The 72,089-nt window shown below is 37.4% G+C and overlaps 2 protein-coding genes across 2 annotated transcripts in view; both read left to right on the forward strand.

Annotated features, from left to right (window-relative positions):
* The window catches only part of LOC121368950 (voltage-dependent calcium channel subunit alpha-2/delta-2-like), a 95,645-nt gene extending 92,332 nt beyond the window's left edge, over nucleotides 1-3,313 (forward strand). The window contains exons 26-27 of the mRNA XM_041493715.1: nucleotides 152-234; nucleotides 1,377-3,313. Coding sequence (XP_041349649.1) covers nucleotides 152-234; nucleotides 1,377-1,487 — 194 coding nt within the window. The 3' untranslated portion in view covers nucleotides 1,488-3,313. The remainder of the gene's footprint in view (nucleotides 1-151; nucleotides 235-1,376) is intronic.
* Nucleotides 3,314-26,270: 22,957 nt separating this feature from the next.
* On the forward strand, nucleotides 26,271-57,105 carry LOC121369385. Its single transcript, XM_041494451.1, has 6 exons — nucleotides 26,271-26,727; nucleotides 51,743-51,974; nucleotides 52,502-52,719; nucleotides 53,569-53,736; nucleotides 54,208-54,310; nucleotides 54,622-57,105. The coding sequence occupies exons 1-6, from the start codon at nucleotides 26,679-26,681 to the stop codon at nucleotides 55,268-55,270; spliced, it is 1,419 nt and encodes a 472-aa protein (XP_041350385.1). The 5' UTR covers nucleotides 26,271-26,678; the 3' UTR covers nucleotides 55,271-57,105.
* Nucleotides 57,106-72,089: the final 14,984 nt, after the last annotated feature.

The following is a 72,089-nucleotide window of genomic DNA, read 5'->3' on the forward strand; positions in this document are numbered from 1 at the left end:
TAATGATGTTTTTATTATAAGTATATGTTTAAATAATGTTTGTTACAGAGACGGCTATACTAATAATGTTTTTATTATAAGTATATGTTTAAATAATGTTTGTTACAGAGACAGCTATACTAATGATGTTTTTGATTTTTGCTTTAATCAGAGGAGGAAGAGGTGATTTGTGAGATGGCGAAATACCCCGAGTTTCGCAGACAGAGTAAAGAATGTTATAACTACGACCCAAGAGTACGTACATGGTTTTCTCTTTATATGCAGGATCATCAGTAGATGATCCAATATAAATATTTAATCCATTCCATTGCACAATACATATAATCCACTCATACACAAAACATGTCACCAATTATATACAATTTGAACATGAAAATCCTCTGATGGATAGCTCACAGTAACATATAAAGGTTTAGACAATTAAATCTTTTCCGGATGTTTTGGTCCGGTCATTTTTGTCTTTTTAAAATTTTATTGTATTATTATTTTTCGTTAATGTCCCCAGACTATTGTCATGGTTCAGATGCCCCGATTCATCGCCTTACAGAATATGCAAAACTAGATTTTATTAAATGAATAAGATCTATCACACAAACCTATGTAAACCACAGACTGCTATACATATAATAATTAAATTAATAAGATCTATCACACAAACCTATGTAAACCACAGACTGCTATACATATAATAATTAAATTAATAAGATCTATCACACAAACCTATGTAAACCACAGACTGCTATACATATAATAATTAAATTAATAAGATCTATCACACAAACCTATGTAAACCACAGACTGCTATACATATAATAATTAAATATCCGCTACATTCATTACAATATAACATCATCCCATTGGTCCAGACGTAGCAACGTGAGTTTGTTAATTTTTCAATGAACATAAAAATAAAATTGTCTCGGAAAGTTATCTGATGACGTCTCTTTATATTGGTGCTTTGTCTGACTGAGCGTTATTGTTTAGGAACCAAAACACATTTCAAAATAAAATATGAACCTTTAGTGTTATCATTAGTAAGTATATTTGAAATTTAATTATAAGGATTGTCTGTTATTTAGTTTACAAAAAAACAAAAAATCTTTCACAAACTTATGTGTGAACGGCATCGCCAATTCACTCAGTTTGTGGATGATTTTCTTTTTTCATCCCCTGATGAATATAAAGGAAATAACATGCAATTCTCAGTTAACACATACATACATACATACATACATACGTGCATGTGTCATTTTCTTCTTTGGTAATTTAATATTGTTAACTAAATGAACAGACGAATACAGTGCAATAACAAGTTATCAGTATTTGTATTAGCCGTAGCCAAATGTTAATCTAGACATGTCGTGTTTTATTACCAGGAAGACGATACGAAGTGTGGCTGCTCGTCTCTACTGTCCGTGTCCAAGTCACAGCTGTTGGTGTTGTACGCAACGATGTGTACGTTGGTGCTGCTGATGTCGGACAGATGACCGGTGTTACCCGACTAACCTGTGTTTACCTTCCTAACAAAGCTGTGAGCTGCCTTCCACGTCCTGGTTATCACGTCTCCTCAGGGGCGGTTACACAATCTTTCTAGAGGGGTGGGGTGTAATACTTGTCCCCACAGACTCTTCTCCTCAGAAACATTTGATCAACTCCCATATTAAGAAGAATTATATTTGTCTGTTAAACATGGATCTTGGGGTCATTTTGAAGTTCAGGGAGGGCAATGACACCCTAGGGCGGTTACACAATCTTTCTAGGGGGACTTCAACAGTTGTTGGGGTCATTTTGAAGTTGGGGAAAGTCGAGGGAAACCCCATTATCTACCCCGTGGATCTGCACCTCCATGACTTGACAGATAATTAATACAGACTTTAGTATTTTCTTACAGATCTATGTATTATCAGTGTAAGAAAACCATACTTTATCAACAGTGAAGTTTGGTTCTGGAAAATTCTTAATGATCCAGTTTTACTTAGCAAAGATTCCCTATAAGAAATTGTGTGCACTTTCTTGTGTGTGTCTATTTTAAAATGTGCAGATTTATCCAAACTTATGAGTGTAATCTGTTTTTCTAGGTACATACTAACTATACATCTACAATTTAACCTTTTGTGACACAATTGTTTTTGTTTTTTTAAATTTTGGCCTCATATTAAGTTGACTGTAGAATGTTACATTCATAAGCATGAACAATTGTGAGTGGTTTTAATATTGTTATAAATACTTTTTATAGAAATCCTGAAATATAATCGTTTGTAACTAGACATCTACCTTATATTTTGTATGGTGATAGAAACATTAACTGGATATTAATGGCAATAATCAACATACATTTTATGGCGTTAACGTTTGTGTGAACAGATTTAACATTAAACTCTGTTTAATTAACAGTATTTCTAAGATAGCTTGCAGCTTTTTCTAGGAAGCATATTCCAACTGAAACATATCCAACTTATCTGCCCTAACAGTTTATTTATGAAAGAATATGTGAATTGTTTACCTTGCTGAATGTTTACTTGGTGTGCTCAAAGCTCTGTATTTATTGTGTACAGCTCAATCTGATATAATGGACACTCTGTATAACAGTCACCTGTTTACTGAGGACACTTTACTGTATGCTTCCCGTGCACAGGTGCAGTATCTTGGAGGGGGAGCCAGGAAGCGGAGCACAGAGTTTAAGATGCACCCTCCCAAGATTATTAGCAGTTCAGCTGATCTTTAGTTATTTTTAAATTTCAGTTAGCCAATTTGGCTGAGCCCACAAAAGGAACATGATTTTTTATTTAAGGCTAGGCTTTTGTAATGAAATAAGAACTTTGTACAGAGCACTGGTGGGGAAAACAAGGCATGTGCGCCCCCCCCCCCCCCCAATTTGTAGCAGCACCGATGGTTTATATATATTTATATTTGTGTGTGTGCTCCCCCCCCTCCCCCCAACACTTTTTGGCACCTTCCTACACCTGTTTTGAATTGGCACAAACATCAATAGCTAAGACAATGCACCCATGTTTTAACAATTGTCTGTATAGGTATTGGCTGTTAATAGCAGGTGTCCATTATAGACAGGTTGGGCTGTATAATTCTGTTGTGTTATGTATATAGCTGTTTTTTACACTCTACAGATAGAATTTGTAAATACCACAAGGAATCCAAGAGTATGTTAAACCTACTTCTTGTTTATTATGTTGTTGTTGCAGTTTGAACTATAGTAATTACACATTTCCACGTTCTTACATTAATGATGTTATCACACCTGTGTACAATACATGTATTTATTAATTCACATTGTGCAGTAAATATGTTATCACACTGTGCTGTATTTTTACTTACACACCTTTATGTTCTCATAGTGTAGTGCATGGTGGAGTTTGTACTATACTGAACACCACAAGAAACACATATAATCTTCAGCTGTAACATTAAATGTAGTGTTTTAAAGGAAGAGACCATTACGGCATTTGGCCTGGTATGCATAGTCAACGATATATAATGCACATTATTGCTTAATATCAACAAGTATAATCGTATAGTTAATTAATAAAACAGTTAAATGTGACGGCTATTATATATTACGGGCACAGCCATTTTGTACCATCCCAGTGAATACGCCCACTGGCGTGCTGGTGGTTACGTAATACATAACGTGTCACATCAGGAATTAGTCTTCGAACTGAAGAAACAAAACATACCTGATTTTTGTGGATGCATCACAATGTTTTGTAATAATATCTGTTCTGTAAAACCCTTGATTAAGTAGACTTTTCCATCTAAAATCACAAAACTGACCAATTACTTAGTCCCAAAGAAAAGAAAATTATCACTTCATCGTGAGTGGTCGTTTTTGCTCGAACATACCCTACCAATAGGCCCAAAATATGCTTTTTTTTCTTTGGATTTTTAAAAGAAAAATACTGTAACTCCATTTCATTATATTGATGCAAAATGAAATATATTTAGTTAAATAGTTTATTATACTATCAAAGCGCCTTGTCATAAATTAGAGCGTTTGTTTACACTGTGCATGAGGAGTTGGACAGAGCTGATGTCCCTTTGCCCCAGGCTATATCACTGGACGTCACAAAAATGGAACAAAACGGTTGCTCCCAGTTAGCAGGAATTATGTTTTTTTATTAACACTAAAATTATGCATTTTTCATTTGTTAAAGTGTCAGTATGTGTTGGTGGTCCGGGTATGCATCTTTCCAACACATAAGGTTCTTGTTTGAGTTGACCCTCCCTTTAAGAAGATATTAACTCATATTGAGAATCAGAAGAGTTACAGGTTGATATGCTGTTTATCGTTTCAAAGAATTAAACGTCAGTAATCAAGTAAACCTATTCTATTTACAAACTATAGTCTGTCCCACAGAGATCACATTTTTTTCATACTATGTAAGTTACTACAAGTTATTTATTTCTCAGCCGATTGATTTGTAAATTGCACACACAAATTGTATTTCTTTGTTATTTCCAAAACTCTTTTACAAAAAAACCCCAACATTTTAATAAAATGATGGGACGGACTGTAAATATTAACACTGATTTGCATTTTGTTTGGTATTTGGTATATATTTAATTACAAACCTTGATATTCTCAGAGTGATGTTACCAGCACACCCCTGTATACTATATTTAACTGGACATCTCCACATTCTCAAAGTAAATATAATATCACTCTGTGTGCTATATTTAATAACATACCTCCATTTTCTCAAAGTAAATATAATATCACTGTGTGCTATATTTAATAACATACCTCCATTTTCTCATAGTGAATGTATTATCACTTTGTGTGCTATATTTAATTGTATACCTCCTTGTTTTCATCATAAATATGTTATCACTCCTGTGTGGTACATTTAATATTTACACATCAATGGTCTCGTAGTAAATCGATTGTGACACTCCTAGACCTGTGCAATATCACATACAGTGAAAGCTCACCTAACAACCACCGTGGTTCTGAAACTTCACTGACCCACTCCATGTGCAGTTAGGAGACACAACTCGTATGTAAAATAATCAACATCGATGCAATAAATAAAAAAATTACATTAAAACATATTTGGTTGTTAGGTTAACATTATGGACTGTCAGTTGCCATGAGAACCAGTGGTGTAATAGGTTCGAATCATGTCAGTACAGTTGATTTTTTCATTATAGTTTTTGTGCTATATTCTGTGCAATACTCTATTTTCAATCTCTTTTTATAATTAAATTGTACTTACACATTGATTGTATATATTTCTAGATGAATACTTTTTGCATAATATATTGATGTTTATTTTTTATGGGTGACTATCTTGAGATTGATGTTATTAACTAGTGTTGAAGATTTCATTAAAAATATTGATAGGTGAGTACAGCTAGTAAACGTATTGTTAGTCTACATACTGATTGTGATTGAAGTTCAAACCATACAGGTCAGTATTTGTCTTTATTACCTATGAGGTACAGCATAATGAGGGTCATATTTATTGTACGGTTTCCCTCGTATGCCATAACTAAATCGTATGTCCTCCTGGCATTGTCGTTTAACAATTGGCTGTTGTAAGAGTACATTTCTTTCTGGTTGGCTGACACGACATTCCAGCTAATTTTGAATTTGTATGACATCAGTATTCCAATGACGTCACTTTAAATCTCCTTACAGTAACACGAAACTGGGTACATGACGTTCCCGTTTTCAGGGCGCTGGGAAAATGCCAATGCAAAATTGCTATTGAATTTTTGTTTGTTTGAACATTATTAATTATTTATACAAAAGTTAATCAGTACAAATGTGCCACCCACTGAAATTATGCAGATATAAAGACACAAGAACATTAAAAAAATAAACAATTGCTCCCGCGTCACAAAAGATAAACACGGGGCACTCAGTAACCTCATTTGCAACGAAAATTAAATTGTGTCGGTAATAAACAGAATATTACATTCGTGACCATGACAGACGACGTTTACAACACTCGTGCCTAAATTATCGCATTTCCCGAGCGAGAGCGAGTGAAATATGATAATTTAGGCACTCGTGTCATGGACACTCATATAATATCCTCTATTTATTGCACTCCAACACTGAAACTATTGATGTGCAATCATATATTATAACGTGTAATATCACTAGGAAACTAACCATGTGCAATATTAAACTCATAATGTGCAATGTTAAACTCATACACTGTGCAATATCACTGTATTTATATACATGTAATGAGATGTATAATATAACTAATGTACAATGATGTGCAATATCACTATGTACAAGGATGTACTGTACAATATCTCTGTATTAACATAATAAGATGTGTAATATAACTGTAATGTACAATGGTATACTGTACAATGTGTAATATAACTGTAATGTACAATGGTATACTGTACAATATCTCTGTATTAACACCATTAGATGTGTAATATAACTGTAATGTACAATGGTATACTGTACAATATCTCTGTATTAACACCATTAGATGTGTAATATAACTAATGTACAATATCTCTGTATTAACACCATTAGATGTGTAATATAACTAATGTACAATATCTCTGTATTAACATCATTAGATGTGTAATATAACTGTAATGTACAATGAAGGACAGTGAAAACATTCATAGAACTAGGTACTTTGGTGATAACAGACAAAATATTTCAACATTACTTTTCAATATTATCATCCTTGGGCTCAATGAATTTGGCCCATTTATCCTTCAAGCTCTTCTAGCTGGCCTGTCAACAAGCAGTTTGGCAGCCTTCAGACTTTAATCATCTTCAAATCAGGAACCATATAGGAAGGCGTTCATATTCCAGAACCGATAATAATCACCAACCATATGCTTGTGAATTCCTTTGTCAAATTCACAGTGTTAGTTGGGTAGTTTACCATTGAGTAATAAAATGTAACTATACAACCAAGCAGAGTCGTGTTACTGACATGACAGTTATACTACTATAGGAAAGACATATTGGTGTACCAAGCTGTGGTGCTGGTTCTGCAAACTTTCTGACTGCTCCTCGTGTTTATGAAACTAATAACAATATGTTGTGCAGCACCATTCTGTTATGTTACTGCACAGTGGTAGATACATGTTATCTTACATGTGGGTGTTAACACTACAAATTATTAGAACCCTTTGACTGTCTTGACTTAGGGTTTGAAATCCAATATTAGGTTCTCATTTCATGTGTTAAAACCCAAAACCCATTAAGAGAATCCAGTTGCTTCACAATACAGCCATTTTACTTACTTCATAATTCAAATACCAAAGACTTCATTATTGTGAAATATTGTTTTATGTACAAAAATCATGAATTTTTATGCATAGAATTCACCGCTAGCATGGTTTGCAATAGGAGATGATACTCTGACTGCATCTTGTAAAGAGACTATCCTGAATTTGCTGTGATTGTAACATAGTGTGGACTTTTTAATGACTAATCCCTTACTACTAATCGAAAAATGTAGCGGGTTTCCTTTCTAAGACTATATGTCAGAATTACCAAATGTTTGACATTCAGTAGCCGATGATTAATAAATCAATGTGCTCTAGTGGTGTCGTTAAACTAAACAAACTTTAACATTTTTAATGACTACTATTACATATGGATTAAATTTGTTTGTTTAGGATATCTGTGTCTGTTTATTTAGATGTTTTCTGCTCATTCTAATATTTGTAGTAATCCAAACTATATTTTATCTCCAAATAATTTCATATTTACCAAAAAAAATATATATTAGGAAACATTATGATGACTAGAAACTCACTGGACACTGATGTTGCAAACAAGAAAATGTATTAAAAGTGTAATTTTAGTCATTAAAACATCTTACAATGGCAGAAAACTGGGGACTGTGTCTTTAACAGATTTGAGCTGGTAATCTGTGTGTAACTTGAGCCGGTGCAGGGATCACTGATGTTTGCCACTGTCTTGCCTCACTTGTGCTGCTTATATACATGACTGGTTGAATCCTAATTACAGTGTGTGTTTATTTACAAATAATATACAGTGTACATACAAATTAACATTTAGAGCTTACCCATGGATACCTTTAAACATTTCTAATTATGTATTATTTGTTTTAACTTAAAAATTTCATTTGGAACAAACTTGGCTTTTCTTCTGATTTTTTTTTTGGGGGGGGGGGGGGGGAATAACTATTTTGGATTCAGCTGCACCATTGATTAAGAGAAACAAGAGTATGCAAGAAATACCAACATTCCTGTTAAACATTACCAGCCTCAGTCGACTACTGTTAAAATGTCGTGTGTTAACGGTTGGAAGCTTTTAGTTATTTTCAATATTGTAAATAAGACAATTTCTGTTTTAACTTAAAAAATAGATGAAGATTTCTGGTGTTTGACTTGATTTGATATTTATCACCATCGCTTATTTTAATTATCGAAGTTGTGAAAAAAGTGTATATATTATATGTTATGTCACTAAATGATTTTGATGTCACAACATGTCACTATATGTTTGTGATGTCATTACAGATATGTGATATACCTACATATGTGATAAATATTTGTGATGTCACTTAGTATGTGATGGCACTACATGCATGTGATGTCTCTAAATATTTGTGATGACATTGCATGTTTGTGATAAATATTTGTGATGATACTACAGACATGTGGTGTCACTAAATATTTGTGATGGCACTGCATGTCTGTGATGTCACTACATGTTTGTGATGTCATTAAAAATTGGTTATGACACTGTATGTCTGTGATGTCACTACATGCGTCTGATGTCACTAAATATTTGTGATGTCACTACGTGTGTGATATCAGTACAGGTTTGGTTTTCCCAAAGATCTGATGATGCCATTCCTCACTGTGTGTATATTTTAAATATTATATCTGCACTTGTGGCAATATTTTGGTGGAATATCTCTTGCCCTGAAGATACAATCCATGTGAGTTTTAATTGACCATCAAGTTGTGTGTGAGTTTGCTAATTATTAGTTTAATCAGTTATTATATACACGTACATGTATTAACAAATTGTCTTGTGTTTAATTTTTTTAATTATTATTTGTTTGCATGGATTGTTATTTTATTTATTTTTATTTTTGGAAGTCAAAATTCATATTACATTTTGGATTTAGACACAAACTGAAACATTTTTGGCCAAATTTACAAAGCCTGTTTAGACTTACACACGTGTAACAACATACAACACCTGTGTCTAAGAAAAACGGGCTTCGTAAATTCAACCCATAGTCTTTTGTAAGTTTTATTCCGTGTTCATAATCTTCTTGTTTTAAACTGATGATGCTTGAACTGAGAAATAAACTATGAATAATATTTACAACATTGTATATTTACTTATATTATCATTGAATGTGTGTTGATATTTTGTGTTAGATTTTATTGCTGTTTTCTTTGTGATGTCCTCGCCATGTTTTTTTTGGGGATGTTAAAAGTGTAAAACGGCTGCTAGATGATGGTTTATCTTATTAGTTGAAATGTTATAGCTTGTCAAGAAAAGCTAAATAGAGAAACAACAGTGTAAAGGTTCAAGTATTAGCTATTCACATATCCAAGATGGCTGTCATTGTACCAAGATAAGTTCATAACTAATTAATTCAGACATAACAGAATTGTCATGGTACGGCTGGTGTATTAAAGGCCATGATATGTTTTATCTTGTGGGAAAGTATATAAAAGAAACCTTGCTGCTAATCTACAATAGGAGAAGCCATTTGTCTGCATTTGCTGCTTGTAACAATAAGCAATTACAAATCTATTACTTCCTGTAAAACGTAATGCTTAATAAATCTTCCTTTGCTTCTTGTAGTACTAAGCTGTCAAACGTCATTTGGAACTTTTATTATTTATACCCAGTGATATTTATTTATTTATTTATTTTCATGTACTCTGTTTAGTAGAGGTGATTGGAAAACAATTGTTAATTGATTTATCTTTTATAAATATAATTTTTCTGTTGTTATTAGAAATATGAACTAAACTTATTGTAGATTATAATGTATTAATAAAATATTTTATAGAATTCATTTTAAAATTTACCTGCATTATGTAAAATGTTGCTTATTTATTTATTTTATTTATTTATTTAAATATTTATTTATTAATAATTAAGACATTTGAAATGTGAGCAGGTTCATTTATCCGACTGCTTACATGATTATTGAACTGCAATTGTGTTTGTATCTTGCATTAGTTGAGATTACAACTTTAATCACAACTCACCCTCCTAAAGACACTCCGGTGTTAGGTAGTTTGAGGTTGTGGTCCACAGCTTGGCCTGGATGACTTTTCTCGTGTAGTCTGACCGTAATATACACTGGATAATTTGTGTGGTTTTTTCTGGGCCCCCGTTTTACAAAGCGATCATAGTGCTAAGATCACGTTAAGTGCATAACTTGCGTTATGCACTTGAGGTGATCTTAGAGCAAAGATCACTTCGTCAAGCTGGGCCCTGCCATAAGGACTTGTATCGAATAACTTACTCCCACCCTACGCTTGGTTTTTCATCATCAGTTCTACTGCTGTCCCCACTGCGTTTTCATCTTTAGTCCGTTTTATACATATTACATGTGTATGTAGTCCATGACTGATGGTGGAAGCTGGGGTTGGGTTGAATTACTCGCCGCCAGTCCCCGTGTCCGTGACGGCTATAGGATTGTTTTGTTTTGTCCTCGTCCTGTGACAGTTCTTATTTCATCAGTGCAACCTCTCGTATGAAATAAAGATATTTTGTACCTCTTGTTTAGTTGTCCGTCTTGTGTCCGTTAGTCTCGGTGTGATACAAATAATATGCCACAATAATTAGTCAAATTTCTACTCTAGTTTTGAAATAACTATGCATAGGCTTTGTAACAAATATTTTGAAAATGAAAATTATATATAAATTGTTCATGCTTTCAACAAACCTATTTTGTCCTTGCCCTAATACAAGTGCTCTAGAATACTGTGGCGTAATATCTGGGGCCATAAATGGTGTAGACTTCGGTCACCAAATAATTACTTCGGGTGAGCGTTATGGCAAGTGCACAAAATCGCATGAAATCAAAAGTAGCAGATCTACAAGACACTTTTTTTTCTTTCTTTCGCATGCAACATTACATAGAGGATAATAAATGAGTTACCAGTTATCGTGACAAGCGGAAATTATTTCACGAGAGACATACATTTGATAATAACTGGTACCGAGTTTGTTATTCTGTTTATTACCCCCAGCTATTTGGGGGTTTTAAAAGCCTTTATTTTCGATACAGCATACATCGGCTACGCGTCCATGTATATAGAAACGAGGTAAACTAATTTACTGTTCTGGGTATTGCTTTAACTTTGTATTGTATTCACTGTTCACAGATAATTTTCAAAACCCAAAGTTCTATATATTCTCTAAAAAAAAAAAATCTGTAATGAATTACATTAAACTACCATTTTATTACAAGTTTAACACTGAAACCAGAAAGACGTAAACACAAAGGCTTTAAACTACGTGACGTCATTGTGTGTGCTTTGCCAAATCGTGATGACGTCATATTTAGTACCGACACGGTGATTGGTTTGTCGGCAGAAAATCGTCCAATAGTAGTGTACGTTAAACCAATGCATATGATTTTTATTTTCCCCGTTATCAGTGCCTGCTGGGGTAATAAAACAAATTATTGGCCTCTAATAGTACCTCTAGTAATTTGTGACCCATCCATAGCAGTAGGCCCCATCAAAACATTATTAGGCACTAATTTATCATACCGACCCACATGACAAATTAGTACCGCCTCAATGTTTTAACTCCGTTATGATATTGGTCAGCGGAGCTTTTCTATAACCGTTTGGTTGGCGTACGTCAACTTCTGCGGTTTTGATCGAATTGTTTTGAAACTTGGTACAATGATTCTCTGGTGTATTCTCCTCAAACTAAACGAGATCTTTTGAATTTTTATTTTTAAAAATTGAAAATATTAAAGGTTCTTCTAGAGATTTGATAGGATAGTTCTGAAACTTGGTACAACGATTCTCTGGGGGCAGATTTAAACCAGTAGAAATATATTTTGGGAAATGTTATTACATTTAAACATTTTAAACAGAAATTTAAGATTAAAGTCTATCTTCTAGAGTTTTGATAGAATAATTCAAAATCTGAACGACAAATCTGTAATGCATGATCAGGGCCGTATCTCTGCACAAGACAGAGTGGAATGGGTATTTGTCAAAATGGTGGATTATTCCATGAATCTCGATGTGGTGTCTCGTCTGTAGGAAGACGGCCATTTGGCAAAATGGTGGATTATTCCATGAATCTCGATGTGGTGTCTCGTCTGTAGGAAGACGGCCATTTGGCAAAATGGTGGATTATTCCATGAATCTCGATGTGGTGTCTCGTCTGTAGGAAGACGGCCATTTGGCAAAATGGTGGATTATTCCATGCATCTCGATCTGGTGTCTCGTCTGTAGGAAGACGGCCATTTGGCAAAATGGTGGATTATTCCATGAATCTCGATCTGGTGACTCGTCTGTAGGAAGACCGCCATTTGTCAAAATGGTGGATTATTCCATGAATCTCGATATGGTGTCTCGTCTATAGGAAGACAGCCATTTGACAAAATGGTGGATTATTCCATGAATCTCGATATGGTGTCTCGTCTATAGGAAGACCGCCATTTGTCAAAATGGTGGATGATTCCATGAATTTCGATATGGTGTCTCGTCTATAGGAAGACAGCCATTTCCGAAGATATCTTTTACTGGAGATTTCATCAGTGTTGCATCACCACACAGAGGACTGCCACTCCCAGACTAGTTTACTAAATCAAAACTCGCACCAGACAAGAGTTCACTGGAATAAATACAGTTGGGATGACACTGTCATAACAGTGATGATATCAGGTGTTCGCCAAATGTAAGCATATCCTGCCCCACCTGGTGCTCCCGTCATGAGTACTGTCACCACAGCTGTCGTCCGTTACTTCATCTATAACGATGAAAAAATTATGTGTGCATGAGTTTCACCAAAGATATGAAAAAGCATGCATAAGTTCAAAATATGGAATAGCATCGGCCATCATTTTGATCAATGATGTATCGTATTTAGAAGATATAGTCTCAAAATAAAACGTTTTGAATGCCCACAGGAGCCCTTGGTATCATAACTGATGGAACAACTGCTGTGCCATTATGATAGTGCACTTTAGTCTGGATTGAGACCAATAGCCGATGATTAAGTAATCAATGGGCTTTAGTGGTGTCGTTAAACAAAACAAAAAGTTTTAATTGGATTGATAATGAATGATTTCAAGTAAATCTTTGGAATTCTTGAGATTCCACATATGATTAATATCACTTGTCTCGAAGACTATTTGGCAATACCTAATAAAGCGATTCTTGATAGTGGTCAGTCTTCGAGACGAGGATTTGGTGGTGTATTTGCTGGACCCCGCGCTGTAGCTCTCATTTATGGATTCTTATGAAGTTTTTGAATCTAATACAGAAAACTAATCAAGATGAAACTTGGTACTGTGATTGTGTAGGGGAAGTCTTCATAAACTAATGGAGAGAGATTTTATGAAGTTTTTGAATCTAATACAGAAAACGGATCAAGATGAAACTTGGTACTGTGATTGTGTAGCGGAAGTCTTCATAAAATAATGGAGAGAGATTTTATGAAGTTTTTGAATCTAATCCAGAAAACGGATCAAGATGAACTTGGTACTGTGATTGTGTAGGGGAAGTCTTCATAAACTAATGGAGAAAGATTTTATGAAGTTTTTGAATCTAATACAGAAAATGGATCAAGATGAAACTTGGTACTGTGATTGTGTAGGGGAAGTCTTCATAAACTAATGGAGAAAGATTTTATGAAGTTTTGTAATCCAATACAGAAAACGGATCAAGATGAAACTTGGTACTGTGATTGTGTAGGGGAAGTCTTCATAAACTAATGGAGAGAGATTTTATGAAGTTTTTGAATCCAATACAGAAAATGGATCAAGATGAAACTTGGTACTGTGATTGTGTAGGGGAAGTCTTCATAAACTAATGGAGAGAGATTTTATGAAGTTTTGGAATCCAATACAGAAAACGGATCAAGATGAAACTTGGTACTGTGATTGTGTAGGGGAAGTCTTCATAAACTAATGGAGAGAGATTTTATGAAGTTTTTGAATCCAATACAGAAAATGGATCAAGATGAAACTTGGTACTGTGATTGTGTAGGGGAAGTCTTCATAAACTAATGGAGAGAGATTTTATGAAGTTTTGGAATCCAATACAGAAAACGGATCAAGATGAAACTTGGTACTGTGATTGTGTAGGGGAAGTCTTCATAAACTAATGGAGAGAGATTTTATTTCTTAGTAAATTTAGGGGCGGGACGTAGCTCAATGGTACAGCGCTCGCTCGGTGCGCGGTCGGTCTGGGATCGATCCCCGTCGGTGGGCCCATTGGGCTATTTATCGTTCCAGCCAGTCCAAAACGACTGCTATATCAAAGGTTGTGGTATGTGCTATCCTGTCTGTGGGATGGTGCATATAAAAGATCCCTTGCTGCTAATCGGAAAGAGTAGCCCATGAAGTGGCGACAGCGGGTTTCCTCTCAATATCTGTGTGGTCCTTAACCATATGTCTGACGCCATATAACCGTAATTAAAAAATGTGTTGAGTGCGTCCTTAAATAAAACATTTCTTTCTTTCTTATTAAATTTAAAACATTTAAATGTAAATTTAACATTGACATTTTCAAAGTGCATTTTCTCCTAGATTTTTAAATTTCAAATATTTAAATAGAAATTTATCCTCAGCTATGACAATCGTCGTCAACAACTGTCTATTGTCTGTCCGACGTTTTTTGTTTTTCGAACACACGCCGATTATGTCTAAACATTGTCACACACATTAGTCCGTGCTGGGGTTCGTTAAACATTCAGTTGAATTGTTTGACCATTCTTATTTTCCGTGGGGGTCGTTAAACTGTTGAATTGTTTCACACACATTAGCCGATGTATTTTCCGTGCTGGGGTGTCGTTAAACATTCATTCATTCATTCTGTTGAATTGTTTCACACACATTAGCCGATGTATTTTCCGTGCTGGGGTGTCGTTAAACATTCATTCATTCATTCTGTTGAATTGTTTCACACACATTAGCCGATGTATTTTCCGTGCTGGGGTGTCGTTAAACATTCATTCATTCATTCTGTTGAATTGTTTCACACACATTAGCCGATGTATTTTCCGTGCTTGGGTGTCGTTAAACATTCATTCATTCATTTTACTGAATTGTTCTGTGAAAAATATATAATGATTCTCTGAGGCACTATCCACAAACTATTGGAGACATATTTACAATATTTATAGTTTTCACTTTAAATTTAATTTGAAAATAAAATAGCGGAGCTCTTTAGGCTGATAGGCCTCTTATATATTTATATTTTTCAAATTAAATTTGGTAATTCTGACATATAGTCTTAAAGAGGCAACCCTCTACATTTTTCCATAAGGAGCAAGAGATTTTTTATGCGCAATCTCACAGACAGGATATCACATACCACGGCCTTTGATATACCAGTCTTAGTGCGCTGGCTTGCAAGTCAATTGAAAAAAGAAACGGAAGCTTCGTGCACTTTGTTTTAGTGTTATTGTAGAGAAATGCAAAGTGACGTCATTTCGACATTTGAATACTGAAATGAAAGATAGTATTTACCACGATTCTTCACGATTGCCACCTTATTTTAAAAACCGGTCTCCCCTGTCAAAATAGTTCTGAGTTTTTTTTTATATGTATACATGTCCATTTACATATGTATCAATGTATCTGTGAGTGTGTGTGTGTGTGTGTGTGTGTGTGTGTGTATACCTTAATGAATTAATTAACGCCCGCATTCCATTTTATATAGCCCCAGGATGATAAACACATGATTATTAGGCTAACACTAACACACGCACACGCCGCACACAGACACTCACACACAGACACACACACTCGCACACGCGCACACACACACCAGCGGACAATTCTCGAAAACTAATTCTCCGAATGAAGCCATTCAAAGATTAAAATTCCACTTGCCTCCCTCTCCCCCACCCCCTTCTCTCTCCTCAGATATTGTTCCTACGTACTTGGCCAAACAGTATACTAATGACTCGGTTAATACTAGATCTAGAAAGCCGCCCAGCATGAGGTGAGGTCTAACTCTCGCTGAACAATATGGTATTGTGGCCGCGTCTCGGTTGCTAATGTGGATTTATCTACACATCTACCTGTACACATTGTAATAAATACCGGTGTGTATTGTGCCCGACCGTTAATCGTAACTCGCGGACAAACGTACCACAACAACAAGTGCCGAGCACGAATCAACATGTTAAGAGAAAACTCAATACATGTAGGTGTCACATTCCTATAACAGCCCAAGTCCCATTCTAAATTAGGCTTGTTTTTCGTGTTGGTTGAGTGTCGGAACTGTTTTGTATGGTTTACTTAACGAGCGAAAATACAAATATTTGACATGAGTATATAGAATATGGTGGATACATATCTGTTCGATCCTTTTGTAATTAATGGAAATATTGTTATCATTAATTTATATTACTACTACTAAAATACTAAACAATGTTTTTGTAGAATAAAAATAAAAATCGCGTTTTACCTGTATACAGAACATACAAAATTACAATCAAATTAAAATGGATCCAGTCAGTTTTTTGGAGAAAACAAATTGGTAATTTAATTTAATAAACGTAGCACGATGTTTAACTATCTCCAATGGATCTGGATAATTTATTAAGACTAAAAATAAATCCAGACAAAAGTGTCCTGAGACAGACGTGTGTGAAATGATGGACTTCTTCATTGACAACATGTATGTCATATTTGGAGACAGAACCTACAGACAGAAAGTTGGTATCCCCATGGGTACTAACTGTGCTCCAGTACTCACCAATTTGTCCCATTATGTATATCAGTAAGACTAATGTGACTAAACCAAAACAAAGCAGTCTGTCGGAAACGTTTAATTTCACAATTTGATGTATTGATGATCACAGATTACAGTCCATTGATTTACCCACCAGAGTTAGAAATAAAGGAAACTACAAAAAGTATAAAAACCTGTTTCACATTTAATCTATACATAGAGACCCAGAACGACGTTGGCCTTCATACAAAGCTGTATGATAAAGAGGATGACTTCTGCTTTCTAATGTTAACAGTCAATTTTCCCTTCATGTCGAGCAATATTCCTTTTGCTCCAGGTTTTGGTGTCTATATTTCGCAACTTCTGAGATACCTTACATCATGCTTATCTTATGTCGATTTTAAAAACCGACATATTGTTCTGGTAGAAAAGTTGTTTGATCAGGCTTATGATATTCATGGACTTCAAAAAGCCTTCAAAAAGTTTTATGATAGACATTCGGAGACCATTTCACGATCTAATACACCACCGACTAAACTGATGTCTGATGTAATACCCTAGTTTGACCGTGCCTTTTTATCTTTGTTTGCGAAAATCGTGTACATTTTAATTATGGATAGGATGACTGTAGTTTACCTCATGACAGGTGCCACCAGTGGGGCAGGATATGCTCTCGTTTCGCGAACACCTAATATCATCACTGTTTTACAGTGATTCATGAATGCATACTGTCACAGCTGTAATATTCCACTGAGCATTTTCCTGTCTAAGTTTGAGTTTCCCAAGCTAGCATAGGAGTGACAGTCCTACAGACGGTACAGGAAGGATGAAACGCGCATCTACGGATCTCATAGGGAGTGGCGGTCCTCCTAAGGATGAGCACCTAATAGTGGCTGATGGTAGCAATCACGACTTTGCCTAAAATATTATTGACATACATTTAATCATTATATCTCTATGGTCCTTGGTTTGAAGGTTAAACAAAAATATTCATTAACATACACCTTGCGCCAAAATAAAATATTAAAAAAAAACGTGTCTACGAACTCAGTAAGCGCGATGTAACCCTGATAACTTAGATATAATATATTTAATAGACGCCGTGATGACATCATGATACCAGATCGTCCATATAATATATTTAGTAGACGCCGTGATGACGTCATGATACCAGATCGCCACTAACACCGCCAGACTTGAACAGCACTGAACATCTGATCAATGAATGAGCAAAGTGGTCGTCAAATCAGTGACACTCTTCAGGCATTAGAGAACTCTTTAACAACACCTCGGAACCGTTGGCTTTAACTACGACTGTTTCCTGTCGCACATATCGTAACTACGATTACGTTTAGACAGAGAAGATAACTGGTGCCGCTGATATTCTTCTGTTACCGATTGGTAGCATGGAGTCATTTATGCCACAACCGTACATAGCCGTAACTAAATGTGGTGCCAATACAATGCACAGTAATAGATTTAGAAAATATTTTCCAGGTAGAAAAAAAAGAAGCAATTTTTTATCTGCAAAGGGCACTTTTGTTGTTGTTATTGTTGGGTTTTTGGGGGGTTTTCGGGGGTTGGGGGGTGTATGTGCCTATCGGTGGTCGGCAATATTACCCATAGCGATTTAAAACTAATTATAATCATGTTAACAGCAGTAACAGTAGCCATAATATTAGCAGTATTGCAGGTCATAATCATCAGCGTCATCATCATCATTAGTTTATGTGTAAGTTAATATCAAACAGTGTTGTGCGCGTTGCTATGACAATCAATGTAAATATCTTGTTCTGGTTTACTTAAAGCTGTTAACCTCTTTAAGGACTTCCGTTTTCTTTTTATCTCGTCTCGTTTTCACCGTCAGTTGCGAGTGTAGTGCGACGCGTATTGATTGTGTCTGTCACGTGGTATGTGTAAACACGTGCGTACTTCATCGCGTTAACTACTCGACATGCGCGCCACGTACAGCATCAACTAATCGTGTTTTTAACGTCATTAACTTCAATGTAGTGAATGTCAACACGTTTGTACTGCAAAATCACTCACTGACAATTAAATTCTTTTCAATAAGCGATGTGTGAAAAGATGGTAAAAAATTGTACTCAATGGTAACTCAATTTTCTGAACAAATTGTACGCGAGGGACCAGCGTGGGGTCACTGCCCCCTTCCCAACTGTGGATTATGCATTCCCCATTTAAAAGGCGACTCAATACACAGTGTGTCCCCTCAACCTGCTGCTGGTATGATCCGCGCCTATGTGCAACTAAAATGTAATGAAACTCATCACTACAGTCTTGTTAATTGCTTAGACCCTAAGGTTTTGCAAATGTTACGTTAATTCCTATTTAATTCTTGTTTTCTTTACATTTGCATGAAAACAAACCCAAACCCCGACAGGTTTTTATATATAATTCATCATCTAAAATGCATGAAGTTGATTTTTTTCCATTTTACAAAAATATATGTATGTTTTGAATGTAGGTTCGTTCTTCTATAAATAACTATGGCTATTTGAATAACCAAAGATTAGGATATGAGACTACGTGAAGGCAATAATTATAGCTTGTTTCATTGAATCAAGGTTATGATTGTTTTGGATTGTAAAGTGTACCAGTTTTGTCTTACCTTTTCTTTGAACATATACATACAAATACATGTTACCATTCCATGTACATGCAGTATATTGAGCCAGTTTTGTCTTACCTTTTCTTTGAACATATACATACAAATACATGTTACCATTCCATGTACATGCAGTATAGTGAGCCAGTTTTGTCTTACCTTTTCTTTGAACATATACATACAAATACATGTTACCATTCCATGTACATGCAGTATATTGAGCCAGTTTTGTCTTACCTTTTCTTTGAACATATACATACAAATACATGTTACCATTCCATGTACATGCAGTATAGTGAGCCAGTTTTGTCTTACCTTTTCTTTGAACATATACATACAAATACATGTTACCATTCCATGTACATGCAGTATATTGAGCCAGTTTTGTCTTACCTTTTCTTTGAACATATACATACAAATACATGTTACCATTCCATGTACATGCAGTATAGTTGAGCCAGTTTTGTCTTACCTTTTCTTTGAACATATACATACAAATACATGTTACCATTCCATGTACATGCAGTATGTTGAGCCAGTTTTGTCTTACCTTTTCTTTGAACATATACATACAAATACATGTTACCATTCCATGTACATGCAGTATGTTGAGCCAGTTTTGTCTTACCTTTTCTTTGAACATATACATACAAATACATGTTACCATTCCATGTACATGCAGTATGTTGAGCCAGTTTTGTCTTACCTTTTCTTTGAACATATACATACAAATACATGTTACCATTCCATGTACATGCAGTATGTTGAGCCAGTTTTGTCTTACCTTTTCTTTGAACATATACATACAAATACATGTTACCATTCCATGTACATGCAGTATGTTGAGCCAGTTTTGTCTTACCTTTTCTTTGAACATATACATTTTATTGTATACATTATACCATTTACATAGTATTTATGCAGTGGTCCTTGGGGGATGTACAGTTTTGTAATGCGGAAAGCCTTTTCTTTGAAATATACCAAAAAGCTATTGTTAAGACTTTTTCGGGGGTTCCACCACTGTATCCCCTAGTACAGCGGCCCTGGATGTCCAAAATACGATAACATTGCTTGTACATATCAAGTCGATACATACAATAACATGTTACCATTCCAACATATAATCTGTGATTGCACGTTTTGTTGTACCTTTTCTGTAAACACGTGAAATACAAATAGAAGGGTATATAAGTTCACATGTAAATGCAGTATACTGAGCCAGTTTTGTACTTATTTTTCTTTGAACAAATATGGGTACATCGAAAATTGTTTCTCCCTACCCATCATGCAGTATAACGTTCAATGTATTTATTAAATCTTTAACACTGAAAATAATTTATTCCCATGACATTCATTATCAGTCACTATCAAACAATTTATCAACTGAATAAATATAAACGTGTATTACAAAACACGGACAATCAATATATAACCATATAAAATACACCTACATACGAAGCCAGAGGTGAGTGTGGGGATGGGTAGAGTGCCACGCCTCCACCAATCGCGGTTATACAATATTCTGGCCACATGTGTGTGCAATATGTCACAATGAACATCACGTGATTAAGACCTCACCCCAACCCCCCCTCACTAAAAGGGAACGTGGCCTTCAGATGAACACTTGCCCGTGCATTAGTAAATAATAAATGTTATATATTATTCATGGACATACAACCTGACAGTCATAATGTATCAACTTTTGTAATAGTTACTCCAAGTGTTTTAAACCCTAAAAGCTATTGTTAAGACTTTTTTTTTGTATCACCACATTACCATTAATGAGACACGGCCCTGGATGTCCAAAAGTGTTTAATAGTGCTTGTACAAATCAAGTTGATGGTTTTGAACATATGGATGGGAAAGTATTTCTGTGTTTGCACGTTTTGTTGTATCATATGTACTACCAAAAGAATTTACAAGTCAGACGAATTTTATACAAGTTTTCAGAAAATGTATCACTGGACATTCCATACCATTATTGTCATTTGATGTATTGTTCCATTTTGACGAAAATGTTTCTCCCTACCCATCAAGCATATAATCGTGTCAATGTGTCCACTAAATCTTTAACACTGAAAATATTTATACCCATGCACATTCATTATTAGTCAATCAAACAAAAGGTCAACTGAATAAATATAACTTGCTATTTTATTCACAAAACACGGACAATCACGCTAAAATGTGTATAAAATACCCAATGCTAATATACGAAGCCAGAGGTGAGTGTGGGGATGGGTAGAGTGCCACGCCTCCACCAATCGCGGTTATACAACATTCTGGCCACATGTGTGTGCAATATGTCACAATGAACATCACGTGATTAAGACCTCACCCCAACCCCCCTCACTAAAAGGGAACGTGGCCTTCAGATGAACACTTGCCCGTGCATTAGTAAATAATAAATGTTATATATTATTCATGGACATACAACCTGACAGTCATAATGTAACAACTTATTTTATAGTTACTCCACAGTGTTTTATTCCTAATAGCACCCAAACTTATTTATTTTTGTATCAGTACATTACAGGCGCGGATCCAGAAGTGTTTTAATAGTGGGGACCCAAACCCGTTGTTGCTTTTGAACAGGTGGATGGGATAAGTTTTCATTGTTTGTGTATTCTGTAATATATACTACTCAAAAGAATTTAAGGGTCAGACGATATTTTCGACATTATTTTCTGAATGTCAATTATATTAGGTAGACCATAATGTCACGCATGGTATTGTTCCATTTTGACGAAAGTGGGTCTAAGCAACCCATAAATGAATTAAAATCCACTGTCATTGACACTGTCGACTAGTTCTAATGGCGAAAACATGCTTACATTTGCACGTAAATTAGGGCGAAAGCGAAAGGTCTGCTAAGTGCCCATAATTTGCTTTTTCTCAAAGCGCTTCATTTGCACGCTTTGCATGTGTATTCCATGTTCCCAATGCTGAATTTCCGGGGCAGTTCTGCAGGATGACAATGCCAGACCCCACCGCGCCAGGGTGGTAACGGACTTTCTCAGACAACAAGGTATTGCCAGGATGGATTGGCCAGCATATTCGCCTGACTTGGCCCCGACAGAGAACGCCTGGGACGAATTAGGCAGGAGAGTTCCGGATAACCATGCCCCTCCGGCCAACCTTCATGATCTGGGTCAACTTCTTATGGCAGAGTGGCAGGCCATTCCCCAAGAGTTCTTCAGACGTCTGATCAACAGCATGAGGCAACGATGTGTCGAGTGTATTCGCGCCAGGGGTGGATTCACACACTATTAAACGAACGTTCTAATGTGTAAAATCCATGTTTGACAACCTTCAACTTTGAGAGCATGTCATGTGACTTTCTTGTATACAGTGACGTTTATTTGTGTTTTTTTGTAAATATGGAAAAATAAATTAAATTTTTGGTGTAGTTTACATCATCAATCTAATACTCTGAAACTTATTTGGTTATAAATTGTTGACCCTTAAATTCTTTTGAGTAGTATATATATATTGTTTGACAAAAATAGAGGGGGCATGTCACCTGGACTCCCCGATTGAATCCGCGACTGAATTGTTTATTAAATTATGTTTTCAAATTATTTCTTAAATATAGGTCATACTACAATATATTCCGCTAGGAAGGTGGAAAAGAACATTAGTTTGAAACACACTATGGAGTGATGCTTTTGTTATGCAAATAGCCTTAGTTATTTATAAGAGAACAAACCTACATTCAAAACATACAGAGATTTTTGTAAAATGGAAATAAGTCAACTTCGTGCATTTTAGATGATGAATTGTATATAAAACCTGTCGGGGTTTGGGTTTGTTTTCATGCAAATGTAAAGAAAACCAGGATTGAATAGGAATTAAACGTAACATTTGCAAAACACTTAGGGTCTAAACAATTGAACAGGACTATAATATGAGAACTGCTTATTTACTCTCTCGGTATTAAACCCATGTACCATTTCTATAATACGTTCTATGATCGATCCCCATCGTTTGGCCCAGTGCTCCCCAACGGCCTGTATGTCGCATGGTGCAAATAAAAGAGCTCCTGATGCTAATCAAAAAGAGGAGCCACAAACTCTTTTAATCGATTGTGTTGGTTTTTAGTGCAGATTCTTCATCTCTAGCATACATATACATGTATAATGATACTCAGGTGGGTATGGAGTTTTCACCTTTGGAGAAATTGAAAAAAAGAAAAGAAATTCCAATATGGCCGCAACAGAATCATCGTATTTACATATCTGTGGAACCAGAAAAACAAAAACATGTTTGAAGTGTCTTTGTCCAACATCTACCGACTGACTGTATCGATATTTACTTGGAAACGTGTAGAAACATGAAAGCCATATACTTTCTAAACATGGCGATTAATACTGCACATTAGAACTATTAATGACTTGGCTACGACATAACTTGACTATATCAACTCTCTTTAGATTCAGATGGATAGAGTTAAAAACATATAAACCATCAGACAAATTAATATATTTTGATATCACCATCAAACGTACCAGTCCTCTTCAAAACGCTGAACTTCCATATGTATTTTATTGTGACTAGCAAAACACTGTGCAAGTCATGTTATCACTGTTACAGCTACATCGTTTTTTGTTTTCATGGTGGCTTACTCTCACAAGAACATTCGATCACCTACTTAACTTTGAGTGACCTTATTTTATTTTTATTTATTTATTTATGTATTGTTGGTTGTTGTTTTGTTTTTGTATTGTTTTTTTTGTTGTTTTTTTTTTGTTTTTTGTGAATAACCGAAATATTGACTGACCATGCCAAGCAAGTCGCTTGTTCTATGACATCGGCTGCTAACGGCCTTTTTAGATGTGATACTGTGGCAACCTACTTTCAATGGCATTGGCAAAGTTTTGAGATCTGGTGAATACTAACTAAACGTATTGGGAAACACAGACCCCGAAATATGTTTTATTTCTCGGTACTAAACAAGTTTGTATGGAAAGTTCGGTACATCTGAACATATTAAATTAGTTTCCCACCTCGACCTATGCATAGAGATTAAAAGCGACACTGGTTTCCAAACTAAGCTGTATGACGAAAGGGATGGCTTCTATTTTCCATTTTTCAATTTCCCCTTTATGTCGAGCAATATACCTTCTGCTCCAGTGTGTTTGTTTCTTCATATCGCAACTTCTAAGATACCTTAGGGCATGCTTATTGTATGCAAATTTCAAACAATGCTATATCATTCTTGCACAAAAGTTGTTTCATCATGGTTATGTTGTCCAGGGACTCCTGATGGCATTTCAAAACGTTCATGGTAGACATTTGGAGGCTATATCTACTAAATGCCATCATCACTGACCAAAATATCTTTAATAATAGCTGATGCTATTCCATATTTTGAACTTGTGCATATCTTTTTTATCTACGTAGTTAAACTCTTGCATATTTATTACTTTTTCATTGTTTCAGTGACAGACGACAGCTGTGATGGCAGTAATCATGACATGACGAGTGCCAATGGTTGGGCAGGATATGCTTATCTTTCGCAAATACCTGATATCATTATTGTTGACAGTGATTCATGAGTGCATGTCATCACAGCTGTACTTCTTCTATTAAGCTCTGTCAGGTGCTTATTTTGATTTAGTAAATAGTCTGGGAGTGGCAGTCCTCCGATCGATGAATTTTCCCTTAAAAGATGTCCCTCGGGAGTGGTTGTCCTCCTATAGATGAATCACTAGCTAGAGATTCATAGAAATAACCACTATTTTGCCAAAGTTGCAGCCAATGCACCACGACTGGTATATTAAAGGCCGTGGTATGTATTACCATGGCTGTGGGATGGTGCATACAAAGATCTCTTGCTGCTAATCGAAAAGCGTAGCCCATGAAGCGGCGACAGAGGGTTTCATCTCCCAATATATGTGTGGTCCATAACCATATGTCTGACGCCATATAACCGTAAATAGAATGTGTTGAGTGCGTCGTTAAATAAAACATTTCCTTCCTTCCTATTTTGCCAAATACCCATTCGACTCTGCATTGTGCATAGATACGGCCCTGACTATGTATTAGGGTTTTGTCGTTCAGATCAAATTTATACAGTATTCAGGATTCAGAAAATCCTTGTTGCTAATTTCATTTAAAAAAAATATAGATATAATTTAAATTCACGCTTGAATAGTTTGTGAATAACACCTTTAAAAATCTTTATGGCTATTCCATTTCCCTAAGTATGTATCACGTGATGTTTTAACCACAACGCATTCTGCTCCAGTGGAGCGGGATTTAGCTCAGTCGGTTGAGCGCTCGCTTGGGGTGCTTGCGTCGCAGAATCGAACCACATCAGTGGATCCGTTCAACTGATTGGGTTTTTCTCGTTCTAACCAGTGCATCACAACTGGTCAAAGGCCGTGGTATGTGCTTTTCTGTCTGTGGAAAAATGCATATAAAAGATCCCTTGTTGCATTAAGAAAATGTAGCGGATGTCCTCTATTGACTACCAGTCAGAATTACTACATCAATGTGCTCTAGTGGTGTCGTTAAACAAAACAAATTTTACATTCTGCTCCATACATGACAATATGTTACATAATGCACATAGTGTAGTCTACCTATTTATTACAGGAGATATATAATACGGTCATTACGAACGTGGTATATATAGCATGTCTGTTATAATGACGATACCTGGCGGTTTCCTGTCAAACAATAGGAGAGCATAATCGCATTCTCATTAAACTGCTAATTAATATAATTTTAAGTTCTAAAATGTAACGTCATGACCATGGTACAGAAGGCGAACTAATTTGTGCACCATTGTGTGGATTATCTGACGGATCAATACAGTGCTGTATTGGTTACGTTAATCCCCATAACAGGGTGGCTACCCGTTACCATAATAGTGCCCTGTGCACTATGGAGAGCGCTACTGATCGGTAAGCCGTTATCAGCCGCCGGGTCACTCTTAATTCATAAATATATATCGAGGCACCGGGCACCTATCGCACGCTGCGCTTCTCCTGTCACATGACAGGTTGTTCCGACGAATACTAGTCTAGTAACTGTCGCGAGATTCTTGGTGTGCTGTGTGGTGGGAAAGAGACAGCTCGGTTTGTCATTGGTTGGCTATACCGTTAGGATATCGGTAAAGACAACGAAAACTTCACCGTTAGGAGTTAATGAAGTTATGATGTTACAGATATTGATACCCGCCGCTGGCTTGTTGCTGTTTACAGGTAATTGTTTTTAAAAGTTTTATCAAATTGCAGTTTAATTAGTTACTTCATTAGTTGTGTATGCCGTGTTTATCAATATGCATTAGTATTACAAATACACACACGCACAGAGAGAAGAAAGGGGGAGAGACAGACAGACAGACAGATAGAGTTGGGGAGAGAGAGGGGAGATAGTTAGAGACGGGGAAGATATAGAGACCGACATACATACAAACATACAGACAGTCCGAGAGAACACTCCTAAACACTCCTTTGTATACTATGTGTATAAATATTCATGTTCCACGCTTGATTTACTCTGGAGTACAGGTCACAGTTGCCCGACTTATGTTTTCTGTTGTCTAAGTTTTATGTTTTTGTTTTATCGTTTTCTAGCTGCCCCTGCTACGTGCGCTCTTGTGTCTTGTTTTTTTTTTTTTATAAAGCTATATACGCATTATTTTTTAACATTTATTTAAAGTTGAATATCAGCATTCTAAATGGCAAACATCCAAGCTATTAGATAATCAAATCAGTAAGAATATTTATTTAATAGGGGAAGAGGCTTTTAATATTATTTCACTTTCTAATGAGATAAACGAGTTAACGAAATAAAGTACTGACGTAATCTAAAAATCACTTTTTCTCCATTAAATATTATAGATTGTCAAAAAACCCATCTAGTTCTCAATGGAAATAGTTATCTACTAATCCTCATCTCAATATGACATTCTGGGGGTGTTTTAATATAAAAGGCGTTTTCATATAGCTAATTAGGCGCGCGAAGTTCATGTGGGGGTGGGGGTGGGGGGTGGAGACATGCTACCAAAAAAAAAAGATGTGCTTGAGCGGGATCGACCCCCGAAATCCCCCCCCCCCCTACACACACACACACGCCTGCTCATATTGGTATTTAAATATGATTATCTTTATCAGCCACGTTCATTAAATTATGAAGTAACGTTGTCGTCTTATCACATGTATAGAAGACATACACGAACGGATTAACTGTCTGTACTTGGACTATTTCACATAGTAAATACACGAACGGATTAACTGTCTGTACTTGGACTATTTCACATAGTATAGAAACACTATGTGTATTAAATATTTGTACTGTACAGAAAAGTGCATAACATATAGGACAACTTATAAAACAAATAACTGTTTATAAAGGGCACCTTGTTAACAACCATCTGACTATACGAAACTTTGTATAACTACTCGTATATTAAATGACTTGTTTCGTCTGTACATATGATGTAACGTATATTGCATAATACATAAATTATATTGTATACTACAGATCAGACAATATATATATCATATTCATATAAACTACATATTGTATAAAACACATCAAGTTTATATATAATACAGATCGTGTTTATATGCAATACATATTGTATTTACAATACATATATCATCCGATTATTTATTATTTATATACAGTACATATCTAATGATGTATATCGTATTTATGTAAAATATATTTCATATTATACATATCGTATACTACATGTATAATACATATTGCATAGAACATAATGTACGATACAAACAGTAAAATACATGTCGTATAACACACGTCTATCGTACAATAAGAATCATATGTATTGTTTACAATTTTTCTTAACAATGCTAGAAACAAAACCACGAGTGCATACACCACGACTGACTGACAACCAACAGCCATGCATTGAAATCTCAGTATTCTGTACCGATATATATATATATATATATATATATATATATATATATATATATATATATCGTCATTGAGCGGAATACTGGATTCTTAGTTCAATATGCAATGAACGTAATGAAGCGTAACTCGTAATACAATATCGGTCCGTGAATAGTCAGTCGGCGACTGCTAAACGGCCGTTATTTCGTTTATTACAAAATCATGAATACATTTACAACGCAGTTATTATTTATTATATTACCCCATCGTTAATTCCATAGACAAAACTGCTGTGGGTTTAGGGGAATGGATCGATGAGTTTCCTTTACACTAAAAAGCCACAGAGAAATATAATACAATGGAAAAATATAGAGATGATATCGAGTGAACAAATGAAGAACGCATAAACCATTGGACATTTCACTGTGGCATTCTGTGAGCGATTATGCAGTGTATTAATCTTTGACTAAGCGAGTGGAGATAAAAAGTATGTCGTGCACGTGTCTGTTGTGTGAATTACTTGTTTCACACTCACTAGCTCGGGGAATACTTGTAACACGGTTCTCAACAAGTTTCGTAAACTTCTTCCAGCACAAACGTGACAGTATAATGAGTTTATAACCAAACCGCGAATGTGTGTAAAATGTGTTTATGATCAAACCGCGGATGTGTGGAAAATGTGGATCGTCAAAGTTGAAGACGGGGATGAGACGACGTTCAAACTGCTGATGTAGATGTTTTAAAGTCATACTGTCACGGATTTAAGGATCTTATTTCTCTAAAAATGGATAATAAATAAAAATTACATTAATTGTTGGAAACCAAATCTAGCTATCGCATCACCTTAACTGAACCATGATGGAGTGAAATCCATGTCAACCCTCTCAGCAATTTTAGTTTTTGAATTATGGACCATTGCCATAATTCAATTATTTTTACAAAATATCATTAATAAATGGAGTATGGTGGTTATGAAGATGGTTAAATAAAGTACATTTAGGAACAAATCAAATTATTTTTAATTCGGGTAATACTTTGTTAGACCATTAAATAGGTCAGTGATCTGTGACAATATGCCTTTAATATGAAATTGAAAAAACAAATTATTACAGTAATTTTCAGAACATGCTTTTTCAAGTTGGGCATCTCGCCGAACCTATAGCAGACCTATAGTTGCTGTAAACACCATCTTGGTTCCTAAGCAAGGGTTAATGCGACATTTTCATAAAATACATTTTTGAATTCAGTATGCCCCAAAACGTGCTAACTGAATTCAAACATATCTGCTATACTTCATGTTTGAATTCAGTATGCCCCAAAACGTGCTAACTGAATTCAAACATATCTGCTATACTTTCATGTTTGCTGTCATCTTGGTTGCTAATGAAATGTTTTCTATACATACTTTTTTTAATTGCTCATACCCTGTTAAGAATAACGAAATTGTGTGCGCATTCTACAGTGGTCGGTATAAGTAAACTGATATGAGAGACACATTTTCAACTTTCAAATACCATAAACACCTATGTCGTATAAAAATTTCAATATTTATTGACGAGAACGTTTAATATCAAGTAATGTATACTTGAAGGTAGTCACAGCGTCAAATACATATAACATCTTTATTAGTTAAAATAGATAACGATTAATACTGAAAATAGACTGTACATAAGTGTAATTTGCAACATGCTGGCTCGTTGAGCGGTTTAACCGCAAATACTGTTGAGAACACTTTCAGATAGTTTCAAGTTAGCTTTCCTATCATTTTAGGTGGGCATAAATAAGAGGGGGAGTGGGTTACGACAGAAAAAATAATTGTATGACAGAAGGCTTCAACTACAGCCCTCTCGGTGGAACTGACACGATACATTTCACGTACAGTCCTCACTTATTGGACATACTCTTATAGCTGTGTAGTTTATATACATATTCCACGTACAGTCCTCACTTATTGGACATACTCTTATAGCTGTGTAGTTTATATACATATTCCACGTACAGTCCTCACTTATTGGACATACTCTTATAGCTGTGTAGTTCATATACACATTCCACGTACAGTCCTCACTTATTGGACATACTCTTATAGCTGTGTAGTTCATCTACACATTCCACGTACAGTCCTCACTTATTGGACATACTCTTATAGCTGTGTAGTTCATCTACACATTCCACGTACAGTCCTCACTTACTGGACATACTCTTATAGCTGTGTAGTTCATCTACACATTCCACGTACAGTCCTCACTTATTGGACATACTCTTATAGCTGTGTGGGCATACTCTTATAGCTGTGTGGACATACTCTTATAGCTGTGTAGTTTATATACACATTTCACGTACATTCCTCACTTATTGCACATACTCTTATAGCTGTGTAGTTCATCTACACATTTCACGTACAGTCCTCACTTATTGGACATACTCGTATAGCTGTGTAGTTTATATACACATTTCACGTACAGTCCTCACTTATTGGACATACTCTTATAGCTGTGTAGTTTATATACACATTTCACGTACAGTCCTCACTTGTTGGACATACTCTTATAGCTGTGTAGTTCATCTACACATTCCACGTACAGTCCTCACTTATTGGACATACTCTTATAGCTGTGTAGTTTATATACACATTTCACGTACAGTCCTCACTTATTGGACATACTCGTATAGCTGTGTAGTTCATCTACACATTTCACGTACAGTCCTCACTTACTGGAGATACTCTTATAGCTGTGTGGACATACTCTTATAGCTGTGTAGTTTCTCTACACATTTCACGTACAGTCCTCACTTATTGGACATACTCTTATAGCTGTGTAGTTTATATACACATTTCACGTACAGTCCTCACTTATTGGACATACTTTTATAGCTGTGTAGTTTATCTACACATTTTACGTACAGTCATCTACACATTTCACGTACAGTCCTCACTTATTGGACATACTCTTATAGCTGTGTAGTTTATATACACATTTCACGTACAGTCCTCACTTATTGGACATACTCGTATAGCTGTGTAGTTTCTCTACACATTTCACGTACAGTCCTCACTTATTGGACATACTCTTATAGCTGTGTAGTTTATCACACATTCCACGTACAGTTCATAGGACATACTCTTATAGCTGTGTAGTTTATATACACATTTCACGTACAGTCCTCACTTATTGGACATACTTTTATAGCTGTGTAGTTTATCTACACATTTCACGTACAGTCATCTACACATTTCACGTACAGTCCTCACTTATTGGACATACTCTTATAGCTGTGTAGTTTATCTACACATTTCACGTACAGTCCTCACTTATTGGACATACTCTTATAGCTGTGTAGTTTATATACACATTTCACGTACAGTCCTCACTTATTGGACATACTCTTATAGCTGTGTAGTTTATATACACATTTCACGTACAGTCCTCACTTGTTGGACATACTCTTATAGCTGTGTAGTTTATATACACATTTCACGTACAGTCCTCACTTATTGCACATACTCTTATAGCTGTGTAGTTTATATACACATTTCACGTACAGTCCTCACTTATTGGACATACTCTTATAGCTGTGTAGTTCATCTACACATTTCACGTACAGTCCTCACTTACTGGAGATTGGACATATATAGCTGTGTAGTTTCTCTACACATTTCACGTACAGTCCTCACTTATTGGACATACTCTTATAGCTGTGTAGTTTATATACACATTTCACGTACAGTCCTCACTTATTGGACATACTTTTATAGCTGTGTAGTTTATCTACACATTTCACGTACAGTCCTCACTTATTGGACATACTCGTATAGCTGTGTAGTTTATCTACACATTTCACGTACAGTCCTCACTTGTAGGACATATTCTTATAGCTGTGTAGTTTATATACACATTTCACGTACAGTCCTCACTTATTGCACATACTCTTATAGTTGTGTAGTTTATATACACATTTCACGTACAGTCCTCACTTATTGGACATACTCGTATAGCTGTGTAGTTCATCTACACATTTCACGTACAGTCCTCACTTACTGGACATACTCTTATAGCTGTGTGGACATACTCTTATAGCTGTGTAGTTTCTCTACACATTTCACGTACAGTCCTCACTTATTGGACATACTCTTATAGCTGTGTAGTTTATATACACATTCCACGTACAGTCCTCACTTATTGGACATACTTTTATAGCTGTGTAGTTTATATACACATTTCACGTACAGTCCTCACTTATTGGTCATACTCTTATAGCTGTGTGGACATACTCTTATAGCTGTGTGGACATACTCTTATAGCTGTGTAGTTTATATACACATTTCACGTACAGTCCTCACTTATTGCACATACTCTTATAGCTGTGTAGTTTATATACATATTTCACGTACAGTCCTCACTTATTGGACATACTCTTATAGCTGTGTAGTTTATCTACACATTCCACGTACAGTCCTCACTTATTGGACATACTCTTATAGCTGTGTAGTTTATATACACATTTCACGTACAGTCCTCACTTATTAGACATACTTTTATAGCTGTGTAGTTTATCTACACATTTCACGTACACTGCTCACTTATTGGACATACTCTTATAGCTGTGTAGATTATATACACATTTCACGTACAGTGCTCACTTATTGGACATACTCTTATAGCTGTGTAGTTTGTATACACTTTGAAGTTGTATTACAATGTCGTTTACAATCAAACCTACTTTAACAGCTCATACCTCACAGTTTCGTCGGTCTACACATGTAACGCACAATGTGACTTGTTCTGCTTTTTAGCCACACACCTTCCTACTTGCGCTTTTTTATATGGTTTTCAATGCAGACATAACGATTTCGATAACACAACACAACACAACATAATACAGCACAGCACAACACACAACACACACACAGACACACACACACACACAGACACAGACACACACACACACAGACACACACACACACACACAAACACACAGACACACACTTTGAGCGTTACGTAAATAGTTAACGGTTATATAGGTGCCCACATCTCCTTCCCCTCCAAAAAAATATAATAATCATCGTAATTTAAACATAATTAAATAATATTAATAACAATAATAATAATAATAATAATAATAATAAATATAAAATAATAATAATAATAATAAATACTCTAAAATCTTACACATGAGAAGTGTGTTAAATTAGTCTTCCTTAGACATCAGACCAATGTGTAGGTGTTTTGGTCTGTCAGAAACTGTGTGACATTTTTATTACCGAAATATGGTCTTGCCTGTCAAAGGAAGGCAATTTTGAGATGTTTACTAAAGTTTATCAGTTTATAACTCGAGCTAACATATTTAAGTGAGATTCACTTCATGTCTGTATTGTGTGTCCTTCCTTACATCTAACTGATATTGCCACAGTGTTCATCAGGACTCTCATAATAATATTCATAATAATAATAATAAAATTTATCAAACAATAGTGCAGGAAAAAACTTAACGTGAGTGAGCGGGGTGGGGTTTGTGGGGTTTTTTTTTAATCCACTAGGCCATCGGGCTACTAGATTTGCATTTGTGACTAGTCTGAAGTCATAAAGCACTAGCCCCGGGCGTCTGGGTAGCGGATTTATACAACTCTGATACTGCATGTGTGTACTGTTCAGCAAGCCTCTTATTGTAACTGGAAACGCTTAATACCACGAGATGGATTTTAATAGGATTTCTCTCTCGTTACTAATATTTGTTTTCTCTGAAGTTTCCCAAAACAAACAGTTGAGCCTTTTTGTAACAAGAGAAAAATCCTATTCAAATCCTTCTCCTAATGTCAAGGGTATCTAGTTATATATTTTACTTGGAGCACACGGCTACTGTTAAATCCGAAGACCACGTTTAGCTCAGAGTAAATGGATGGAGCGTATTTAAATCAACATAATCTGTTTCCAAATGGCTCGCATGAATCCCATGTGTATTGTAAACGACTCGTGTTTATCCTAGAGTGACCTCTCAGTCTGTAGACAGGTCGGGTTGCACTGTATTAATAAAATTGTAACATAACCTTAATCTTGTACAATCCTCACTATTTTGTTACCAGTACGACTTTCGATTCTGTTTATACTTACAGCTACATCTTAAAACTTGGTCTGAAGTATACGTTGTATGTCTAAGCCTGCATGAGTCAGGCTTTGGGTCAAGACGGGACGACCACCGATCAATAAGATTTCATTGCCAATAGGGGGAAATCGTCACTGTTGATAATTGGTTTAATGCTATTTGGTTAAGTATTACATGTGTTTGCTTTTGTCGACCTGTCAGTCTCGCTGTCGCGGACTGTCGTAATGGGTTGCTTTTATCAACACATCCCCTTTAACTCACCAACGTTACATACGGCGCTTATTAACCGGACTCGCTCGGGGGCTCTCGATCATTTAGGAATAGCAGGAGGCGAAAATAGATTCATCATGCTTAAAGCAAGATCTGGCCGACCACCACGTGTTTGCGTTATGTTCCCACAAGAATCACTTGATATTTCTGCAATTACCGACTGCTTTCCAGCAGTAACGAAAATGGAAATATCTTGTAATCACCGCCAGCTCCATTTCATAAAACAGGTCGAGTCTATTGACTGTAAAAGTATTCATATTGATACAAGAAGCAATCGTCGGGAAGCGATTAGTTCTCACAAAGGATCTGATTATCCCATTGAGGCGGACCATGAAAGCAGCGAGCACGCTGTGGCAGAGAGTCGCGGGGCCCGCTGGAAACAGAGTGCCGTAACTATCGATCACTTAATTGACTTGCATAATTTGTTCGCCGTATTGAATGCTTCGTTTTGGATTCCTCTCTGTTTGGACGGAGTCAGACCTGCTGTCAATGATGATGTTTATGTCTCATTGACGTTCTGAGTCCGGCGCAAATTGGCACTGGTGGCATTTAGCGGCTTAATAAAGATCGGTTTTACTGGAAAGAAAAATCATCGTTTACAAATTGGCAACTGTATAATCATCGATTAAAATATTTTAGTAAAAAAAAGTTTTTTCAAATGAACTGTTATTAAATCTGAACTACAAAATCGTAATACGCGATCAGGGCCGTATCTCTGCGCAATGCAGAGTCGAAGGGGTATTTGTCAAAATAGTGGTCGATTCCACGAATCTCTGGCTAGTGCCTCGTCTATTAAAATCAGTATTTTGATGGAAATGACATTGGCTATATGTTTTCGTGCATACTCGGTTACCAAACACAAAATACATAATTGTGACAAAATTCTATGGCCAAAATCAGGGCAATGGTGTCGAATTCAAGGATTGCATGAAGTGCTGACGTTGAGTTTCTTATAATCATCCGTAATTAATGATAACAATGTTATTTCGTTGATCTTTTCCGATAATGTCATAAACAATAAAACCGAATTATCTCCAACATGTCTTTAAATTGGCCATGTAAAACCCAGCTAATGCTAACTAATTTTGATTCCTTGATAATAAAACATATTATATTACTTTCTTGCAAGAACATTGCATGTAAATGAATTAGTTTATTGGTTCTGATATTGCAACATTTGTGAGAGTTGTGTTTTTAGGGCTGGGTGTTTCTCTCTATATCTTTATATTCGAGAACTGGAATTCTTCTTCTCTGTTGCTGCATTAAACAAACATTGGTTGTTAGAACAAGCTTCATTTCATTTCATTTAAACTTATTTATCCAATTAAGGTTTAAGCACGACGTCCTGGGTACACACCTCAGCTGTCTGGGCTGTTTCTCCAGGACAGATGATTAGCGGTTAGATGTTGGTGAGAGAGACGTCGATGTAGTGGTCGTACATCTAAGATACCCATTGGGTAGAAGTCGGTACCGGGGTGCGAACCCAGTATCTACCAGCCTAAAGCGTAACCACTATGCCACCAAGCCCGGCAGAAGAAGCTTGCTGAGCACTATCATTTAAAAGACTCTTCCTCTCCCTTCTACGGCCCATTGTTTGCTGAACCAGCACGTGTGTACACTTCGTTCAACGGCTTGCTAGCCTACAAAAAGTAGACATATCTTTGCCTTAACTAAACGTATTGTTTAAAATTGATTTTCGAATATAAATCTTCATTAAATGACAGCCTCGTGGAAATTGCTTTCCGCTAACTACCCTTAATCCAAAGTGACTGTTCGTAGGCACAAAAGGTTGTAACAGAATGTGAGCAACCAGTCTGATGTTAATTACTAGCTGTATGCAAACTGACAAACGGCACTAATGGCCGCCGCTAAATGATCAGCTACACTGAATGGACGTATTTAACTAACAAAGCGGATTATTGTCACAAACTGGACATCCGCTTATTTCATTATCGTCCGATGTAATTGTAATAACTCTCTGAGACTGGAAATTGTACTGGAAACATAAAAGGGCCATCCACATCAATAGACAGTACATCCTTCGGTGTAATAGTGCTTCAAGAGTGGTGGTTACTGGTTTCACATCCCGGTACCGGCTCCAACTTAGAGTTAGTTTTAACTTCTCGATGCTATCTCTGAGTTTACCATTTGGTGGACGCCACAATTTTGATGCTACTGAGTCATTGTAGGTATAGTTTACAAACACATCCTAGTATTTGATAATTGAGGACTAAATACATTTCGGTGTACCTTTGTTAAGTAACGGTTATAGAGACAACATCTAGTCTATTTTAAAGAATATCCCCCCCCCCCCCCCCCCGTTTCAACATCACAGTCGTTTTTCACTCTTTACCCAAATGTGTTAGAAGTTTGTAGATTAACCAAACTTAGTTTCAGTTTTCACGGGTTGAAATTAGAGTCTATGACTTTTAAAGTCGTTGACCTAGTTATTAGACAGTATAAACTATTCGCCACTCTTATAGCTGTTTTAACCGTTAACTTACACATTGGCCTACTTTCGGTTGCGTATAAAAGACCCCTTGCTACTAATAAAAAAAAATGTAGCGGGTTTCCTCTTTAAGACTATAATATTATGTAAAATATTTACCAAATATTTCACATCCAACAGCCGATGATTAATAACGCAGTGTGCTCTAGTGGTGTTTTTAAAAAAAACCTAAAAAAAATTAAATACCCTGGACAAACTACTCTCCCCATGTGATGTGGTTTTTAAAATGGCCTCGAGTTCGGCATCACATTTCATCAACTTCATCGATTCAGACAAGTACGATATAACATACATATTAGATAACAAATACAATATTACAGTAGTAATTCAATCAACGGGACACTTCAGCCACACAAATTATATTTTACAGTGTTAGTCAGGTAAATATACTTTAACAGCAAAAATTCAGTTTCCCTGTTGGTATTTTATAAACACACTTGTTGACAGCCAGGGCTTGAAATTTGAGATGTCGGTGTAAACATGCCGCCGCATTAGCTGGTGTAATTTCATAATGTGCCAACATGGCGCACAATGGGCGATTACAGGTGAGCGGTGTTTGGTCGGGATGTGACCTACACACACATTATAAAACATAGCAAACGAACACTTGAACGTGGACATCGAAATGTAAACACAGCCAGTTCTTTCTTTCTTTCTTTTAACTTTATTAACGTGTCTATATCCAAAAGAGGTTCAGACACAGCCAGTTCTACGTTAAGCAGCCTCCAGAATAAGATGACGCGAGTGCAGAGAATTGTGCAGGGGAATGGTAGGAGGGGGGTGGGTGGGGGGAGGGGGGTCTGTACTGTGGTGAGCGAAGGTTTTAGTGGGGTCGAGGCTTGGCGCAATATAATATTATATTGATAAAGTCTTGTGAAACTCTGTTATTTTGAACCGAATAATAATTTATTTTAAAACATGCATACACTCAACACTCAAGTCTATGCCCAAGAAGAAAAACCGTTTAGATAGCCATCTACATTTTTGAGGTCCTGGCGACGTCGTTACAATACAGACATGCAATTACACGCGCGCGCGCGCGCGCGCGCGCGCTCTCGCACACATATACACACATGATATTAAAAACTGTGTTCAATTATTAACAACCGTTTCATATTATGATCGCAGCTGCGGTAAATGTCGAAGGCAGACAGTATTGAGAAAAATAACCAAATAACGTTTTGTCTACATTTAGTGATCTTTTAATATAGAAAGTTTAACATGGAGGTATAGGTATATTCTAAGCTCCTTGGCAATTAAAACGTTTCATAAGGCGATGAGTTTTCTGAATCACCCAAATTTATTCAAAATGTCGCTTGATTTCGAAGTGAACAGTTCTGTCAAGAAGACTACACTGGTTGACATCAACTTTCAACACGCATGATGGCCGATATTTTTAGAATTCGTTCTCTTCCTGGTTAAACGTATTTTGACTTTAATTTATAGTCCAGTCAGAGAGACAAGCGTTGCAATCGAGCCATGTCAGTGTAGTCGCGAGACACCCAGTGCAGGAACTCGGCCAAGTGACGTCATCTGCATGTCGTCATCTGATTGACAAAACGGTTGTCGCAGCATAAGTCGTATCTTTACACAATGCAGAGTCGAAGGGATATTTCGACAACGTCATTATTGCACGATACTGGAATTGAATATTCTGCACAAATGATAGTATTTAATGTTTATAAAGGCTGTTTCTAATCAAAATGCTAAATAAACCAGCGTATAGTAAAAAATAAAATGTAAGGACAGAGAGAGATGGAAAGAGATAGTGATAGAGAGAGATACAGAGAGGGGGAGGGAAAGAAAGAGGGGTGAGAGACACGGAGAGAGAGAGAGAGAGAGAGAGAGAGAGAGAGAGAGAGAGAGAGGAGAGAGAGATAGAGAGAGAGAGAGAGAGAGAGAGAGAGAGAGAGAGAGAGAGGTAGTGAGAGACAGAGAGGGAGAGGTATATACAGACATAAGGACAGACAGACAGAAAGAACATTTCTAAATACTCATTGGTATTATCCAAGTGTGTGTGTGTGTGTGTGTGTGTGTGTGTGTGTGTGTGTGTGTGTGTTTTTATCCCCTGTACATTATAACCTATTTAAAAGATAATCAGTTTGCATTATAGCGAATTTTGCAGTTCATGAGTATGTACTCTAGTTGATTAATTTCAAATCAAAGTTACATATAACGGATTTCTCTCAAGCGTGTGTCGCCATACTGGTTTTACGTATGTTGATAGGCCTGTCAAATCGTCAGAATGTTGGTGACTGGTTGCTGTGAATATGAAATACATCATCGTCAGTTCGTCACTCCCTTCACTCATAAATTACTCACACACTCATAACTGCCGCTGCCTGTGTTCTTGAATGTTCCTGCCTGTCGCCGGGCATAAGACTCGCAATAATGTGAATATATTATGTCTTAACACGTACCCTAGACACGACGGTAACGGTGAGATTGCGAAATAACGTCGCGTTTTTTTTTTTTTTTTTTTTTTTTTTTTTTCTCTGGCAAAGGATACAGGAGTGAATAGATGAGAGGTCAACTCACCTGGTGTGTCAGTGAGTACCTGATCTAAATGAAGAGTGTGTTCAATGTTCACCACTAGGATCAATGCTCAAATTAAAACGATTGTGTTGTTTTGTTTAACGCACCTCAAGAGCATATTGATTTATTAATCATCGACTGTTGGATGTCAACCGTTTAGTAATTCCGATACAGTCTTCAGAAGAAAAACCCACATTTTGGCATTGGCACCCAAATAGACGATGTATTTTTCGTGCTGGTGTGTCGGTACACATTCATTCATTCATTCAGAGAAAACCCTCTACCTATTTTTTTCTTAGCAACAAGGGATCTTGTGTATGTATTTTCAAACAGACAGGACAGCACATATCATGACCTTTGATAAACTAGTCGTGGGACACTGGTTGGGACACAGTGGGTCCGTCGAGGGATTGAATCCTAGGACCTAAGGGTCTCGAGCGAGCGTTCGATCGATTGACCTAGATCCCGCCCTCTCGTTGGTAAAAGGTAATCGGTCAATGGGTCCTGATTGATAGGTGAAAAGTCGTGATATCCTATCTGTGCATTAGAACATAAGAACATACTTTTCGCGTTACTTGGCATGACGAGGCTATGTAATGGTTCATTTTCGTGCTTTCGTATCCAATTAAAGTTCAAGCACACTGTCATTGGCACACATCACTGCTATCTGGTCTGTCTGTCCAGGACAGTGGGTTAGTGGTTAGTGAGAGAAGTCAGTGTTGTAGCCTTACCCATTGAGTCGTTAAAACTCGCTCTGGGTGAGAGCCGGTACCGGGCTGCGAACCCTGTACCTACTAGTCTTATGTCAGATGGTTTAACCACTACACCGCCGAGACCTGTCATGTAGTGATGGGTGGATTCTTTCTTACATATATCCCCCACTGAATTATGACCTCTGACCTAGTTAGCTGCGCTGCGTGAACAGACAAGCGTGCTTGAATCTGAAATAAGTAGAGATTCGAGTCTAAAATGAAGGATATTGAAATTATCGTCGCCCAGTGTTCGTGTTACACTTGCGTAATAGCTAACAACGATATCACTGTCGCGTTTGATCTCTGCGTCGTTAGGTAGCATTTGAAGCGTTCTTGTTTTACTCTATAAATAAAACAGGTATTTAGAACCATTTCCGGTTTTACTCCATGGACTATAATTTAAAGCAATTTCCGTTTTATTCTATAAATAGCGCAAATATCTCCATATATCGGTATCGGCTCCCGCCTAACGTAAATTCTAACGTCTCGGGAAGGAGGTACAAGGCCAATTATTAGGATTTCTCTCTCGCTCACCAATAACAACTGATGCTAGGATGAGACCATCAACCGTCACGACAGAGTTGGCGAACTGGCCGATCTCTCGACTTCTACGACTGTTCATTTGCTAGTCTCAACACTTACAACTCAAGTCTCGTCGTATACAACTCCTACGACCGATTAGTTGTTAATGTGAGTGCACTATTCGTAAGTCGGGAGATGGGGAAATTACAACGTAACCATCGAGTTGGCCAACTTTGTCGTGACAGTTGATAGTCTGAGATATAGCATTAGTTAATAATACGTCCTGTCGTGAATAGATGTTCCCAATAGCTGAGGAGTGTGTCCAGGATTTGTGTACAACGCGGTGGGCACTGTGCTGTATACAATTGAATCAACAGAAAGAGCAGTCACAGCCCATCATTAATAATGAATTCTATTTTATTAAATAAACAGTCGTATGTTGTATTGACAAAAACTATAATACGAGATATCGAGTTTTAGCAACACAATGCATTAGACAGTGTATGGTCAGCTCCGATTAGCGTCGTATATATTTAGATTAGGGTATCTTGTAATATATATCACTGCCCGTCGCTAACATATTGGCGATATATTAACAAATGTATAATTGTATTTTACTAGTATATAAATGTTACTAAAAATAAGCAGTGACGCCAGTAATGTTAATATATCACTTGAATGTGATTAATGGCAAGTAGGACGTTTTCTAGAATGTCTAACAATCGACAGGGTCATCGAGTGATTTGATGAGCCACCTGTACGTATGTGGACCTCTCTAGTACAGTAAACCACTATTCATGTCAGGTACTACCGTTACTCTATACACCTGCTGACTAACGTGGCGCCCTGCCAACTTACATTCACATAGCGACAATAAACAGTTAGTTTCTGTATATTCATTGTTCCTCCTCTTGTCCGTGTATAATAATAAGCAGTTCAAAAGAACGAAATAGAGTTAGCCTCTATGCTTAAGTTTGAATTCTTCTTTTTGTTCTTTTGTCAGCTGCCAATTGCCTATTTAAAAATAGGATCCCGTGTTTTAGCAATGTCAGGGTATGTGCACGTATTGTGCTGGGGTGTCGTTAAACTTAATTCATTCTCATTCTGTATTGTTAATGGTTACAACCTGTATATCTTCTGTTACTGGCGTAAAGCAAAGCCGCACCTAGCTAGTCATTGTGATTACACTTGCTCAACACATTCTGCGTTCAGTTTTGGTCAAGCACAGTCCACGTATTTTGCGACTCTAAAACCCTACGAAACTCGTAGTTGTATGATTTTTGAAACGATATCAGATTCGGTGATAGGCAGTTTCCCATATGATCGTAATAACGAGCCATGTCTTTCCTTCCTGTGATCGTTAAGACGATCATTAAATAGAAAATTGTTAAACTTTTCCTTCGATTGTGCGATGAGTCGTAGCATAACGGCCAGTCTACGATTACTTCATTATCATGAGCTAGTGCTGTTTGTTTGAATTGTCTTGAGAGTGTGAGTGTAATTTATTTTTAATTAAAATACGTATTGAAATAAGAAAGACTCTGCCACCACATGTATTACTACCAAGTAGCCGCAAGAGATCTTTTATATTCACATTCCTACACTTAGGACAGCACATACCACGTTTTGAAGTATCAGTCATCGAGCATTGGGTGGGTGGGGAAGAAATCCCACGGGTCCACCGAGAGGGGTCGATCCAAGGACACACTGCACGTTTGGCGAGCGCTTCGAGCTATATATCACCTCTTGTTTACTACAGTGCAAAGGCTAAATGATTATTATCGGGGTGCCAGTTTGTAAGCGTTTACTACAGTGAAAGAGAGAAGATGAAAACATACAGCTATCTGGGTCATACCCAGGTGGGTTGGGGGAGGGTGGTCGTAGGACAAGAATCAAGGCACATGTACTGGTGGGGTTTTCTGTACATAGACAAAATGGGTTTGGGTTTTTTTTCTGAGTAAGTGACTGACCCATTTCCTCCCCTTCCCCGTCCATATAAAAGGCTCTGTCTATATTGAGTATCCGCCGCATTTTTGACGGTATCAAATTAGTTGGGTTATTTGTTTGTCGTTTACCAAATGAGTTGTTTTAATTGACCTCTCTAATAACTTAGGTAAACAGTAGCCGTCTCAATGACTTCAGCACGCACCAAGTCCTCAGAGCTTTGTTTTATCGATTCCCGTCACCGCCCCTGATAAAGTGAAACCGCGATTATTGAACAAACCCCAACCAGCACCCATGCACGGACATGTCGCGCTAACAGGAACCGGAAGCCAGCAATCGATTCTGGGAATGATCAGCAAGGCTGGAGATCAGTGTGTTCATACGCCATTGTGGCCGACTGGCATCGCGTTTCTCGTTTCAAAAACATCCATACCACGCGTTTACACAGCGGCATGACAGCGGCGCTTGTATGCACACTTGAAACTGTACAACACAATACTTGAATATTTTGCAATAAAAAACCCCACTTTGAATGATGTTTGTGCTAAAGACAAGAATACATCTTTATCTCGGAGAGAATGTTACGCAGCCACCAAAAAGTTGAAGTAAATAACTTCCATTAACACCATACTAATATTGTTGAAAATCAATAACGAAATGTTGCGTGATAAATATGGCAATCAGTAACTAGCGATAATCACCGGAAGTGGAAATAAATTTCGGTTACACTCGGAGTATCGCAGACAACAACAAGGAATCCACGTCACTGGCCACAAAGGAACTAATTTTGGACTTTAGATAAACAAAGTGGAATATATTTAAGGCAATCTCGGGCTTTAACGATATTCGATAACAGAGAAAAAACTTCTTATATAATCTGCCTAATAAGTCGTGAATGATGTTTCAATCCCTTTTCACCATCTTCTTAGTTGTTTCCTCTTTCTTTCTTCTTTTGGAGGGGGGGGGGGGGGGGGGGGGTTAAAATAACTTGAACAATCAACAGAGCTGCTTAGAACTGTTTTCTGCTTTATAAACGTTCAAGTGACAAGGATGCAATTACAAACATTAAATAACAGTACATAAACGCATGTACTTAGATATAAAAAAAACACAAAAAAAAAAACACTGAATAAGACATGCTAAGTAATGGTCGAATCTGTAATACATTTTAAAACATTCTCTTATCGTGCTAAGTAATGCTAATTTGTATGCAAATCTGTTACATTGTTCAGAAGGTTAAGTAGTACAGGAATATTTTACATTGGGGAATGAACATGTACATCTAAAAATACAGCAACAAGAATTTATTTTATAAGCTAATGCTATAAGATAAAACAAAATGTTCGAAAACTAATTGTAAGTGGCAATAATAAATTAGGCTAATAGTCAGTGCTTGAAATTGATTTTTTTTTTTTTAGTAGATTGTTTATACCGTAGTTGATAGATTGCCCTTAGACCAGGACAAATGGCCAAAAGGTCGGAAAAAATTAGTAGAAAGCTGAAACTTCGTTTATGCACTCCTCTTAGTAGCCTTAATAACATACTAAAAGTCCCCGTGTATCCTCCTTGAGCTTCTGTCATTATGACGTTATGACGTCATAGTTCATATTTATGTGAGAAATGGCCTTTTCAGAGATGTATTCTAGTATACATGAGTATATTGTTTGAAGATTTATTACTAAATGACAATAAGGTGATTTGAAACAATTGTCAGCAATGCAAATAAACACAAGAAAATAGATCATGACGTGACTTATGACGTCATCCTAGACACCCGTTTAGTACAATTTATAAGTTCGAACATATAATAGTATCAGACAGCTCATACAGTTTACGACTTGCGTTTTCGCTTTCGTGGATGTTTAGTTGTTGGTAAAACGTCACATGCATTAGTATCCTCCAGAGAATCCTCCAGATAATCCTCCAGAGAATCATCGTCAGTCATCTGGGAATCAAATGCTTCATAGTCAAGTTCCAGCGAATCATCTTCGTTCTGTTTCACTTCAAAATCAGTGTCTGATTCACAAACGACTGGTTTTTCTGAATTGCTGCAGCCATTTCCTTGGCAGTGGCCACATAGAACTGTGCAGAACAGACCTGCTTTCTTGCAGCCACACGATCGCTCACAACCACTCTTGCAGTTGCAGGAAATCAAACTTAACCGTTTTTCAGGTGCAGGTGGCTGACGTGTGAAAACCGGTTGTATCTTGTTCTGAACAGGACAGTTAGCTACTGCTTTCATGAATCGCCTGTGTCTGTAAACATTCAGAGATTTTGTTGGGAGCACCATACAAGACCAGCAGGAACTGTTCGCCTACAGATGACACAGAATCTGGTGAAGAGATTGGGTCATTGAATGCCTTCACCACACAATGCTGTAGATCTGGGTTCTTCTGAAGAAAGGTGAATGCCTTCTTCTTACCTTGTCTGTACAAGGCAAAGGTGGTGTCACAACCAGTCATGACATTTACGAAGAGCAAAGTGCTAGAGGCTTCTGACAAACGCCACTGAACACAGCTGATGGAAAACACTTTATCAGGACATTTTCCAGCTCCTGATTTATACAGATATAGTTGGTTGTCTTGCTTTGACAACTGTATCAACAAAATAAGTCAACATCGGTTCCCACCACAACAACATTGTTGTTTCTTGATAGCTCTATTGCTGTACGAATAATCAATGTATCTGCATCTGCTACAGCATCATTCACTTCTATGCCAGCATGTTCCAGATACCCAGTCAGAGCTTGAATAAACCTGGCTTTATTCTTTCCATTGGTCAGGAATCTTTCTTGATGGATAGTAATAGGCATATCATCTGTGAACAAGATCGCTGTCGACTGTGACTTCATCGCTCGACGATTTTGCTCCACACCCTTGGTGCTTGGTGCATCACTACAACCATCAAATACAACGATGCCACTATTTATTCCATGGTGTTTCTGTACATATGTTACATATGCTGAGTATACGTCACTGTACGAGCCATGTTGAGGCCATATCACTCGTCTCAGTAAATACCCGCCATCTACGACAACTGTACTTTCTGCAGAATATGTTTGTTGACTACCAGCTACTGATTCTATGACATCATACATGACCGATTTCTGGGTTTTCCTCATGGATATTCATCAAACAGTGATAAAGGTCTAGGAGCTAGTTCATACTCAAGACAAGAGGCAAAATCGTCTTCAGACTTGATCACACAAACTGCATAGTGTTCACAGGAATGATCTCTTCTCGCATTTTGACTGAGTTGGTGACACTAGACAGTGGAAGAACTTTGTCTTTCCGGTGCAGATGGATGTCCCCAAATGTCTTACCCACGATTTTCTGCATTGCGGCTGTACCAACTTGAGTGCAGAATCACAGTTTATCGTGTTTCCACCCACAACACCAGTTGCTAGTGACATCAGTTCCTGATTTGGTGGAATGGGACTATGGACTGTAAGCCACTGTAGTAGAGTATCAGCATTTTTGTTGTCACGTAATTGGCGAGACATTCTCAGTTCGACATGTTGCTCACTGGTGGTATAGGCTATGCCACAAAATGTTTCAACGTGTTGAGTAATCTCACTGCAGCCTGGCATGCCCAACACCCAACGACTGATAACGCTCTCGGTCATACCACGACCTCTGGTGAGACCTCCTGATGTTTTCATTGCTCGCATTAGCACCTGTTCTATAGTTATGTCTGTCCATATTCCTGCCCACATTTTATCCGTCCGTCTGACTGTAAAGTAGCCCCTGGAGGAGAATGCTTCAAACTCATCTGGCGACATCTTCTTTTCTAATGTTGACATCTGTTGAAGATATAGATGAGCACACTTGGCATTAGCTAGGTGAGGTGACGCACGGAAATGTGGGAGCATTTTACGTATTGTTTCAGGGTGAAGTTTCCAATCACCATAGCTCTCGGCGCGCATGAATCTCAAATACGTTTACAACATGATATCACAGTCAACATGACGTCACTGTGACGTGATAACGTCATAAAACGACATCTATATTATTTGAAGCAATATCCTTTATTAAACAATGAAGATACCACTGTAAATAAGTAGATGATAAACTCATGTGGTCTGTAGAACTTAGCCCAAACACTGTTTTATAGATCAGTGACGCTCGTGATGTCATGACGTCATAACGGTAAAAGCTCAAAGAAGATACATGGGGACTTTTAGTATGCTAGTAAGGATGGTTAAAGGAGTGTATCTACCAAGTTTCAGCTTTTTACTAATTTTTTCCGACCTTGGCCAAAAAATGGTCTAATATTACTGACCTACCTGTCGTATACCTGGATAGAAGATTACGTGGACCCACAAATACACTATTACTGATCAAAACAATATTTCTCTACAGTTTTCTAAATATTTTGATATTTAGTCGCCCGCCGCCATATTCTACCTGTGAGTACTTTTTAAAGATGCTGAACAAACAAATATTGCTACGTCTATACTGAATTTCAGTTTGAAGGGCTTTAATTTTCAAATCTGTTACATGCAAAGATGTGTTTATTTTAAAGGAACTGCCCATAGTTTGCTGCTATAGTAAGGACAAGGGCGAGGAACTAATTTAAGATGCTCGTTCAGAGCAAGCTGTTGTAGCGCATGTTATTGCGGGGGGGGGGGGGGGGGCAGTTCCTTCATCCAAGACAGGAGACGGCTACGGTAACATCGTTCCCACTAATGAAGCCTGTAGAACGACTACACCTGCAGGTTGTTTTCTTTATACTTAGGCTATTTACAAGGTGATTCTGTTGTCCTCGTGTTTGTAGGAGCCCAGATTGTTTTCTTTATACTTGGGCTATTTACAAGGTGATTCTGTTGTCCTCGTGTTTGTAGGAGCCCAGATTGTTTTCTTTATACTTAGTTTACAAGGTGATTCTGTTGTCCTCGTGTTTGTAGAAGCCCAGGTTGTTTTCTTTATACTTAGGCTATTTACAAGGTGATTCTGTTGTCCTCGTGTTTGTAGGAGCCCAGGTTGTTTTCTGTATACTTAGGCTATTTACAAGGTGATTCTGTTGTCCTCGTGTTTGTAGGAGCCCAGGTTGTTTTCTGTATACTTAGGCTATTTACAAGGTGATTCTGTTGTCCTCGTGTTTGTAGGAGCCCAGGTTGTTTTCTTTATACTTAGTTTACAAGGTGATTCTGTTGTCCTCGTGTTTGTAGGAGCCCAGGTTGTTTTCTGTATACTTAGGCTATTTACAAGGTGATTGTGTTGTCCTCGTGTTTGTAGGAGCCCAGATTGTTTTCTTTATACTTAGGCTATTTACAAGGTGATTCTGTTGTCCTCGTGTTTGTAGGAGCCCAGGTTGTTTTCTTTATACTTAGGCTATTTACACGGTGATCCTGTTGTCCTCGTGTTTGTAGGAGCCCAGGTTGTTTTCTTTATACTTAGGCTATTTACAAGGTGATTCTGTTGTCCTCGTGTTTGTAGGAGCCCAGGTTGTTTTCTTTATACTTAGGCTATTTACAAGGCTAGGAGCCCAGGTTGTTTTCTTTATACTTAGGCTATTTACAAGGTGATTCTGTTGTTCTCGTGTTTGTAGGAGCCCGATCTAGAGTTTACCTCACTGTAATGGCGTACGTAGCATAAGAAAGTAAAGTGAAGTTTGAAGCTACCACAAGCATTCGACCAGAAACACACTGGATGCTTTAATCAAGAAGTAAAATTCAGGAAATTGGTTCCACCATATTGTTCAGCTCTTTGCAAACTGTTTCCTGCTACAATATAGGCCCCTATTAGGTGTTTTTTTCCTCGTGTAAGCAGAAAACATCTGTCGATGGTAGATAACTGAGAATAATCGCTGTAACACCGAAGACGAATGGCATATTTCTTTCTTCTTATTTCTCCAACTCGTGTCCTAAAGAATATATATATTTTTAAAACCCACAAGACATTCACGATTCAACTAACAAGTCTTTACTTGTGGCAGTGAATTTAACTTTGTTAGTCAGCACGTGAGAAAATTGGCTGGATGCCGTGTTTGTGTTTTCTAACAAGGAGAGAGAAAGACGTGGTTTTCCGTTTTACTTAAAGCCATCACTTCCGAAACGCGCGCCAATCGATGAGTTTTCGCCTCGCGCTGTGAGGAAATTGGTTCCACCATTTTGTTCAGCTCTTTGCAAACTGTTTCCGGCTACAAACGCTGTCTCTTCCGGTCTATCATTACCAGCAGCCTCGGTTGTCAAGACACAATGAGTTGAAATCAAACTGACAAAATCTATATGTTCCACAGTGCATTTGGTGATAATACGAAATCCAAGATGCAATTTGTGGACCGGACATAAAACATGATTATTGTTATTCAACAAAATTGAACAATACGAAGTAAGCTAATTTATTACGAAGTGCAATTATACTCGCTTATTTAAAGAAGCTGTCTAAGATGTTTTCGACAAATAATATTTTGGTATTTTGTATTAGAAAATAAAATGAAGTTTCACCTAGTGCAAACACTAAGACGATCAGAATTCCGAAACACGTTTAATATTCAACCACTAATATTTTATTTAGAAAAATATATGTAATATGTAATAACAGTGGATAAATGGTATCTTTGGTCGACATCATTTTAGCAATGGACGAAAATTCAGGATAATCCCTTTAAGATTTCCCAAAGTTTATTAATACTGTATTAAAGACGCCAATCAATCCCTTTAAGATTTCCCAAAGTTTATTAATACTGTATTAAAGAGGACAATCAACCATGTAGTGAATTCTGCCGTACGCCGCACACCCAGTGCGTGTGAATCTAACTAAAACAGGTACGTGAAGTGAACCACAGACGTGTAAAAACCGGTCACCTGTATTCTGACTTAAACAGCCACAGTGCAGCATAAACCAAAACACAATAGATTTATTTATACATCGATATTGAACTCCAGTGAAGTGTGATAGGTAATATGTATCGCATTCTGATACGAACGTACATGTATGGCAGTTCTGATATCAGCTCTATTTTTGGCGGTCAGACAGGTTTTCTTTCTTATACACCCTGACTGGTGGTCTCCGTGTAGACCTCATTAGTAAACAACAAGTCTGGCGTTAGACGTCAGAATATTGCCTAGGCACACAAAAATGTGTTTCCGGGAACGTGTCGACTTTTTTTTTTTCTTCTTCTTTTTTTTTCTTTTTTTGAGAAGGTAAACTCTTTTTGTAAGTAAATGGGTTTGTAATGTTATTTTTTAAAACTCTTTTCATCTACATATTATTTTTTTAAAAATAAAAACAAATAAAATAGATCGATTTTTTTTTTTTTCTACTTAGAGTCGGTTTTTCGGAAACATATTTTAGACCCTACAGACGTTGACATTCTAAACAAGAACATGTATTTACTATCTAACTGTAGTCCATTTACAAGTATCTTTTAAAATCATTGTCTTGTGGCCATCAGCCGCTCCTATATCCCTATATTACGCCGATTCAACGGTTGCCATAGTGTGCATGGCCCGTATCAAAGTAGTTTTGTCACCGCACTTTAATCACCGCAGGTCTGTTCTCGTCAAGTGCTGTTAACACCACGCCGGTTTTTATTGTTGTCTGGATAGCAAGGCAATGTCTGTTTCAAGACCAACCGGCACCTTACAAACACCAGCTGTTAAATGTAAAATATAGGTTCATTTTCACACAAATGTGTAAGATGAAGAAAAAACTGCTGTTGGGGCGGGCGGGTTGGGTTCAGGATAGTTCTTTGGTTTTCTAAAATGGTAGCATGGGCGTTATTCTCTCTTCAATATGCCTAAACATAATCCACGGGTGCCACATTTAGTTTAAAAAGAAACAGGTTTGGAATTAAAATAGGCTACACTTTTTTGACAAATGTCAGACAGATGGTCCAGACACGATAGCATATGCCATCGATGTGGCACAGGGTATGTCAACTTTCAAAAACACTGATGTCATCACTGTTTGAACAGTGGTTCATGAGTGTATATCAACAGAAATGTGTAAATATCCATTGAACTCTGTCTTATACAGGTTTAGATTTGTTTAAGCAGTATTAGGACTGGTAGGCCTCCTACAGACGAAGTAGCAGGATTATCATCTTGTAGTGACAGTCCTCGTAATGGCGAAACATATTGCATGATATTGTCAAAACATCCTTTTGTCTGCCTTGTGTAGAACACTGTTAATAGCCATAGGCAACCGTGCAAACCATTTCTGTTACAGAAACTCTTTCACATGGTAACCATTTCGAAAGCTTTGTTGCTTACACATATCGCTACTAAGTAACTTAGAAAACATAATAACACATAGATGAAATCTATTTCAAGCTCTTGGTTGACAAACTAGATGTTAAAATCATAAAAATCTAAAGTTAAAATATTCTAAAATATTTTTAGGAACATTTTCCGACGTCCGATGCCACCCTAAACATTTGTTCTTCATTATGTTATTCCATTTGTTTCCCCGCAACCTCTAATTCAGAATGTCATTTGATGGGCCTATCTGGTAAGAAAGAGATCTCAAACACTATTTCCAGGTACTGTTTTGGCAAGCCCTCCAGTCAAGTATATGGTGTATTCGTGTCAGAAAGAGATCTCAAATACTATTTCCAGGTACTGTTTTGGCAAGCCCTCCAGTCAAGTATATGGTGTATTCGTGTGAGAAAGAGATCTCAAACACTATTTCCAGGTACTGTTTTGGCAAGCCCTCCAGTCAAGTATATGGTGTATTCGTGTCAGAAAGAGATCTCAAACACTATTTCCAGGTACTGTTTTGGCAAGCCCTCCAGTCAAGTATATGGTGTATTCGTGTCAGAAAGGAGAGTCGTTGAGTGTGAACCAGAGTCTGATCCTGGAACTGACGAAGACGTTAAGCACGGACCGTGAGAAGATCGGACACCTACACTGTGCCGTAGATATCATCGTTCAGCCGTACAGGCGGGTATTCCTCCACTTCATCTCGCTTGACATCTCAGACGACACTGTGACACCAGACAGGTGAGTGTTACTGTGACACCAGATAGGCGGGTGTTTCTCCACTTCATCTCGCTCGACATCTCAGACGACACTGTGACACCAGACAGGTGAGTGTTACTATGACACCAGACAGGTGAGTGTTACTGTGACACCAGACAGGTGAGTGTTACTGTGACACCATATAGGTGAGTGTTACTGTGACACCATATAGGTGAGTGTTACTGTGACACCAGACAGGTGAATGCTACTGTGACACCAGATAGGTGTGTTCAGCAATCTCCCTCTCTCTCTCTCTCTCTCTCTCTCTCTCTCTCTCTCTCTCTCTCTCTCTCTCTCTCTCTCTCTCTCTCTCTCTCTCTGATTTTCTCTATGTTATTATTTGATATCTGGCTCTTTCAGTTTTATAAATAATTAAATAATTTTAAAAAACAAGACACTTAGTTATGGGTTGACACATGAACATTTAGTATGCTGTAAAACCAGACTACATATAACTTTATGTTGACTTCTAAATGGATCGTGTTTTAACTGCACCACTGTTCTGTTAGATTCCATATCTACGACTACACCCCGGGCGGGAAGCGACGCCGTCTGACCCCGTCCATGGGGTTGTACGGGGTGCTGGAGCGGCCCTTCTACCCCTTCAACACCGCCGGCATCGACATCGTGGACTACAAGTCGTCTGGGCGGCGCCTACGTCTCGACTACCTCGGCAAACCGACTCTCATTCACGAAGGATTCAAGATTCTTATCACCTCCTTTAAAGGTATGTCACCAAAGACTGGGTGCAGGACAGGCGTGCCTGAACCTTGATTAGATCATATAGGCACGTTAATAGAGTTACCGGAACAGGTGTGTTATGGTGCTGAGAACTGATACGTGTTCAGGAGGGCGAGTGATCGCGGCCGCTCGTCCGCTGGTTTTGTTTTACTCTAACCTTAAATGAATGTGATATGACAGAAGACGATGACACCGGTCAAATTGTTGGCGAGCGCTCGCCCTCCTAAACACGTCAAATGTTTGTTGTTTTTCAAAATTGCATGATGACCTAAAGTTTTTTTGTTTTTTTCTAAATTATTATTATTATTAAAATGTAAAATTTTGAACGACATGCCTATTAAAATGACAGCTAAATAATTTCATTTACTAGTAGAAAAAATAAATATTATGAAATCTGTAAGGAGTTATTGACAGGTTAATCACGGAATGTCGCAGTTATTTTGTTGGTTTTTACCAGTTATTCCTCAACGGCCAAAGACTGGATGTTGTTTTGGTGGAAGTAACGTCAATTTTTCTGTTTACTCTCTATTCTCAAACGAGATTCTTGAATTTCGAAAAACACCACTAGAGTTTACGTCGAAAAACGAAACACTCCAATATTTGCGAGTTAATCTCACACACACGCATAGACAAACAGACAAACAGACATACAGACACAAACACAAACACAAACAGTGACATACAAACAGAGAGACAGAGAGAGAGAGAGAGAGAGAGAGAGAGAGAGAGAGAGAGAGAGAGAGAGAGAGAGAGAGAGAGAGAGAGAGAGAAAGAGAGGTTGGTGAAGATAACATTAAGGCAATATTTCTAAAAGTATTATATTATTATTTGTCAGATGCCAGTGGCGGGTCCAGCTGTGGTCCGGGGTGGTTCGCGTGTCCGTTTGAGCCGATCTGCGTGCCTCTGAGCACGAGGTGTGACGGAAGTCCGAACTGTGGACGACGAGACAGCGGTGACGAACAGCGGTGTCACCCCCTGGAGCACGTCGTCACCAACGTCGAGGGTCAGTGATAGTTTGCTTCAAATATTAAAACGCTAAGAACCATACTGTCAAAAAGAGACCATCGTTTATATCATCAAAATATAAAAGTGCCGTATTTTAAACGTTTAAGCACACAGAATCATGGCCAATAGAAGTAACACAATTCATTGTTTGAAATTCAAGTTTTGTGATATTTATTATTTGAAGGCTCTTTAGAACATCATACCATCTTGGGTTTTTCAAATAAAACTTAGTTATGGCGATTACACGATTAACTTAAACGACACAGAGCAATCGGTTAATAGTGTTCATTTCATGCAGCAACCAATGAGATGTCTTGAAACCTATATGCCACAAACGTGTAGCTCTGCGCTTGGTTATACAAATCGCATGGTGTTCTCTCCACGGGGTGTATAAGAAATGTTATTAATATTCCACTGTTTGTTTCTGTAAAATGTATGATGTTGTTCTTACGCCTTTGTTTATTTTTAGAGTCGGTCATTCACGTCGCAGTCACCGGTGTTGCCGCCTTTGTCGTCTTCCTCATTGTGGTCGTCGTCGTGTACTTCGTGGTGAGAAGAATAAATCAGAAGAGGTTGGTTTCAGAAAACATATTGTGAATTTTTAAATTATGTTTGTGGCTAATGAAATGTTTTCACAATTTTCCATAGGTGTAAAATTATCTTTTCTTTTCTTTCTTTATATATATATTTTTAACTTTCATTTCAATAGAGCAAAGCTGAAAATGCAATGTAGGCCCTATTTTGTTTTCAACGTGTGATAACAAGTTCACATGTATATCAAAGAACCACAATAAAAAGAAAGTATTTATTTATCGTTTTAAATTGTCCTAATGTGTTGAAGAACCAAACCATGGAGTCTTGACAAAATATTCTTATCCTTCAGATTTTCCAAGCGTCGTGGCATGTGTTTACTAAACGGGACAGTGGCGACATTCAACAAGGACGAAGACACTGCCCGCCTGTACGCACCACCCTCCTACGAGGACGTGGTCACTGTCTCTGACGACAGTCTAGGACCCCCTCCAGAGTACAGCACTGTCAGGTTCAACGATTCTCGCAAATTTCGGTACCGCCCTGTGGTAGATCGACCCCCTAGTAAGTCGACAGAAGTAGCCATGCTACACGCGGCCCCGAAATCAAGACAGAAGTTGTTACATGACGTAGAGCAGTGTGACGTCACGAGTGATAGTGACGTGGAGTCGGACTTGGGTCTCTCTCCCGACTCGGGTGTCAGCATGACCCGAGATTCCGAGTCCGACCTCGCTAAACAAGAACAAACAGCGCCAGCTTACAAACTAGTTCCGATAAAGACAGACAACTCTAAGTGTTACGAATCTGACGAGGAGTTGTCTGCCCATATACATTCTGATAAATTGCTTCCGTCTTCGTGTCCAAAAGGTCTTGCCAGTAAAGAAAGAACCGATGATGCGGTTTCGCCAACCTGCAACGACAAGGGAGACTACCAGGACATCCATTGCCCAGTGACAAAGGGCAGACAACCCAGTGCACCTGAGGCGGAGATAACTGTGTGAAGATCTGTGAGAGTTAAATATCAGGGCCGTAGCTAGCGGTGGGGGGGGGGGGGGGGAGGGGAAAAATCCGGAAAGCATTATAGAAACTTAAAGAAAATTCTCTTCTTAACTGTTTAAGGAGTTTTAGACTATTAACTACTCAGTTGCCCCCCCCCCCCCCCCACAAAAAAATCCTAGCTACGTCACTGAATATTCATACTGCTGTTGAGAAGATGAAGTACTGCAAAGCGTTATACATTCCATGTTATTTGGGGCTTGCAGAATAATGTGTACAGAGCTAGTAAACATGTACAGAGAAACGTGTATTAAGCAGCCAGCTGAACGAGTAACAGACTGTATTGGTGTATCAAAGTGGCAAAATAATACTTGAAAGTATTTCAGCCAGTGTACCATAACTGGTATATCAAAAGCTGTGGAATGTGATATCCTGTCTGTAGGAAGGTGCATATAAAAGATACCTTGCTACTAATGGAAAAATGCAGCGGGTTTCCTCTCTAAAATTATATGTCAAATATATTTGACATCCAATAGCCGATGATTAATAAATCAATGTGCACTAGTGGTATCGTTAAACAAAACAAGTTTTAACTGAAAATCGATGATAAGAAATAGGCAATCGCATCTTAAGTTACAATTGGTATATCAAAGGCCGTGGTATGTGCTGTCCTGTCTGTAAGATATAAAAGTGAAGTGAAGTTCATATAAAATATCCCTTGCTTCTAATGGCAAACTGCTGCGGGTTTCCCCTAATACTATGTTATAGTTACCAAATGTTGACATCCAGTAGTGGATGCATAAATCAATGTGCTGTAGTGGTTTCATTAAACAAAATCAAACTTTTAAACATTAACTTAGCAAGTTTTACGACAAATGCCCACTTAGCGATATATATGAAGTATGTATCAAGATAGATCTTGACGGATCAATCTGTTGGGTGTTTGTTTCTGTTTCACTGTGTATATTATCCAATATCAGTGTGCTTAAAAACGGTCATACTTTTTCAAAGAAGGATTTTAGCTGCAGATAGTTTGGGCATATTAGATTGTAATTACTTCACATGTATATATCCTTCCAGTTCAGTAAAATGCTTTATTTTACCACTGTTTATTGAAACATCTAAGAAACATTACTGAAACCAGCCACGTGATCTCCCTGATGGTTTCGATTTGGTCATTGTGTGACGTGGCACTTGTCAAAATCTGTCATCAAAGACAAGTGATGAAGAAGTGTGTTAAAACTGATTCATCGAATCACCCATGTAAAACGAAATGTGTTTTTAGACTTGCTACCCAGACACTGAGGGCTGAATGTCTTACACGTGTGTACCTACATACACTTACCAGTGTTTAATATTAACAGTCTTCGTAAATTCGTCCCTGATAGAGTGGCACAAAGGAGAATACTGCTGCATGGACAGATTTGGAGAAAGCATCGGCTCAAAACACATTTCACATCGTGACAAACCGAAAACCGAAAGAGAACTCGAATAATGAAATCAAGATAATGATGATAGACACTTGATATTCGTTGCTTATTGACGTTTTCTTCTTTCTGTGCATCCTATAGAAAGTAGTGGTTAGAAGCCGACTAATTTGTTTGCCGTTTCATGTTTACCCGAACTAACAGTACTCCTGTTTTTAAATGTATTTTATTCGTGTGTGCTATTTTATGTTTATTCGCTGAAACTGCCAGTATATGGCTTGTGCCTTGAACTAGGAATAATTTTATGAAATATTCTTATGTTAATTAACATTTGTGTGGATGATATTGTTATGTATTCTCTCCAATAAACTGTGATAATATTAATAATAATAATATGAAAATAAAAACGTCCAAGTGAATATATGTGTTACTAACTTTCTATACTGGGAAGACAGGCCAGGTAGTGTGAAGAGTTTAAACAGTATATATTATCTGAGATAAATATTTAAACATTAGTATACACATTTTATTGCAAATGTGGATTCGCGTTTTACCCCGGCCGAAACAGTGCTCCACAAAGGGTACATTATAAGCCGTCTTGAAACGTTCTGTCACTGGGAAAGTGCATATAAAAGATCCCTTGTTGCTTTATCTTATCGGTGGGAGTAGCCTGTGTGGTGGCAGCGGGTTTCCACTTTGTTTAGATCGACTAAACACAGGAATACCTACATGTATAGGCTAGACTCCAAATAGCCGTGCATATTCATACACGTGTACAGACCTTTGTTTGACACCCAGAAGTATTTGTGTATTTTAGTGATGGGGTGTCGTTAAATATTCATACACGTGTACAGACCTTTGTTTGACACCCAGAAGTATTTGTGTATTTTTGTGATGGGGTGTCGTTAAATATTCATACACGTGTACAGACCTTTGTTTGACACCCAGAAGTATTTGTGTATTTTTGTGATTTCGTTAAATATTCATACACGTGATACCTTTGGGAAGTATTTGTCGTTAAATATTCATACACGTGTACAGACCTTTGTTTGACACCCAGAAGTATTTGTGTATTTTAGTGATGGGGTGTCGTTAAATATTCATACACGTGTACAGACCTTTGTTTGACACCCAGAAGTATTTGTGTATTTTAGTGATGGGATGTCGTTAAATATTCATCCACGTGTACAGACCTTTGTTTGACACCCAGAAGTATTTGTGTATTTTTGTGATGGGGTGTCGTTAAATATTCATACACGTGTACAGACCTTTGTTTGACACCCAGAAGTATTTGTGTATTTTAGTGATGGGGTGTCGTTAAATATTCATACACGTGTACAGACCTTTGTTTGACACCCAGAAGTATTTGTGTATTTTAGTGATGGGGTGTCGTTAAATATTCATACACGTGTACAGACCTTTGTTTGACACCCAGAAGTATTTGTGTATTTTAGTGATGGGGTGTCGTTAAATATTCATACACGTGTACAGACCTTTGTTTGATACCCAGAAGTATTTGTGTATTTTAGTGATGGGGTGTCGTTAAATATTCATACACGTGTACAGACCTTTGTTTGACACCCAGAAGTATTTGTGTATTTTAGTGATGGGATGTCGTTAAATATTCATCCACTCCAAATTGCTGTAGTTTAATAAAATGTGCTGAGGTGTTAAACAAACATTCCTTTTCTTTCCTGTATTGCAGACGACAGGTAAATCTTTAGGTGAAATTGCTGATTTACTCTGCATAGGGGAGATAACTGGAAAGTTTCAATACTATGGAATATCACAGTTGTTTCATCCTTATTCCACACCTTACCCAGTTATATATAAGGAAGGAAGGAAATGTTTTATTCAACGACGCACTCAACACATTTTTTTACGGTTATATGGCGTCGGACATATGGTTAAGGACCACACAGATATTGCGAGAGGAAACTCGCTGTCGCCATTTCATGGGCTACTCTTTTCGATTAGCAGCAAGGGATCTTTTATATGCACCATCCCACAGACAGGATAGTACATACCACGGTCTTTGTTACACCAATTGTGGAGCACTGGCTGGAACGAGAAATAGCCCAATGGGCCCACCGACGGGAATCGATCCTAGATCAATCGCGCATCTGGTGATCGCTGTAGCACTTAGCTACGTCCCGCCCCAGATAGATACAAGTGCGTAAAACTGTATTCTATTTATGACTAATCGCCTAATCTGTTGATATTACTCAATAAAACTGTATTCTATTGATGACTAATCGCCTAATCTGTTGATATTACTCATAAAACTGTATTCTATTTATGACTAATCGCCTAATCTGTTGATATTACTCATAAAACTGTATTCTATTGATGACTAATCGCCTAATCTGTTGATATTACTCATAAAACTGTATTCTATTTATGACTAATCGCCTAATCTGTTGATATTACTCATAAAACTGTATTCTATTTATGACTAATCGCCTAATCTGTTGATAGTACTCATAAAACTGTATTCTATTTATGACTAATCGCCTAATCTGTTCATAGTACTCATAAAACTGTATTCTATTTATGACTAATCGCCTAATCTGTTGATATTACTAAAAAAAACTGTATTCTATTTATGACTAATCGCCTAATCTGTTGATATACTCAATAAAACTGTATTTTATTTATGACTAATCGCCTAATCTGTTGATATTACTCGATATTACTCATAAAACTGTATTCTATTTATGACTAATCGCCTAATCTGTTGATATTACTCATAAAACTGTATTCTATTTATGACTAATCGCCTAATTTGTTGATCTTACTCATAAAACTGTATTCTATTTATGACTAATCGCCTAATCTGTTGATAGTACTCAATAAAACTGCATTCTATTTATGACTAATTGACTAATCTGTTGATAGTACTCAATAAAACTGCATTCTATTTATGACTAATCGCCTAATCTGTTGATATTACTCATAAAACTGTATTCTATTTATGACTAATCGCCTAATCTGTTGATAGTACTCATAAAACTGTATTCTATTTATGACTAATCGCCTAATCTGTTGATAGTACTCATAAAACTGTATTCTATTTATGACTAAAATCTGTTGATATTACTGTATTCTATTTATGACTAATCGCCTAATCTGTTGATATACTCAATAAAACTGTATTTTATTTATGACTAATCGCCTAATCTGTTGATATTACTCGATATTACTCATAAAACTGTATTCTATTTATGACTAATCGCCTAATCTGTTGATATTACTCATAAAACTGTATTCTATTTATGACTAATCGCCTAATTTGTTGATCTTACTCATAAAACTGTATTCTATTTATGACTAATCGCCTAATCTGTTGATAGTACTCAATAAAACTGCATTCTATTTATGACTAATTGACTAATCTGTTGATAGTACTCAATAAAACTGCATTCTATTTATAACTAATCGCCTAATCTGTTGATAGTACTCATAAAACTGTATTCTATTTATGACTAATCGCCTAATCTGTTGATAGTACTCATAAAACTGTATTCTATTTATGACTAATCGCCTAATCTGTTGATATTACTCAAAAAAAGTGTATTCTATTTATGACTAATCGCCTAATCTGTTGATATACTCAATAAAACTGTATTTTATTTATGACTAATCGCCTAATCTGTTGATATTACTCGATATTACTCATAAAACTGTATTCTATTTATGACTAATCGCCTAATCTGTTGATATTACTCATAAAACTGTATTCTATTTATGACTAATCGCCTAATTTGTTGATCTTACTCATAAAACTGTATTCTATTTATGACTAATCGCCTAATCTGTTGATAGTACTCAATAAAACTGCATTCTGTTTATGACTAATCGCCTAATCTCTTGATAGTACTCAATAAAACTGTATTCTATTTATGACTAATCGCCTAGTTTGACATGGATTCCAAATCGTTCAGATTGGAGAATGTTGGGGTACACTGACCGTTTGACCTTTGTTATGACCTTGAAATTGACCGTGTGGATCACGTGATCTTGAAATTACCTTTCTTGTAATTTAATCTCCCACATGTTAACTAAAATATATACAAGTTTCAGAGGTGTAATAGTCTTTGTTTAGCAGCAATACACATTCAAAAATTGCATGTCCATGAAAATAACACCTTTTCTGTCATTAACGTCTGATTAGCTATACTGAAGTAAACCCGAATGACCAATTCCTGATGCTAGGAATCACCATTTCTCTTGAACACCGAGTAATACATTGTAGGCCTACATGCTACTCCCTTCATTGCCTTCTCACCAGTTCAGCAGTCACAGAATCATTCAGTCTTCCACTTCCCCCATAGTCTTGTAATTCTAGTATCATCCTTTTTACTCAGAGAGTACATCCGTCGAGAAGATGCAATAGAAGGTGTATCATCTCCGTGCTCTTCTGAAATGTCCTCAACTAGCCCAACCCATGCCTCATTGTCATACAGACAACAAACATAGTTTTGCTTCTTGGCTTCAATGGGAGGCTCCTCTGGTAACTGACATATCATCCTCAGAATCCTGGACAGATACTAGTTCTGGTGGGTCACTCTGCAGGCTCAGCTTGTAGGCATACATCTTTGACTTAGACACATTGGGTCTGTGTAGGGACGCTGCAAACTGGCCTTTGTCAGCAACCTCTTCACCGTACCCCCAATTCCATCACAGGCACTTTTGCTGTGGCTTGTCGCAAAAAAGTTCCATTCACCTTCCAACCCAAAGTCCTCTTCATGATGGCACAGGTTAACAAAATTGTTCTTATATTTATACTGTCCAGCACAGCCGTCAGTGAAATAATGCATCTTTTTCACATGAGGAAACTCAGTCTGAAGGTATGGAATAACAACACTCAAGAAAGCATACACAGTTACAGTTGAGTGCTCCCTGGTGTCACTCACTACACAAATGTTACGGTGTTCGAGGGTTCCATCAGCCAACCTGCAGTATGCCACAAAAGGATGTAAGGTATCCTGTTTATTTTCCCAGTGGAAACTCTGAATCTCATCCTGAACAACGTACGAGAAATATTCCACAAAATCACCTTGCAGGACAAAGTCATTGCTTTCCTAAATATTAAATCTAGCCATGAAACCCTTTCAGTAAAGTTAAGCAGGTCAGAAAACTAAAATGGCAGCAGAGTACATGTATCATTGCCAAAGGCCCACAAGCCTTGGGTATTTGGGTTAAACGTTTCAAGTATAAATCAGTTAATGTCAAGGTAGACCTTGTTCACACTCTGTGCCGAAGACTGGGTGTACAAATACATTATGTAGTACATCACTGGATGAAGTCTTGTTCAAAACCATTGGCAAGGCCATATGACATGACAAAATGACGTAATGGGTTTTATGAAGAAAACATAATACTTACATATCAACATCTGACATAGTCTCCAACTTGAAAGCTTCAGATTGTCAAAGAAATGCAGATCAAGAAACTTCTTTGTCTTAAACTTCTAATTGCCATGTGCTCAATGGGTATTTCCCCAGGGGATTTCAAAGAGTACCTGACATGCCTGAAGCCACGCTTCCTGTTAACCCTTTGGGTCTGATTGTGTAGAATCTCTCATGCCATTTGGCATCTTTTCATATCCTTCAGGCATTCCTTCAGACATGTCAGGTGGATTTTGACTCCAAAGATGAGTTTTCAATCATCCATGCAGGTATGCATTTTTAAAATCTATATTGTGGCTAAACAAAAATGATTACACCTCTGAAACTTTTATATGTTTTAGTTAACATGTGGGAGATTAAATTACAAGAAAGGTCATTTCAAGGTCACGTGATCCACACGGTCAATTTCAAGGTCATAACAAAGGTCAAATGGTCAGTGTACCCCCAACATTCTCCAATCTGAACAATAATGGCAGAGTTGGAATCCTTGTTAAATTGCCTTTCCAACAATACCAATTTTATGAAGATTGGCCCAGTAGTTCCTGAGATATGAGGGTTCAAAAGTTGGCGGCAACGCCCATTTTGGTCGAAAATCTGAAACTTTGGGGGCTGTATCTCCCACACCACTGGTTCAATTGGCCTAAACTTTCGGATTTGGTGCTGTGGGATCCCAATCAACAAGTATACCAAGTTTCATAAAAATCTGAGACGGTCGGGTTTAACCCATTGGGTGATTTGACACAGAATGACCCAAAACTGTATTCTGTTTATGACTAATCGCCTAATCTGTTGATATTACTCATAAAACTGTATTCTATTTATGACTAATCGCCTAATCTGTTGATATTACTCAATAAAACTGTATTTTATTTATGACTAATCGCCTAATCTGTTGATATTACTCAATAAAACTGCATTCTATTTATGACTAATCGCCTAATCTGTTGGTATTACTCGATATTACTCATAAAACTGTATTCTATTTATGACTAATCGCCTAATCTGTTGATATTACTCATAAAACTGTATTCTATTTATGACTAATCGCCTAATATATTGATATTACTCAATAAAACTGTATTCTATTTATGACTAATCGCCTAATCTGTTGATATTATTGAATAAAACTGTGTTCTATTTATGACTAATCGCCTAATCTGTTGATATTACTCATAAAACTGTATTCAATTTATGACTAATCGTCTAATCTGTTGATATTACTGAATAAAATAATACATGAGTGATTCTTACAAAACTCCTCTGACGGGCCCATACGAGTTTAATAGTGTGTTAGATAACTGACACGAGTGTACATGTAGTATTTTATGTTATAAATAACCGTTAAAATAAAAGATATACTTGCACAGCAAACGTATACTTCACATGTAATAACTGATTTCGGTATTGTTAGACGGTTTAGCTTTCACGTTCAAGTCATCACCATGGGGCAATCTAATTAAAATTAGCTCCACTATTACATGTGAATCTAAAGACAGTCAGTTGGAGCTCATGTCCACCAATCAAAACCTTACTTGCAGAATCCTGCCAGTGATTTAAAACTAACAACACTGCGTAGTCCCCAATGTCCAGGTAACATTTCGTCTATAAATAATAATTTAAATATTGACCAATCACACTTCGCCTTTTATAACGTTATTTGGGAGCATACAAATTCTAAAAATATCGGGCGAGTCTATTTTAGTGGCCGCAGTACAGCGAACCATACCAATACGTACGGGGTGGGTTATCAATTTTCAATTTTACATTAAAAATGTTCAAGAAACACTCATTTCCTTACCTATATTGCAGTAGCTAGACCAAGTGTTAAAATATCCAAATAGCCATGCTGAGGTGTCGTTCAAGAAACACTCATTTCCTTACCTATATTGCAGTAGCTAGACCAAGTGTTAAAATATCCAAATAGCCATGCTGAGGTGTCGTTCAAGAAACACTCATTTCCTTACCTATATTGCAGTAGCTAGACCAAGTGTTAAAATATCCAAATAGCCATGCTGAGGTGTCGTTCAAGAAACACTCATTTCCTTACCTATATTGCAGTAGCTAGACCAAGTGTTAAAATATCCACATAGCCATGCTGAGGTGTCGTTCAAGAAACACTCATTTCCTTACCTATATTGCAGTAGCTAGACCAAGTAGACCAAAAAGTAAAATCCACATAGCCATGCTGAGGTGTCGTTCAAGAAACACTCATTTCCTTACCTATATTGCAGTAGCTAGACCAAGTGTTAAAATATCCAAATAGCCATGCTGAGGTGTCGTTCAAGAAACACTCATTTCCTTACCTATATTGCAGTAGCTAGACCAAGTGTTAAAATATCCAAATAGCCATGCTGAGGTGTCGTTCAAGAAACACTCATTTCCTTACCTATATTGCAGTAGCTAGACCAAGTGTTAAAATATCCAAATAGCCATGCTGAGGTGTCGTTCAAGAAACACTCATTTCCTTACCTATATTGCAGTAGCTAGACCAAGTGTTAAAATATCCACATAGCCATGCTGAGGTGTCGTTCAAGAAACACTCATTTCCTTACCTATATTGCAGTAGCTAGACCAAGTGTTAAAATATCCACATAGCCATGCTGAGGTGTCGTTCAAGAAACACTCATTTCCTTACCTATATTGCAGTAGCTAGACCAAGTGTTAAAATATCCACAAGCGAGCCTGTTAAAATATCCATGCTGAGGTGTCGTTCAAGAAACACTCATTTCCTTACCTATATTGCAGTAGCTAGACCAAGTGTTAAAATATCCACATAGCCATGCTGAGGTGTCGTTCAAGAAACACTCATTTCCTTACCTATATTGCAGTAGCTAGACCAAGTGTTAAAATATCCAAATAGCCATGCTGAGGTGTCGTTCAAGAAACACTCATTTCCTTACCTATATTGCAGTAGCTAGACCAAGTGTTAAAATATCCACATAGCCATGCTGAGGTGTCGTTCAAGAAACACTCATTTCCTTACCTATATTGCAGTAGCTAGACCAAGTGTTAAAATATCCACATAGCCATGCTGAGGTGTCGTTCAAGAAACACTCATTTCCTTACCTATATTGCAGTAGCTAGACCAAGTGTTAAAATATCCACATAGCCATGCTGAGGTGTCGTTCAAGAAACACTCATTTCCTTACCTATATTGCAGTAGCTAGACCAAGTGTTAAAATATCCAAGTATAGCCATGCTGATAGCCATGCTGAGGTGTCGTTCAAGAAACACTCATTTCCTTACCTATATTGCAGTAGCTAGACCAAGTGTTAAAATATCCACATAGCCATGCTGAGGTGTCGTTCAAGAAACACTCATTTCCTTACCTATATTGCAGTAGCTAGACCAAGTGTTAAAATATCCACATAGCCATGCTGAGGTGTCGTTCAAGAAACACTCATTTCCTTACCTATATTGCAGTAGCTAGACCAAGTGTTAAAATATCCAATAGCCATGCTGAGGTGTCGTTCAAGAAACACTCATTTCCTTACCTATATTGCAGTAGCTAGACCAAGTGTTAAAATATCCAAATAGCCATGCTGAGGTGTCGTTCAAGAAACACTCATTTCCTTACCTATATTGCAGTAGCTAGACCAAGTGTTAAAATATCCACATAGCCATGCTGAGGTGTCGTTCAAGAAACACTCATTTCCTTACCTATATTGCAGTAGCTAGACCAAGTGTTAAAATATCCAAATAGCCATGCTGAGGTGTCGTTCAAGAAACACTCATTTCCTTACCTATATTGCAGTAGCTAGACCAAGTGTTAAAATATCCAAATAGCCATGCTGAGGTGTCGTTCAAGAAACACTCATTTCCTTACCTATATTGCAGTAGCTAGACCAAGTGTTAAAATATCCAAATAGCCATGCTGAGGTGTCGTTCAAGAAACACTCATTTCCTTACCTATATTGCAGTAGCTAGACCAAGTGTTAAAATATCCACATAGCCATGCTGAGGTGTCGTTCAAGAAACACTCATTTCCTTACCTATATTGCAGTAGCTAGACCAAGTGTTAAAATATCCACATAGCCATGCTGAGGTGTCGTTCAAGAAACACTCATTTCCTTACCTATATTGCAGTAGCTAGACCAAGTGTTAGTAGCCATGCTGAGGTGTCTTCAAGAAACCAAGTAGTAGACCAAGTGTTAAAATATCCAAATAGCCATGCTGAGGTGTCGTTCAAGAAACACTCATTTCCTTACCTATATTGCAGTAGCTAGACCAAGTGTTAAAATATCCACATAGCCATGCTGAGGTGTCGTTCAAGAAACACTCATTTCCTTACCTATATTGCAGTAGCTAGACCAAGTGTTAAAATATCCACATAGCCATGCTGAGGTGTCGTTCAAGAAACACTCATTTCCTTACCTATATTGCAGTAGCTAGACCAAGTGTTAAAATATCCACATAGCCATGCTGAGGTGTCGTTCAAGAAACACTCATTTCCTTACCTATATTGCAGTAGCTAGACCAAGTGTTAAAATATCCACATAGCCATGCTGAGGTGTCGTTCAAGAAACACTCATTTCCTTACCTATATTGCAGTAGCTAGACCAAGTGTTAAAATATCCAAATAGCCATGCTGAGGTGTCGTTCAAGAAACACTCATTTCCTTACCTATATTGCAGTAGCTAGACCAAGTGTTAAAATATCCACATAGCCATGCTGAGGTGTCGTTCAAGAAACACTCATTTCCTTACCTATATTGCAGTAGCTAGACCAAGTGTTAAAATATCCAAATAGCCATGCTGAGGTGTCGTTCAAGAAACACTCATTTCCTTACCTATATTGCAGTAGCTAGACCAAGTGTTAAAATATCCACATAGCCATGCTGAGGTGTCGTTCAAGAAACACTCATTTCCTTACCTATATTGCAGTAGCTAGACCAAGTGTTAAAATATCCAAATAGCCATGCTGAGGTGTCGTTCAAGAAACACTCATTTCCTTACCTATATTGCAGTAGCTAGACCAAGTGTTAAAATATCCAAATAGCCATGCTGAGGTGTCGTTCAAGAAACACTCATTTCCTTACCTATATTGCAGTAGCTAGACCAAGTGTTAAAATATCCACATAGCCATGCTGAGGTGTCGTTCAAGAAACACTCATTTCCTTACCTATATTGCAGTAGCTAGACCAAGTGTTAAAATATCCACATAGCCATGCTGAGGTGTCGTTCAAGAAACACTCATTTCCTTACCTATATTGCAGTAGCTAGACCAAGTGTTAAAATATCCAAGTGTTAAAATATCCATTTAGCCATGCTGAGGTGTCGTTCAAGAAACACTCATTTCCTTACCTATATTGCAGTAGCTAGACCAAGTGTTAAAATATCCAAATAGCCATGCTGAGGTGTCGTTCAAGAAACACTCATTTCCTTACCTATATTGCAGTAGCTAGACCAAGTGTTAAAATATCCAAATAGCCATGCTGAGGTGTCGTTCAAGAAACACTCATTTCCTTACCTATATTGCAGTAGCTAGACCAAGTGTTAAAATATCCACATAGCCATGCTGAGGTGTCGTTCAAGAAACACTCATTTCCTTACCTATATTGCAGTAGCTAGACCAAGTGTTAAAATATCCACATAGCCATGCTGAGGTGTCGTTCAAGAAACACTCATTTCCTTACCTATATTGCAGTAGCTAGACCAAGTGTTAAAATATCCAAATAGCCATGCTGAGGTGTCGTTCAAGAAACACTCATTTCCTTACCTATATTGCAGTAGCTAGACCAAGTGTTAAAATATCCACATAGCCATGCTGAGGTGTCGTTCAAGAAACACTCATTTCCTTACCTATATTGCAGTAGCTAGACCAAGTGTTAAAATATCCACATAGCCATGCTGAGGTGTCGTTCAAGAAACACTCATTTCCTTACCTATATTGCAGTAGCTAGACCAAGTGTTAAAATATCCAAATAGCCATGCTGAGGTGTCGTTCAAGAAACACTCATTTCCTTACCTATATTGCAGTAGCTAGACCAAGTGTTAAAATATCCACATAGCCATGCTGAGGTGTCGTTCAAGAAACACTCATTTCCTTACCTATATTGCAGTAGCTAGACCAAGTGTTAAAATATCCACATAGCCATGCTGAGGTGTCGTTCAAGAAACACTCATTTCCTTACCTATATTGCAGTAGCTAGACCAAGTGTTAAAATATCCAAATAGCCATGCTGAGGTGTCGTTCAAGAAACACTCATTTCCTTACCTATATTGCAGTAGCTAGACCAAGTGTTAAAATATCCAAATAGCCCATGCTGAGGTGTCGTTCAAGAAACACTCATTTCCTTACCTATATTGCAGTAGCTAGACCAAGTGTTAAAATATCCAATAGCCATGCTGAGGTGTCGTTCAAGAAACACTCATTTCCTTACCTATATTGCAGTAGCTAGACCAAGTGTTAAAATATCCACATAGCCATGCTGAGGTGTCGTTCAAGAAACACTCATTTCCTTACCTATATTGCAGTAGCTAGACCAAGTGTTAAAATATCCAATAGCCATGCTGAGGTGTCGTTCAAGAAACACTCATTTCCTTACCTATATTGCAGTAGCTAGACCAAGTGTTAAAATATCCACATAGCCATGCTGAGGTGTCGTTCAAGAAACACTCATTTCCTTACCTATATTGCAGTAGCTAGACCAAGTGTTAAAATATCCAAATAGCCATGCTGAGGTGTCGTTCAAGAAACACTCATTTCCTTACCTATATTGCAGTAGCTAGACCAAGTGTTAAAATATCCACCTATATGCCATGCTGAGGTGTCGTTCAAGAAACACTCATTTCCTTACCTATATTGCAGTAGCTAGACCAAGTGTTAAAATATCCAATAGCCATGCTGAGCGTTCATGCTGAGTGTGTCTGTGTCGTTCAAGAAACACTCATTTCCTTACCTATATTGCAGTAGCTAGACCAAGTGTTAAAATATCCAAATAGCCATGCTGAGGTGTCGTTCAAGAAACACTCATTTCCTTACCTATATTGCAGTAGCTAGACCAAGTGTTAAAATATCCACATAGCCATGCTGAGGTGTCGTTCAAGAAACACTCATTTCCTTACCTATATTGCAGTAGCTAGACCAAGTGTTAAAATATCCAAATAGCCATGCTGAGGTGTCGTTCAAGAAACACTCATTTCCTTACCTATATTGCAGTAGCTAGACCAAGTGTTAAAATATCCAAATAGCCATGCTGAGGTGTCGTTCAAGAAACACTCATTTCCTTACCTATATTGCAGTAGCTAGACCAAGTGTTAAAATATCCATCCAAATAGCCATGCTGAGGTGTCGTTCAAGAAACACTCATTTCCTTACCTATATTGCAGTAGCTAGACCAAGTGTTAAAATATCCACATAGCCATGCTGAGGTGTCGTTCAAGAAACACTCATTTCCTTACCTATATTGCAGTAGCTAGACCAAGTGTTAAAATATCCACATAGCCATGCTGAGGTGTCGTTCAAGAAACACTCATTTCCTTACCTATATTGCAGTAGCTAGACCAAGTGTTAAAATATCCAATAGCCATGCTGAGGTGTCGTTCAAGAAACACTCATTTCCTTACCTATATTGCAGTAGCTAGACCAAGTGTTAAAATATCCACATAGCCATGCTGAGGTGTCGTTCAAGAAACACTCATTTCCTTACCTATATTGCAGTAGCTAGACCAAGTGTTAAAATATCCAAATAGCCATGCTGAGGTGTCGTTCAAGAAACACTCATTTCCTTACCTATATTGCAGTAGCTAGACCAAGTGTTAAAATATCCACAAATAGCCATGCTGAGGTGTCGTTCAAGAAACACTCATTTCCTTACCTATATTGCAGTAGCTAGACCAAGTGTTAAAATATCCAAATAGCCATGCTGAGGTGTCGTTCAAGAAACACTCATTTCCTTACCTATATTGCAGTAGCTAGACCAAGTGTTAAAATATCCAAATAGCCATGCTGAGGTGTCGTTCAAGAAACACTCATTTCCTTACCTATATTGCAGTAGCTAGACCAAGTGTTAAAATATCCAAATAGCCATGCTGAGGTGTCGTTCAAGAAACACTCATTTCCTTACCTATATTGCAGTAGCTAGACCAAGTGTTAAAATATCCAAATAGCCATGCTGAGGTGTCGTTCAAGAAACACTCATTTCCTTACCTATATTGCAGTAGCTAGACCAAGTGTTAAAATATCCACATAGCCATGCTGAGGTGTCGTTCAAGAAACACTCATTTCCTTACCTATATTGCAGTAGCTAGACCAAGTGTTAAAATATCCACATAGCCATGCTGAGGTGTCGTTCAAGAAACACTCATTTCCTTACCTATATTGCAGTAGCTAGACCAAGTGTTAAAATATCCAAATAGCCATGCTGAGGTGTCGTTCAAGAAACACTCATTTCCTTACCTATATTGCAGTAGCTAGACCAAGTGTTAAAATATCCAATAGCCATGCTGAGGTGTCGTTCAAGAAACACTCATTTCCTTACCTATATTGCAGTAGCTAGACCAAGTGTTAAAATATCCAAATAGCCATGCTGAGGTGTCGTTCAAGAAACACTCATTTCCTTACCTATATTGCAGTAGCTAGACCAAGTGTTAAAATATCCACATAGCCATGCTGAGGTGTCGTTCAAGAAACACTCATTTCCTTACCTATATTGCAGTAGCTAGACCAAGTGTTAAAATATCCACATAGCCATGCTGAGGTGTCGTTCAAGAAACACTCATTTCCTTACCTATATTGCAGTAGCTAGACCAAGTGTTAAAATATCCAAATATCCAATAGCCATGCTGAGGTGTCGTTCAAGAAACACTCATTTCCTTACCTATATTGCAGTAGCTAGACCAAGTGTTAAAATATCCAAATAGCCATGCTGAGGTGTCGTTCAAGAAACACTCATTTCCTTACCTATATTGCAGTAGCTAGACCAAGTGTTAAAATATCCAAATAGCCATGCTGAGGTGTCGTTCAAGAAACACTCATTTCCTTACCTATATTGCAGTAGCTAGACCAAGTGTTAAAATATCCAAATAGCCATGCTGAGGTGTCGTTCAAGAAACACTCATTTCCTTACCTATATTGCAGTAGCTAGACCAAGTGTTAAAATATCCACATAGCCATGCTGAGGTGTCGTTCAAGAAACACTCATTTCCTTACCTATATTGCAGTAGCTAGACCAAGTGTTAAAATATCCAAATAGCCATGCTGAGGTGTCGTTCAAGAAACACTCATTTCCTTACCTATATTGCAGTAGCTAGACCAAGTGTTAAAATATCCAAATAGCCATGCTGAGGTGTCGTTCAAGAAACACTCATTTCCTTACCTATATTGCAGTAGCTAGACCAAGTGTTAAAATATCCAAATAGCCATGCTGAGGTGTCGTTCAAGAAACACTCATTTCCTTACCTATATTGCAGTAGCTAGACCAAGTGTTAAAATATCCACATAGCCATGCTGAGGTGTCGTTCAAGAAACACTCATTTCCTTACCTATATTGCAGTAGCTAGACCAAGTGTTAAAATATCCACATAGCCATGCTGAGGTGTCGTTCAAGAAACACTCATTTCCTTACCTATATTGCAGTAGCTAGACCAAGTGTTAAAATATCCAAATAGCCATGCTGAGGTGTCGTTCAAGAAACACTCATTTCCTTACCTATATTGCAGTAGCTAGACCAAGTGTTAAAATATCCACATAGCCATGCTGAGGTGTCGTTCAAGAAACACTCATTTCCTTACCTATATTGTAGCTAGACCAAGTGTTAAAATATCAAGCCATGCTGAGGTGTCGTTCAAGAAACACTCATTTCCTTACCTATATTGCAGTAGCTAGACCAAGTGTTAAAATATCCACATAGCCATGCTGAGGTGTCGTTCAAGAAACACTCATTTCCTTACCTATATTGCAGTAGCTAGACCCAAGTGTTAAAATATCCACATAGCCATGCTGAGGTGTCGTTCAAGAAACACTCATTTCCTTACCTATATTGC

This window comes from Gigantopelta aegis, chromosome 3 (genome assembly GCF_016097555.1).
Source record: "Gigantopelta aegis isolate Gae_Host chromosome 3, Gae_host_genome, whole genome shotgun sequence".
Taxonomy (NCBI): Eukaryota; Metazoa; Mollusca; class Gastropoda; order Neomphalida; family Peltospiridae; genus Gigantopelta; species Gigantopelta aegis.

Bases quoted from the DNA above. Each gene is read 5' to 3' on its own strand.
- LOC121369385 (XM_041494451.1), top strand. From the start codon at position 26,679: ATGATGTTACAGATATTGATACCCGCCGCTGGCTTGTTGCTGTTTACA. The intron at 26,728-51,742 runs GTAATTGTTTTT...CACTATTTCCAG, and splicing joins TGGCTTGTTGCTGTTTACAG to GTACTGTTTTGGCAAGCCCT. The intron at 51,975-52,501 runs GTGAGTGTTACT...CTGTTCTGTTAG, and splicing joins GACACTGTGACACCAGACAG to ATTCCATATCTACGACTACA.